Source organism: Nicotiana tomentosiformis, chromosome 1 (assembly GCF_000390325.3).
Source record: "Nicotiana tomentosiformis chromosome 1, ASM39032v3, whole genome shotgun sequence".
Lineage (NCBI taxonomy): Eukaryota > Viridiplantae > Streptophyta > Magnoliopsida > Solanales > Solanaceae > Nicotiana > Nicotiana tomentosiformis.
This window is the reverse complement of record NC_090812.1, coordinates 37,678,481-37,739,739: the sequence shown is the minus strand read 5'-3', so window position 1 is coordinate 37,739,739 and position 61,259 is coordinate 37,678,481. Positions and strand designations below refer to the sequence as shown.

Genomic DNA, 61,259 nt, shown 5'->3' with positions numbered 1-61,259 from the left:
AAAGCATAGGAAAGGAAGAGTCAACTCTTATGTTGCAAGGTTCCACCCCAACCAAGTAATAAGCACTAAACTGAACTCTATAAGGATAGACGGGGTGATTTCTCACTACAAAGAAAAAGGCTGAGGATTTGAAATAGATAGAAAGGAGTCCAATCTAAGCAAGCGTAGTGGAGGAAAAAAAAAATCCTAAAAGTAAGCAAGTAGTTGAATTAGTCCCTGCTAGTATTGGTTGGTGTTACTTTATCATACAAAGGATTGTGGCAAGCAACAGAAAGTCAAGTTAGTGTTATGGTGCAGCGGAAGGCCCCCTCGAATCTTCCTTGAGTTGACGTCACTGGGACATCTACCGCTTGGATCCTGCCTTGTTAGTCATCCGTAGAGCTAAAGGGAATTTTTTGAAGCCATTCCCATTCCCACACACCAATACCAACCAGGGTGGCTGTTCAGTAAGTCCTACCCCTAATAGAAAGGATAAATTGCTTGCGCGCTTCGTCAAGTAAGAGAGAGGATCTTAGGCCGAACAGATCACCGGCTCCGAAGGCCTGCAATCGTGATTGAAAGGAATGTGTCTAGCAACAATATAATATTAATTAATGAACAATAAAATGCATAGTTGTGCCACAGTAGGGATTGCACCTACACGACTTTAATTAATGATAGAGACAATAATTACAATATTAATCGGAACACAATTACGTGCTTAACAGTTAACAACACATTGAGTAAAATCCTTCTAGTTGACTTCATAGCATCATACACATTGAGTAAAATCCTTCTAGTTGACTTCATAGCATCATACACATTGGAAGAGCAAAACAAATCAAATAATAATATTTTTTAAGGACGGGGCAAGCAATCGAATTGATTACATGTCACTTCTACATATGATCGGACAAATAAATAATTAAATGCTGGGAAAGGCCAAATCAAGCTTAGCTGTATAGAATCGTGGAAATAGATACTGAACATTTTCGATTTGTTCCAGAAAGTCTCTTATAATTTAAATTACATAATTTCTAGACTTACTTTGGAAAAATCTTAGAAATTTTTAATGAATAAAAATCTATGAGTTCAAGAATTACATGAAGCTACTAGCAATCAGTAGCCGCATAGTTAAAATGTAACTTTGATTTATTATATACCTAAACTAAATAAGGGAAATTAGGTCAATTAAATGAGAATAACAAAAACTATGACAATAGTATAACATAATTTTGTTTTGTTTTTTTCAATCATGACCCAACTAAATTGATTTGCGTTACTTAGAATCCAAGAAAGAAAAAATGCTCCTACCAAAAAAATAATTCATTGTGAAACTCGAAACATCTGGTTAAGAATGGATGGATCTTATCTACCCAAAAGGAGATTCAAAATTTTAAATTTATGGATTTCTATACGATCTCAAATTAATATACTATAATAATCAGATCAATAAACTAGATTTCGAGCTAAATATTCTTATATATTTAATGAATTTTTTAGTATAAATACAGAATCTAGGTAAAAATTATTGGGTTCACGTGAATCCGTAACTTTTGTACTACATTATACCCACCACATACCTTGATTGTTTAAGACAATATAGTTTTTTTATAAATGAAAACAAACTAAGCTTAATTGTTGATGCACCTTTTTCTCACGGAATAGTTTAATTCATTATAGGAAACTTACTGGAATATTCAAAGAAGAAACATTAGGGGTATTGTACAAAGAAAACTGATAAACCGCATCAAATCAATAATTCGAGTTAAACCGGAAAAAAAAACCTCAATGTGGCTTGGTATTGGAAAATAAAACTCGATCATAATTGGTTTGGTTTGGTTTTAACTAAAAAAAGTCAAACCGAAACCAAACCAACCCGATAGTACATTAATATAATTTTTAAAAATATTTAATACATATAAATATTTATTGTAATGTAATTTATAAATATTTCTTAAACTTTTTCACAGTTTTATCTTTTAACGTATTATTTCAAGTTTAGACTTAACATTCTTGAATAGTAAATAAATTTTAAAGCTCATAAATGTAGTAACTCAAACAAAGTTCAAATCAATACTAATACTAACAAAAGAAATCCAATTCAATACTAGGAATGACGATAGTGTTGGATAATTATTTTAGTTTTACATTGGTTTATAATGAAAATGCATAACTTAGTTTATCTTTTTCTTTAGTGCTTAGTTATGTAACTAATATTAGTACTTATTAGCTATACTTATTTTAGCATGACCTATATAATATTTTTAGATTATGTTAATTTTCATTATAGCTTATTAATTAGCAATATTTGTTTTATGTAATTTTATTATTTTATCTTTGTTATTGAATATTTTAGTATAATGTTATGACTTATCTCATATTATTGTGTTAGTTTCTTGGAAAATATATTATATAGTTGTATTTTACTAGGGCTTAAGAAATATTTTGAGCACAAGTTACATATTTTATGCTATGAAGTCTTTACCGGAAAAACCCGACTTTGTTGGTTTGGTTTGATATAAATTTAAAAATCTGATACCATTGGTTTGGTTTGATAATTGAAAATCCGAACCAACCCGACCTATGTACACCCCTAGGAAACATAGGTCGCAAATAAAAATGGAAACCAACAATATTTGTTTCTTTTCTCTCTTTGCGTTAAAAAAAATTAGATACATACAAATGAAAACGTAGCTTAGCTGTTGGATATGTTATAAATATATTATATTATGGATGTTCATTTAGTACTCCGTTGTAAATAAGCTTCTTGAAGAAACTTATCTATATGAGATTCCGTCGTAAATATATTTATCTATTTAGTACTCTATTGGAAATAAGTCTCATGAAGAAGCTTATCCTTTCAGTACCCCGTTATAGATAAACATCATACCCAGTAGAAGATTATCTATATCTGGTAGAATGAGCTTATCCTTTCAGTACCCCGTTATGGATAAATATCACTCCCGGTAAGAAGATTATCTATATCTGGTACAATGAGCTTATCTTTTCGGTACCCCGCTATGGATAAATATTAACTCCGGTAGAAGATTATCTATATATGGTATAATGAGCTTATCCTTTCGGTACTCCGTTATGGATAAATATTACCCTAGTAGAAGATTATCTATATCTGGTATAGTGAACTTATCCTTTCGGTACTCCGTTATAGATAAACATTACCCCCGGTAGAATATTATCTATATCTGGTACAATAGCAGCTTACATAATAACTTGCAGAAGCAGCTTACACAACAACTTGCTTTCTTCTATCAATAGAGGAGATTTCAGTTCTTTATTTACATAAGTTTGAAGTTTAAATAATATATCAGTTTCTCTATATACTTGTCTTTACTTTACAGTCTTTATTTTATAACATGTTATCATCACGAGACTCTGCCATCTCAAGCAAATACTTTAAAAGTATCAGAGGTACGAACTTTCTTTTTCTAAATAATGTCAAATATTTTTAAACTTGAATTTATAGCCCTGGATATATCGGGCAAAAGTTACATGTCTTGGGTGCTTGATGCTGAAATTCATCTTGATGCGATGGGTCTGACATACACCATCAAGGACAAAAATCAAGCATCAAACCAAGACCGTGCCAAAACAATGATATTCCTACGCCATCACCTTGATGAAGGCTTGAAAATGGAATATCTCACTATTAAAGATCCAGTCATACTGTGGAATAATTTGAAAGATAGATATGGCCACCTGAAGATGGTCGTTCTTCCACAAGAACGTTATGATTAGACTCATCTAAGGCTACAAGATTTTAAATCTATCAGTGAGTATAATTCTGCTATGTTCAGAATTATTTCCCAATTGAAATTATGTGGTGATAATATTACTGATCATGGTATGTTGGAAAAAAACTTTCACCACTTTTCATGCCTCGAATATACTCATGCAGCAGCAATATCGAAAGATGCGATTCAAAAAGTATTCTGAACTTATCTCACATCTTCTTGTAGCCGAGCAAAATAATGGGCTACTAATAAAAAATCATGAAAGCCGACCTACTGGTTCTTGTCCATTCCCTGAATTGAATGGGACGAACTTTCACCAAGCTAAGTGTGGAAGAGGACGTGGCCCTAGTCGTGGTCATAGCCGTGGTCGGGGAAGAGACTATAATCATGGTAATAATAATGTACCAAAGAACCCTCCTCACCACCAACTGTGGAAACAGAAGGAATAAAAGCATGAAGTGGTGTAAGCAGCAAATGCAGAAAATACATGCTATAGATATGGAGGAAAAAGGCATTGGTCATGTATATGTCATACGCCAAAGCATTTGGTTGAGCTGTATCAAGCCTCTCTGAAGAAGACAGAGAAAAATGCTGAAGCAAATTTTATTTCTGAAGATAATTTAGACTTCATGCATTTGGATGTAGCTGATTACTTTGCACTCTCGGAAGGAGAAACAAGTCATGTGATCGGTGATGGATCTGTAGAGATGTAAATATTTTAATTTTTGTTGCTTGTAGTAGATAGTATGGTTATGTAATTATTGTATATAAATAAAAGTTATGCTTTGATAATGATGTTTACTATCATATTTATTTTGTTTATGTCATTTTAAAAAATATGGATAATCCTCAAATTATGTTTGGATGAAAGACCAATCATTAAGATATTTGTGTAATTGATAGTAGGACAACTCATGCCATATTCAAAAATCAGAAATACTTTTCTTATTTGTATAAGGAAAAAGCAAGTGTTTCAACAATTTCTGGTAATATAAGTTTGATTGAAGGCTCCGGAAGAGCCACTATATTTATGTCTAAGGGAACAAAACTTATAATAGACAATGCATTATTCTCCTCCAATTCCCGAAGAAACTTGTTGAGTTTTATAGATATCCGCTGAAATGGGTATCATGTTGAGACGATAGATGTAATGAATATGGAATATCTTTGTATTACAAAGAATGTTTCTGGCCAGAAGTGCATTGTAGAAAAGTTATCAACTTTATCTTCTGGCTTATACTATTCAAAGATTAGTACAATTGAAGCATACTCTATCGTAAACCAGAAGTTTACTGATTCAAATATTTTTGTGCTTTGGCATGGTCGTTTGGGCCATTTTGGATCAATAATGATGAGACGAATTACTAAAAATTCGAGTGTGCATCCATTAAAGAACCTGAAGATTCTTACAAATAATAAATTTTTTTGTGATGCTTGTTATCAAGTCAAAATGATCACTAGACCATTACCAATGAAGGTTGGCATTGAATCCCCTGCCTTTTTAGAACGTATACATGGGATATATGTGGACCTATTCACCCACCAAGTGGGCTGTTTAGAAATTTTATGGTCCTAATAGATGCATCTTCAAGATGGTCTCATGTGTGCCTACTATCATCTCGCAACTTGGCGTTTGCAAAGCTATTAGCCCAAATAATTCGATTAAGGGCACAATTCCCAGATTATCCCATAAAGGCTATTCGCCTTGATAATGCTGGAGAATTCTCATCTCAAGCTTTTGATGATTATTGTCTATCAGTTGGGATAAAAGTTGAACATCATGTAGCTTATGTTCATACTCAAAATGGCCTTGCAGAGTCATTTATTAAATGCCTACAATTGATAGCAAGACCACTACTACTGTTTGGGGCCATGCTATCTTGCATGTAACATCACTTATCCGTCTCAGACCGACACATTATAATAAATATTCTCCGTCACAATTAGTTTTTGGTCATGAACCAGATATTGCCCGTCTATGAATTTTTGGGTGTGCTGTATATGTGCCAGTAGCACCACCATAACTTAGTAAGATGGGCTCACAAAGAAGGTTAGGAATATATGTTGGGTTTGAATCATCCTCCATTATTCGCTATCTTGAACCATTGACGGGAGATTTATTTACTGCTTGATTTATAAATTGTCGATTTGATGAAACAAATTTCCCACAATTAGGGGGAAAGAAAAAGGAAATCAAAAGAGAAATTATGTGAAAAGTTTCATCATTATCCCATTTTGATCCACGTACCCATATATATAATCAGGAGGTCCAGAAGATCATCCATTTACAAAATATAGCAAATCAAATGTCAGACGCGTTTACTGATTTGAAAAGGATAACTAAATCACATATCCCTACAGAGAATGTGCCTATCCAAATTGATGTCCCAACAGGACCATCTACTAATATGAGAGCTAATGAACCTAAAGCACGCCTGAAGCATGATAGGCCTTTGGGTTCTAAGGATCGAAATCCTCGAAAAAGAAAATCAACAAATGATCAAAACGATACTATGAAGGGATCCCTTGAAGAGACCCAAGATCTGATTAGTTCTGAGATTTCTGAAGAAATCAATGAACCCGAGACTCAAGTGAGTGAGAAGATTTTAATAAGTTCTACTAGTGAAGAGATTAATTTAAATCGATCTGAAATAGTGGTGGATAATATTTTTGCATATAATGTTGCACTTAACATTATGCAAGATAGTGAGGATCTTGAACCTTGATTTGTCGAAGAATATCGACAAAGATCTGATTGGCCAAAATAGCAAGAGGTAATTCAATCGGAATTGAAGTCACTTACTAAAAGAGAGGTCTTTGGACCAGTAGTCCAAACACCTGATGGTATAAAATCAGTTGGTCATAAATAGATTTTTTGCGAAAATGGAATGATAAAATGAAATTGAAAGATACAAAGCTTGCCTTGTCGCACAAGGATTCTCACAACGACCTGGAGTCGATTTTGAAGAAACATATTCACCTGTTATGGATGCCATAACATTTCGATATCTTATCAGTTTAGCACTATATGAAAAGCTTGAAATACATCTAATAGATGTAGTCGGCTTATCTGTACGGTTCACTTAATAATGAAATTTATATGAAAATCCCCGAAGGACTTAAAATGGCTGAAGCAAATCCAAAATCTCGAAAAATGTACTCAATCAGATTACAAAGATCTTTGTACGGTTTCAAGCTATCTGGGTGCATGTAGTATAATCGCCTCAGTGAATATTTGCTGAAAGAGGGTTACATAAATGATGTTATTTGTCCATGTATTTTTATAAAGAAAATAGATTCAGAATTTGTTATACTTGCTGTTTATATTGATGACATAAATCTTGTTGGAACTCCAGAAGAGTTCCAAAAAGCAATTGAATATCTTAAGAAAGAATTTGAGATGAAAAATCTTGGAAAGACAAAACTTTGTATTGGTCTGCAAATTGAACATTTAGCAGACGGGATCTTTATCCATCAATTTGCCTATACAGAAAGGGTCTTAAAACGCTTTTACATGGACAAAGTGCACCCATTGAGTACACCAATGATTGTTCGATCACTTGAAGTGAATAAGGATTTGTTCTGACCTCCATGAGAGGATGAGGAACTCCTTGGTCCCGAAATACTATATCTTAGTGCAATTGGTGCACTTATGTATCTTGCTAATGCTACAAGGCCTGACATAGTATTTTCTGTTAATTTACTAGCAAGATATAGCTCTTCTCCTACACGGAGATATTGGAATGGGATTAAGCATATATTGCGATATTTAAAGGGAACACTTGATATGAGTTTATTTTATTCTAACAAAAGTAGTGCAGATCTTGTTGGTTATGCAGATGCAGGTTATTTATCTGATCCACATAAAGCTCGATCTCAAACCGGGTATATATTTATATGTGGAGGTACTGTCATATCATGGTGCTCCATAAAGCAATCTATTGTTTCTTCTTCAAATCATGCTGATATAATAGTTATTCATAAAGCAAGTAGGGAATGCGTGTGGTTGAGATCAATGATTCATTTTATTCAAGAAAAATGTGGTTTGGAATGTGATAAAAGATCCATAATTTTATACGAAGACAATGCTACATGCATAACCCATTTAAAGGGAGTATTTATAAAAGGAGATACAACGAAGCACATTTCACTAAAATTATTTTACACACATGATCTTTAGAAAAATGGTGACATAGATGTGCAACAAATCCGTTCAAGTGACAACATCCGGTAGATTTATTCACTAAATCTTTGCCAACTTTAACTTTTGAGAAGATGGTATACAAGATTGGAATGCGGAGACTCAAATATTTGAAAGAGGGTTTTTATCAGGGGGAGTAAAATACGCGCTATACTATTTTTCCCTTACTAAGATTTTTTTCACAGGGTTTTCCTTATAAGATTTTTAATGAGACAACTAGTTATGCGTATTACTAAATATGTGTACTCTTTTTTCTTCACTAGGATTTTTTCCACGGGGTTTTTCCTAGTAAGGTTTTAATGAGACACATTATCTTTTAATGAATATCCAAGGGGGAGTGTTATAAATATATTATATTATGGATGTTCATTTAGTACTCCGTTGTAAATAAGCTTCTTGAAGAAGCTTATCTATATGAGATTCAGCCGTAAATATGTTTATCTATTTAGTACTCTATTGGAAATAAGTCTCCTGAAGAAACTTATCCTTTCAGTACCCCGCTATAGATAAACATCACACCCGGTAGAAGATTCTCTATATCTAGTTCAATGAGCTTATTCTTTCAGTACCCCGTTATGGATAAACATCACACTCGGTAGAAGATTATCTATATCTGGTACAATAAGCTTATCCTTTCGGTATCCCGCTATGGATAAACATTACCCCTGGTAGAAGATTATCTATATCTGGTATAATGAGCTTATCCTTTCGGTACTCCATTATGGATAAGCATTACCCCCGGTAAACAATTATCTATATCTGGTATAATGAGCTTATCCTTTCGGTACTCCGTTATGGATAAACATTACTCTCGATAGAAGATTATCTATATCTGATACAGTAGCAGTTTACACAGCAGCTTGTAGAATCAGCTTATACAGCAACTTGCTTTCTTCTATAAATAGAGGAGATTTCAGTTCGTTATGTACATAAGTTTGAAACTTGAATAATATATCAGTTTTTTTTATATAATTGTCTTTACTTTACCGTCATTATTTTATAATATGATATATCTTTTCACATGGCATTGAGCACCACAAGATATGCTCAATCTGATTATTTCACACCTGTCTCATTTTATAATATTTCCTCTTTTATTTTTAATGTAAATTTTCTAAATTTAGTGATCCAAAGACTGGACGACTGGACGTACGTGTCGATTGCTTGTTGTTTTATTTGATGAAGTCTTGCTGTTCATATTTGTAACTGTAGTAAAAATAGCACGGGCTAGTTAGTTTTCGGATTGATAATTCAAAAATAGTTAGTATTTGTAAAATTATTGAAAAATAATCACTATTTTACTGCAACACGGACCGGTCCAGCATAATATAATAGAGATTGGAGCACTTGTGTATGAACTTCTAGCATATTATGCTGGACCGGTATATTATACTGGAACTCCAGTATATTATGCTGAAATATTTTCCGGATTTTGAACAATATTTTCGTTCAGATTTATCTTTACATGCAAAGTGACTAAATTTCGATTATTTTGAAACTGTAACTATTTTTCAATTACCATTAGAATTTTTCTTTCATCTTTAGTTTTACAAGAAGCTGTCTAGGGCATGGTTTAATTTCCATTTTTAAAACATGGCATAGGGAAAAGCAACCATATTAAATAAACGAAAAAGGCCAAAAATGCCCTTGAATTATTTAAAATAGCTCAAAAATATCCTTATTTATTTTTGATACCAAAAATATCTCTGCCATCTATATTTTGGACCACAAATGTCATTAAACAGTTAGTCTTGCCATTGAAGGTGACATGACAGTCCAACTGGGTTAGATTTGCTTACATGACCATCCATCTAAGCAATCCAGCATGGCAAAAAAAAATTCGGAAAAATTATTTTTCCGGATTTAAAAAAAAATACAAAATCAACACTTATTCCGAAAAAAATTAAAAAAATTCCGTAAAAATTATTTATTTCGAAATTTTTTATTAAAATACAAAATCAACACTTATTCCGAAAAAAGTAAAAAAATTTCGGAAAAATATTTTTTCCGAAATATTATTTTTTCGGAAAAATAATTTTTCCGGATTTTTAAAACTTTTTTCGGAATAAGTGTTGACTTTGTATTTTAAAAACATTTTTGGAAAAATAATTTTTCCGAAATATTTTTACTTTTTTCGGAATAAGTGTTGATTTTGTATTTTAATAAAAGTGTCTGAAATAAATAAGTTTTTCGATTTTTTTTTACTTTTTTCGGAATAAGTGTTGATTTTGTATTTTAAAAATAATTCCGAAAAAATAATTAGGTGGATGACCATGTAAGCAAATCTAACCCAGTTGGACTGTCATGTTACCTTCAATAGCAAGGCTAATGGTTTAAGGATATTTGTGGTCTAAAATATAGACGACAGAGATATTTTTGGTATCAAAAACAAATAGAGAATATTTTTAAGTTATTTCAAATAGTTGAAGGACATTTTTACCCTTTTCCGTTAAATAAATAGGTACATGATTTCGTAGAGCGGTAGAGGGATGGATATTTTGATAACGGTTGGCATAATGTGGATGTGAATAAATATGATATGAAATTTTCAAATTTAAAAAGTGGAAAGACTTTGTGTCAATTAAATATACATTGAGCTCAAACATACAAATTAAAAATCGTTGCCGTATTCTCATCTTTTTAGAGACATAAAGCGTGTGTGCATATGTAGATTTTAAGATAAAAATAATCTATTCTGAATTAATTGCTCTAAATTATAAATCCGTCTCGATTACTGTATGATTTACTTTCTGCTTATCACTATGCTTTTAGAAATATATCAAGTGTTTGTTGATGAATTCATTGAGATCACAAGATACATCGTAATGGAGAAAGAAATGAAACTGATAGAACTTGATCGAAAAATGCTATTTAATGGGGAAAAAACAAAAAAAGAAACGTTTCTTATTCTATCAAAATAAGTTATAACAGCTAAAGTAAGTTACAACCTAAATATGGCTTTGATTAGATATAAACCGCTGGAATTGGTAAGTAGATGCCTAATTCTCTGTTTTAAAAGGCGTTTTTGGGGCGAGCCCCGGGGCGAGGCGTATCAAAAACGCCCCGGGGTGATGGTGTGGGGGGAAAGTCTCAAGAGGCGTACACCCCGCAATTTGGGGCGTATGCCCGGGCGTTCGGGGCGCGTTTTTTTAGTAAGGAGTAAGCCCCAGAGACTTTTTCAAATTAAAACAAATTTTGTTGAATTAGTCCTTTGTATAATGTGAGCACATGATTTTTGCCCGACTAAAATACTCCTACAAAAAATTTACAAATAGAGTTTTTCTAAATTGTTTTAGGTTTTACAGAATTTGTAGGGATTTTCGGTTAATTGTTGTTTGCATTTATTTGCATATTTAACATTTTTAAATCATGAGAAAATACCAAAATGTCTAAAGTATTTCATGCATAACATTTTAGGTCTTAATTGCACTTAGGATTTAATTACATAAGTTAATTACATTATTAAACAGAAAATCACAAAATATGGGTCATTTTTGTATTTTTAGCTTTTAAATGCAAATTAAGTAATTCTTCCTTCATTAGTCTAAATTAATCAATCATGGTAAAATAGATAACTAGGTTTATTCCTATAAATTAGATTGATTTAGCACTTAATTTAGGTTTAGTTAATTAATTTTTATTAGGATTTAAGGAAAAAAGAAGAAAAAAAAGAAGAAAGAAAAATTGTTTGGGTTTTAAACTTGGGCCAAAACAATTTTGGCCCAAACGCTCACCTGAATTCCTCCAAGCCCAATCCCTCACCCGGTCCAGTCTTACAACTAAGTGCGAACGACGTCGTTTTGGACGGATCGATCTCGACCATTCAATCCATCTCCATCCAACGGACACAGTCCACTCTCACCCCCCATATAAAAGGCCTGTTATGCGTTTCCCCTCCCCCAGAACCCTAAACCTAATTCCTAACCAAGCGGCGCCCAACCTCTTTTCTCTCCCTCCGTCGACCGAACTCGTTTGAACTCAAGCGAGTTCACCCTCCCTCCAACTCACGCACGTGGTTCCTTCACCCTCCCTCCTCCACGTCACCCGTCCCGTAACGACCTCTGACAGAAAAGATTCTTCTCTCCCTTAGGCTTCACGCGCTTTTTGTATTGAGAACAATCTCGGATGAATGGTGGTCGTAGGATCTGAGAGATTCAAGATCCTAGACCTCCATTTGTCCGATTTGGTTCACAAGAAAGAGAATCGGATTCTCGCGGATTTTTCGGACGGAAAGAGGAATTTTAGGGCACAACTTGAAGAAAATAGGTATGAAAATTTCTGGTTTGGGTATATATAGGGAGGTTAAGGGATTTCTTAGGGGTCTTTTTTTTTTTTGGAAAACAAAAATTTCAGAGAGGAAAAATCGGAAAGAAAAGCTAGGGTTCTAAAAACGTTCTTTTTTTCTTCTCAGTGGTTGATCTTCTTTTTGATTTTCTGGTTTAGTTTCAGAACAAAAAATATATTAAAAAAAAAAGAAACATGTTCAGTGTTGGTCTGTTCCATTCTATTTTAATTACTGTCTAAAAATTTGGAAAAAATATATTCCGTCCCTTCTTTTCAATCTGGATTTTTGAGTTGAAGATTGGACTTCGATTGAGAAGTTGTTGAGTTCGCCGCTGCTCGAGAAGCTGCCTTTTGAAGTGCAGATTTCTCTTTGCTGCTGTTCTGCTGTCTAGAGGTGCGTTTAGCCACCTTGTTTAGCTTTAGCTAAATTATAAATGAAGCTGGATTTGTTTAGGTTAAACTCTTGCAATATTTCTTGCGATTTTCAGTTTGTTTGAATCTTAAATGAAAACATTAATTTGTTTATGTGCTGATTCTGTCCCGTTTCATAGATTCGTTATGTGTAATTATTGATTTGTTTCGATTTACTTTCTCTGTTAAGTTTTGAAGCTATTATGTTTTTGGTTGATTCTGATTCTACATTCAATATGTCTAAAGCCTAAATCTGTATTTGCTTGTATTTGCTACTAAATATGAAAAAATGTTAAATTCCTGGCAAGCTGTCGATTCACCATTCTGTTATGTTATTTTTGTTATTTTCTTTGTGAAATTGATTACTATATCTCGATGCTCTTCAGCATGTTACTTAGTTGGCTCTAAATATACCTCTGTTAGTATCAAGTTGGTAACCGATATTGATTTAAGTAGTATGTCTCTGATGATTCTGTGTTCTCTGCCATTTTAGTTAATTTTAGTAATCATATGAAATAGTTGAAGTTTATTTGTCCATGAATCCGTCCCACGCACAATCCATTCCTGATTTGGAAGAATTGAAGTGTTTTATCACTGTTAGAAAATGAAGGATTATCTATGTGACTGCTTTTACGATGTTAAAATTCCTTGTTTAGGCATGAATATTGTACTGATATACTCGGCCCAGTTTGATCGAGCTATAAGTTTACTGTCGCCTTAGTCACTGGTAATTCAATAGCAGATTTGTTGAAACGTTGATCTGTCATGGATAACTTTATGTCTGATTTTGAAAGACGGAACCTTTTGGGCAATGCTTTTTTCATGTTGGTTTCCTTTTGTTTGAGCAAACATGTAATGACAAAAACAAAGTTAAGTTGGAATAATCACAAACATTCCTGTAACACCTAATTAGTTATTAATGACCCCTACCCTTAGCTATTTCACATGGCTTCCATCAAGAACAATATAGTCAGCCACTAATCCGTGGAGTACAAGGTAGAGGATTGCATTTGATCACCCATTAAAGAACTGGACGATTAAAACCATTTGCTCAAACTCAAAATGTTTATACATAAGTCATGACCCATACATTTGAATCTCGAATTAGTTTAGAACAATAATCACCCATGAATATCGTAGCTTACTTTAGGCGCGATTAATAAATTATCGTGACTATGGGTACGGTTCCCGTGGCATAGTTATGATACGTAACCCCAATTCGAGTGTGCGTTTTACGTGACTCGGCCACAACTTCAAATAATAATAAAAATAAGCCTGTCGTAAATTGCGGGTGCATTTCATGTGGCGCGGTTTGCGACGTGTGCCAAAACGACAAGTGTACGACATCGTGACTTATTCCAGAAATAATTCCATAAATAATTAAAAGCGGTTAAAAAAGTAAAAATGCGCAATAGGCTTCAAACATGTAATAAATCAGATAATTAGGCCAATTAATAATAGTTGAGCGACCGTGCTAAAACTACGGAATTCGGGAGTGCCTCACACCTTCTCTCGGGTTAACAGAATTTCTTACTCGGTCTTCTGTGTTCGCAGACCATAAATAAGAGTTAATTTCCTCGATTTGGGATTTAGAATAAACCGGTGACTTGGGACACCATAAATTATTCCAAGTGGCGACTCTGAAATAAATAAATAATCCCATTTCGATTAATGTCACTTTAATTGAAAAAACTTCCCTTATCCTACCCGCCTTCGGGAAAAAGGAGGTGTGACAGCTCTGGCGACTCTGCTGGGGAATCGAACCCAGAATCTCTGGTTTCGCAGTTCAGAATTCGAGCTTAGATGACTGTTATACTTGGCTTTTACTTATTATCCTAATTTTTTTTTACGTGTTTGAGCCTAATGTGCTAAATGCCTATTTTTACTGCTTTGATATTGTTTGGACTGTATATAAACTGTCACGAAACCATTCTCCTCTCTGAGTCTTCTAAATCTTCTGGGAAGTGCACGCTGGCGTGACTTCTTTTCTGTTAGTGTCATATCCTAATTTAGAACGAGGATCAGATCAGTTACAAAGCCGGATGGCCTTTTGGTTACCGGTACGTTGCCCCCCTCGGCTCGAGTTGTCCGCTCGGGTAAGCTAGGTCTAGAAAAATACACCCAGGATTTAAACTTAGAATAACATAGCCTCATGCCGGATCCCTAGTAGGTACGTTTGCTTGCATCACGTGCATTTGACTTAGGGGACTCAACACAGGGGTTGGGTCTGTCTAGGATAGGTGTACTCAAAATTAAAGGACCATCCTGATGCATTCTTTACGTGCTACTTGTGCATTAATTTGCTTGGCTTGTATGTTGACCGGCTTCGTGACTAAGGAAAAAAAAATCCAAAAAAAAAAAGAAGAAGAGAAAAACCAAGAGTGAGGTAAGATAGAAAAACACCTGGTTTTGATAATTTCGGTATTCAAAAATCCCGTTACTCTGTCGAAATTTCAAAAACAAAGAGAGAATCATTCCAAAATAAATCATATTTTTCTGTGCATCAAAATGACCGAACTACGGGGTCTGATTCTTACCGGATGTGAGATACGTAGGCAAACCTCATCGGTTCTGGCCCCCAATTTTTAAAAATCTAAAATATTTTCCTTTATTTTCTTGTTTAGAAAGTCTTTCTTTGAGACCCCATTTTTTAAAAAAAATCCAAAAGTATTTCCTTTAATTCCTTCTTTTAGGAGTTTTGTTTTTTTTAGAAAATTCCAAATAAATAAAAGATTAAAAAAATAATTTTAAACCAAAACAAATATATATTTTATTTGTAGGAGTCTTTCATTAGAAAAAGAAAACAAATGAAATTAAAATCCAAAAATATTTTCATTCTTCTTTCGAAAATTGAAAAGAAAATTCAAGATTCTTTAGAAGTGTTTCTTTCATAAATTCAAAATAAAAGTCCATAAATCCAAAAATATTTCCCTTTTCCTTTTTTTTAGAAGTTTTTCTTTCGAAATTCCGGAAAAAAAATATAAAATCAAAATTCAAAAAAAAAATATTTTCTTTTTCTTTAGAAGTCTTGCTTTTTCAAAAATTAAAAAAAAAACAGAATAATCAAATTCCAAAAATATTTTCTTTCTTTTTACAAGTCTTTATTTTAAAAAAAAAATAAAATAAAAATTTGACCACTTCGCAAACACAGCCCTAAAATCTTCTCCTCCGAAGTGTTGAAAGGCCGTATTTGCAAAAGTGGCCGTGATTTGTTTTCGGTTATATTTTTCAAAAATTATAATGATAGTAATCTTTTCATGGTCAGTTTTGTACAAAATTTTAATCTAGTCACCCTAATTTAAAATGTGCAGAATGAGCACCGTTCAGAACTTACCTGTGAAGGTTATGGATCAGATTCCACTGGCACTCCACATGTGGTGGGAGGATTTGGGAAAACAAGGACGAGATATGGTCAACCAATACCTAGGGGCGCTCACTGGACTATTGAAAATTCAACCTAGAAGGGACCTGATAGAGGCATTAGTGGCATTCTGGGACTCCGCTCATAATATTTTACACTTCTCAGATTTTGAGCTTAAGCCCACTTTGGAAGAAATGGCGGGTTATACTGGGAGCACGGAAGGACTGAGACACAAGTACCTGGTATCTCCAAGGACTGTTACCCCCCACAAGTTTCTGGACTTACTAAAGATAAGCAGACAAATCAAGACGGGAAGTCTAGCATGGGGAGTTTCCACTTTTTATTTTCTATATCAGCGATACGGGCATCTAGGGGGATTCGAAGACCCTGAAAATGGACTATACAGTAAAGGAAACCGATCAAAATGGGAGACCCATAGATGTTTTGCCTTCATGGTGGCATTTTTAGGACTTTTGGTGTTTCCAAGGGAGGACGGGCACATTGATTTGCGGATAGCCGGGGTTGTCCACGTTCTGACTACTCAGGCCAAGAGTACTCTCGCACCCATGATCGTATCAGATATATTCCGAGCCCTCACGTTCTGTAAGGCCGGAGCCAGTTTTTTCGAGGGATGCAACCTGTTGTTGCAAATGTGGATGATCGAACACCTCTGTCATCGTCCTCGATACATGAACTATGGGTCTACGGAGAAAAACTGCATTGAAGAGTTTGGTACACGAGTAACAGGATTCGAAATGCCGAAAGGGGTCAAAGATTGGATTACCCGCCTTCGATCTACGACCGCAGATCAGATAGAGTGGACATTGGGTTGGCTTCCCGTTGATGAGATTGTTTATATGCCCGCCACTGGTCCCTACTTCTTGCTAATGGGTCTCAGAAGCATCCAATCCTATGCTCCGTACCGGGTTTTGAGACAGCTTGGAAGATGCCAGACAGTTCCTAGAGATGAAGATCTTAGCACTTATGTGGTCGAAATCCGCTCTGATGCCCAATTTCTCGAAGAAGCGGTTCCCCAAATTTGGAGCGAATGCCAGTATTTGGGGGCAAATACCCGAGTACGTGATTTGTCTAGGGGTGAAGTCTTACCTAGTTATGTTGCCTGGTATGGAAAGAGATTCGCGACGACTGGTGAATCTGAACGACCAACTAAAAGACCTCATATCCAAGAATTTGTTGACGCATCGCAGGAGCAGTGGGCTTGGTTAGCTAAAGAAAAGGAATACCGAACTACTATAAATAAGCTAGAAGGACAAATTGAAAAAATCAAATTTGATAGTAGTTTGCAGGCAGCTGAAGATGCAGGGGAAAAGAAGAGGTTGGCCAAGGAAAATGAAGCCCTTCGAGCCCAAATCTAGAGAATGAAAATAGCCGCCGAGACACCAGCAAGAAGTGAGAGGGATGAGAAAATTATAACCAATCTGAGGCGGAAAGTGCATGATTACGGTTTTGACTTAACAAAGGCCGAAAGGGACTTGTTCAATGCTCAAGTAAGGCTGGCCAAAGGTGCGGAAGAACACGCTAGATTAGCCCACCAGTTGAAGCAGAAATATGACAAAGAAGTAGCAATTTTACAGAAAAAGCTGGTTGCCCTGGAAAATGAAATGATCAAGCAAACAAAGGATTTCAAGATAGAAAGAGAGCATTGCTATGCACTGATTTACCAACTACAAGAAAGCCTGAAGCAGTTACAAGACCAAAGCAACACAGATACACAAGTGTTAGAGGCTCGGGCCCAGCAGATTGGACGTTTGCTTCAAGAAAAGGGTGTCATCAGAATGAGGATTAAAGATATAGCTGATTATGTTGTAATGAAATTCCATGAATGTGAAGACATGACCAAGTCTATGTTTTTTGCTTCTGTAATGACATTCGTCCGACAGGTGATGGTTGACCTAGACCGCCTTCAAGAAGATATTGCCCGCAGGCCCGTGCGGAGACCGACTGATGTCCCGCAAGCCTTCGGAGTACCAGTGGAGGCTCTTATGTATTTTTGATTTCCTTTAGTAGTCTGTATTTTACTTTCTCCGAGTCTTGTTCGTCTTTGTCAAGGTTGTCTATTACTTTATTTCGAGTCTGTAGATTTTCCTTTTGCAGTCATCGCCACTTTTAGTCCTTGTAATAGAAAATCCAAAAAGATGTCTTTTATTGATGAAATAAATTATTTTGTATCTATTTCTCTGAACTATGTAATGATCTGATTCATGCGGCGTCATGATACGTAGGCAATCCCCATAGGATTCGATCATATTCTTAAAAGAAGAGAGGGAAAAGAAGAGAGAGGAAGAAAGAAATGAGGGGCCAAACTAAAAAAAAAGGGAAAGAATAAGAATTAAAAGAGCGAAACACAACAGGAGGTGAGAGGGAAAAGTCAGGATTTGGAGAATTTGGAAAAGCCGGGATGAAACATACGAGCCGTCGCAAAGCATCTAGGAACGTTAACTGCTTAGGTGCATTGCATACCCAATGTGCGATTAACTATCTGTAAATTGCTTTTAAAACTGACCAAGTTTTTGTGCGCGCATAGACAGGTTTTGTTTTAGGTGGTTAGTTTGTTGGCATCCTGGCAAGTCACCCTTATAACACCAGATCAAAGTGCAAGGCAGTCATGACTAGCAAAGAATTGGACACGGGTGTTGTCGACCCGCCAAGGGAGATTGTAGAATCGGAGTCTGAATTGAAAGAGGAGGTCTACAGGTTGAAGCATCAAATGGCAGAAATGTATCAAGCCTGGGTCAGGGGGCATCCTCCACCTTCATTCCCCGCTAACTACCCAGAAAATCCCGCTTTCATCCTACCACTGTCACAAGCCCAAGATCCCATTACCATTGATCTTTCCCCTCAGCACGCACCAGGCTTTACCCCTTATCGCCACTACCCTGGCACCTCGTCCTAAACCTTTCATGCTCCACCAGCCAAAACAACTGCATATCCTGCTCCGACATCCGCTCCTGTTTTCGTAGCCCCTCCGCGAGCTACCCTTCACAGATTTTCTAGTGAACCCGCGTTCCAAGCTCCAGATACCCAATATTATGTTCCAGAACTAACTTTCAAAGTCGCGGATCCTTATTCCCATGCCCCTCGCTTTGAACCTCTTGTCGAAACTGAGAAACCATCCCGGAATGTGGAGCAGGACGAGATGTTCAGGAAAGTAAAGAGCCTAGAGCAATCTTTGAAGAACATGCAAGGGATAGGAAGCCAAGTAAGTGTGGCTTACAAGGATTTATGCTTATTTCCGGATGTTCAACTGCCCGCTGGGTTCAAGATGCCCAAGTTTGACCCGTACAATGGACATGGAGATCCCGTGGCCCATTTGAGAGGCTTCTGCAGCAATATGAGAGGCGTCGGTGGGAAAGATGAATTATTAATGGCATATTTCAATCAGAGTCTGAGTGGGGCAGCTTTAGAATGGTACACCCGCCAAGACACTAGCAGGTGGTACACATGGGATGACTTGGCTCAGGCCTTTGCTCGGCACTTTCAGTACAATATAGACATTGTCCCAGATCGCCTATCTTTGACCAAGGTAGAGAAGAGGCCCAATGAAAGCTTTAGGGAATATGGTTTCAGATGGAGAGAACAAGCTGCACGAGTCTACCCTCCAATGGAGGAAGATGAGATGGTCGAGTACTTTCTTCAAGCCCTAGAGCCCACTTACTTTGGCAATTTGATCTCAGCCATATGTAAGTCCTTCAACGATATGGTAAAGATGGGAGGAATGGTGGAAGAGGGACTCAAGTCAAGCAAGATCATGAGCTACTCTGCCATAAAAGTGACCACACAGGCAATTCAAAGTGGCACCGGAAGCCTGTTAGGCAAAAAGAAGAAAGAAGATGTCGCTATGTTTGTCTCTGGATCATGGCGTGGCCCAAGGGGTCCGCCTCACCAGTACACCCAAACTCGACCCCAACCTCAAGCCTACACCCAAGCTCCATATAATCCATCTCAGCACTATCTCCCGCCACAAGACCCTCGATATTCTGTCGAGCTACCCCAATACCATGTTCACCACGCACAGTCATATGCTCAACCCCCTCCTTACCCGCAATGGCGTGCTCCAACTCCATAAAATCTTTATACACCCCCACAACCATACCAAAACCCTACTGGTCCAAGTTTTTGACCGAAGCCAGATTACAGAAAAGAGAGGCAACAACGGAAAGAAACCTGCACCCCTCTTGGAGAGTCCTTTACCAGTTTGTTTCAGAGGTTGAGGCAGTTAGACGTTTTGAGGCCGATTGAGCCCAAGATACCAAATCCGCCTCCAAGGAACCTTGATTACTCCCTTAAATGTGCATATTGTTCTGATGCTCCGGGGCACGACATGGAGAAGTGCTGGCATTTGAAGAGGGCGATCCAAGAGCTTATTGATACAAATCAAATTGTGGTCCAGAGCCCGGAGGCGCCAAACATCAACCAAAATCCTTTGCCAACCCATGCAGAGACACATATGATCGAGATAGTTCATAAGGATGGGGAGCCCAAAAACTCTTCCAAGTCTGTCATGATGATCCGGGCTAGCGAAAGTAATCCAATCAAAGCTCTAGATTCTGCAAAAGCAATGTCCTTGGCAATTAAAGGGGTGTCGGAGAAGCCAAGCGCGCTCAATGTGAAGCCTTCTGTATTGGTTGTGAAAGGGCCTCTGGTTGATGTTGAAGCGAACCAGGAGAGGCAAAAGGTGGTCGTGCCAGGGGCCCCGGGCAAGCCTGTCATAATCGTGGAAGGGGCTCGTGTTACCCCCGTTATCATTAAGCCAGTAACCCAGTTACCGATGGTTGACACAAAGGCCGTCCCATGGAATTACAAACAGGTGGTAATAACATACAAAGGGAAAGAAGTAGAAGAAGAAATCAATGAAACCGGAGGACTAACTCGTTCTGGGAGATGTTTTTCCCCAGAAGAACTGAGGAAAACCAAGCCATCCAAGGACGGCCACATCCCAGTAAAAAAGCCGGTCACCGAAGAAAAGGCTGAGGAATTCCTGAAAAAGATGAAAATGCAAGACTATTCCATTGTAGAACAATTGAGGAAAACACCAGCTCAGATCTCTCTTCTGTCTTTGCTGATACATTCAGATGAACACCGCAAAGCCCTGATGAAGATTTTGAACGAGGCCCATGTTCCTGATAAGATCACGGTGAACCACTTGGAAAAGATTGCTAACAAGATTTTCGAAGCGAACAGGATCACTTTCTCAGATGATGAACTCCCTATAGAGGGTACAGAACACAATCGAGCTCTTTATCTCACAGTGAAGTGCGATGATTTTGCTGTCTCAAGGGTACTGGTGGATAACGGTTCTAGTGCGAATATTTGCCCTCTGTCCACTTTGCAAAAGTTGAAGATTGGCACCGAAAGGATCCACATTAATAATGTATGCGTTCGAGGCTTCGATGGAGGAGGGAAAGATTCTGTCGGTGATATAATGCTAAATTTGTCAATAGGGCCGGTTGAGTTCACTATGGAGTTCCAAGTGCTAGATGTGACTGCCTCTTATAACTTGTTGTTGGGCAGGCCCTGGATCCACGCTGCCAAGGCAATCCCGTCTTCTCTGCATCAAATGGTAAAGTTCGAATGGGACAGACAGAAAATAGTTGTGCACGGGGATGAGAACTTATCCGCTTACAATGACACAATCGTTCCATTTATTGAAGTTGAAGATGATAAAGGGCCTTGGGTTTACCAAATGTTCGAAACAGTGTCTGTCGAGAAAATTTTCGAAGGAGAATGCATCCTAGGTCCGAAGATACCATCCGCGTCTGTCATGGTAGCAAATGAAATGTTGAAAAATGGTTTTCTGCCAGGCAAAGGTCTGGGTTCATCTCTGCAGGGTATTGTGCATCCGGTGTGTCCACGTGAAAGTTTTGGTACATTTGGTTTGGGATTCACACTCACAGGGAAGGACGTGAAAAAGGCTAAAAGTTTGAAAGGAAAGGCATGGTCACTTCCTAAGCCTGTTCCACATATCTCCAAGTCTTTTGTCAAGCCAGGGGTCGCAAAACGCCCAATATCAGCGGTCCCAAAACCTGTGGTCGACTTTGATGAAGAGTTGATCAAGAGGTTCCAGAGTTTGTTTGATGAGGTTAATATGGTAGAAATCGGGGAAGGTTCCAGTAATGCCGATGTGCAGCTCGTTGGTCCAAATGTGAAGCTTAGAAATTGGAAAGCTACTCCTCTCCCTGCCCGAAAGGAGTTTTGGTAGTTTGCTTTATTTTTCTTTCTGCTATCTGGGTTATTCCAGGATTGTAATCCAGATTTTTTTTATTTTTTGCTTGTTTTGATGTACAAACCCTCCTATCCTTTTATTTTCAATGAAATGCAATTTCCCGTTTTCCATTAATCCTGATAGCGTTTCATTTTTGTTTTGCTTTTCTTTCTGTACAGTTCTTTTTGTGCTGGTTTCAATGACATGACATGCATGAGGAATTTTCAGCCAAATCTTAAAAACCAATCTAATTCTGAAATAACGATCCAAGAAGTAGAGGGTGATGATGAAATAGAATACGATGAAGAAGCGGCATTTGAGGAAGTCAGTAGAGAACTAAAACACTTCGAAGAAAAACCCAAGCCTAATTTGAATGAAACCGAAGCAATCAATTTAGGGGATCAAAATAATGTCAGAGAAACCAAGATAAGTGTGCATCTGGAACCGCAAATCAAGGAAGAAATAATCAAAATACTATTTGCATACAAAGATGTCTTTGCATGGTCGTATGACGACATGCCGTGTTTGAGTACTGATTTGGTAGCTCATAAATTGCCAACCGACCCTACATTCCCTCCTGTCAAGCAAAAGTTAAGAAAGTTCAAGACTAATATGAGTGTGAAGATTAAAGAAGAAATCACAAAGTAACTGGAGGCAAAGGTCATTCGGGTCACTCAGTATCCCACTTGGTTAGCTAATGTGGTACCAGTACCAAAGAAGGATGGTAAGACGAGGGTGTGTGTTGATTATCGTGATCTCAACAAGGCAAGTCCAAAGGATAACTTTCCATTACCGAACATCCACATTCTGATTGATAATTGTGCCAAACATGAGATCGGGTCTTTCGTGGATTGTTATGCGGGATATCATCAGATCCTGATGGACGAGGAAGACGCAGAAAAGACAACATTCATTACGCCTTGGGGGACGTATTGTTACCGGGTAATGCCATTCGGTTTAAAGAATGCTGGGGCAATGCTTGATCGAGCTATAAGTTTACTGTCGCCTTAGTCACTGGTAATTCAATAGCAGATTTGTTGAAACGTTGATCTGTCATGGATAACTTTATGTCTGATTTTGAAAGACGGAATCTTTTGGGCAATGCTTTTTTCATGTTGGTTTCCTTTTGTTTGAGCAAACATGTAATGACAAAAATAAAGTTAAGTTGGAATAATCACAAACATCCCTGTAACACCTAATTAGTTATTAATGACCCCTACCCTTAGCTATTTCACATGGCTTCCATCAAGAACAATATAGTCAGCCACTAATCCGTGGAGTACAAGGTAGAGGATTGCATTTGATCACCCATTAAAGAACTGGACGATTAAAACCATTTGCTCAAACTCAAAATGTTTATACATAAGTCATGACCCATACATTTGAATCTCGAATTAGTTTAGAACAATAATCACCCATGAATATCGTAGCTTACTTTAGGCGCGATTAATAAATTATCGTGACTATGGGTACGGTTCCCGTGGCATAGTTATGATACGTAACCCCAATTCGAGTGTGCGTTTTACGTGACTCGGCCACAACTTCAAATAATAATAAAAATAAGCCTGTCGTAAATTGCGGGTGCATTTCATGTGGCGCGGTTTGCGACGTGTGCCAAAACAACAAGTGTACGACATCGTGACTTGTTCCAGAAATAATTTCATAAATAATTAAAAGCGGTTAAAAAAGTAAAAATGCGCAATAGGCTTCAAACATGTAATAAATCAGATAATTAGGCCAATTAATAATAGTTGAGCGACCGTGCTAAAATCACGGAATCCGGGAATGTCTCACACCTTCTCTCGGGTTAACAGAATTCCTTACTCGGTCTTCTGTGTTCGCAGACCATAAATAAGAGTCAATTTCCTCGATTTGGGATTTAGAATAAACCGGTGACTTGGGACACCATAAATTATTCCAAGTGGCGACTCTGAAATAAATAAATAATCCCATTTCGATTAATGTCACTTTAATTGGAAAAACTCCCCTTATCCTACCCGCCTTCGGAAAAAAGGAGGTGTGATATATAATACCCAAATTCTCAAAAGTTAATTTGGTAATTACTCAAAAGGTTTAAAAAGAACTCAAAAGTATTAAATTTAAAAGTAAAGACCATTTTTTTATTGATTTAAGTCCTAATTCATGGGTTTCCCAATTTTTTATCTTGTCCGCTAGTCTGCTAATATTTTTCAAAAGCAACGAATATTTAATTTTTTTACAAATATAAAGAGAACTACATTCTTCTTCATAGTAACAAATTCAAAGTTCAAATTCCAGGTTAATCATCATTTTTGTTCCTCTATATAAAAAACTTTATTCTTTGACTCAAATTACTTGTGCTTGTAAGTAACGTATAATAGATTGTTTTGATTAGTTTTTTGTGGGGATGGAGCACACATATATATAGTTTTCTTCAATATTTATGCAATTTTACTTGTTTATAAATATTTACTGTCATTATATTATTTTATAAAATATTAAAAACTAAATACCTATGGGCTTACGCCTCACGCCTCGGGGCTTACGCCCCGCTGAGATATATGTAAAATGCATCTCCTTACGCCCACGCCTTTTAAAACACTTGCCTAAACTACACAAATTATGTTAGACATTTTATTAATTACTAGGAAAAATAAATTAGGACGTGCAAAGCTCATGGTACATAAAGAATTAAAAGCAGATCGTCGAGCATTTATTAAACATTAAATTAAGAAGATATCATAAAGATTTAATTTAATTAAACAAGTACTTAAAGACTTTGGACTTTTATTTGTTTAATTAATAACACGAGGCGTTACAAGCTGTAGTAGTTTGATGAACAGAGGAAGGTGCAAGAATTGAATGGCCACGACTTTATAATTTTATATTCATTACTTCATTAATTATTGTACCGAGGGCTACTTTCGTCTTTTTAAATTTGGTCAAACTTGTATAACCGGCTGCGATAGCTGAAATGACAAAAGTACCCGTAATAACCCGTATAAATATAGTTCAAATTGAATCACAAGTCCCACCTCTCAACTCTCTCTTCTCTCTCTCTCTCTCACACACACACACAAACTCAAAACACAAAGATAAATTACACAAGAAAATGTCAGAGGCTAATGCATATGCAGCTCTCACCAAAGCTTTCTCAGGTCCTTTTTCATTTCAATGGATCCTCACTTTTCTTATATATTTCCCCTTTAGCAAAGTTACGTTGTTTTAATTACACATTAAAATTTTAATTTTCTAAAATCTGATTTTCGTACTTTTAATCTATAGAATTTGGGAACTCCGTATGGTGTGTAGTGCCTGAAAATGTAATTTCAATGATTTTCGTTACTGAATGTATAAGGATGTAGCAATTGATAGGAGATACAATGAGGAGTGGGTCAGTTTTCGGAAAAGATATTTATTTATGCTAGGTATAATTTGCAGCAAAGCAATGAACGCGTAACATGCATCACCTAATTGTTGTTAATATTTATATATTCGTGCAATTAAAATTGGAAAATAATATTTCTATTTTACTTTCCTTCATTTTTCTTAAACAAATTAAAATTTGTAGGACTTGGTGTGGATGAGAATTTATTCATCTCAACACTGGGAAAATGGAATCGGCATCAGAGGGAAATCTATAGGGTAAGCACTCCAGGATTCTTCAAAGAAGATGAACGTCAATTCCAGAGATGGGATGATCACCATATCCTTCAGCTCCGCCAAGAATTTTTGCGTCTTAAGGTACATTTATATTTTTATTTTAATTATTCCTAAGAGCTTGTGAAATCCTATGTAAAAATATAATAACATTAAGGAACCTATATGTTTTTTAAGTTATGGAATTTTGATAGTGAAATATTTTGTTTGCAATTTTGTAGGATGCAGTGGTAATATATACAATGCACCCATGGGAAAGAGATGGTCGTTTGTTTAAGGAGGCATTGTTATTGAAAGTACCTCAACTTAATGTTTTAATTGAGACTGCTTGTACTAGATCTTCTGAAGAGCTTTTGGGAGCAAGAAGAGCCTATCATTCCCTTTTTGACCACTCAATCGAGGAAGACATTGCTCACCGTCTCCAAAATCCTGAAAGAAAGGTCTTTTAATTTTTTATTAAATTTAACTTTTTATACGCTGACAATGTATAGAAAGAATTTGTGTTCATGAACGTCTGTGTCTATTTTTAAATTCAGATAATGAGTGCTTGTCAATAATATTGTTAATTGGGCTTGAGATGTGGATCCTTAGGCTACATTAAATCTAAGATTTCATATTGTCCATAAAAAGAGTAAAGTAGTGTAATACTCATATTGTCAAGAAAGTGACGGACGAATAAAATTTTAGTTATAGTAGATCCAGATCCATTTATTTTTTGGCCTAAAGTTTCTATTTTTCACATTCTCATTATTCTTATAGTCTGTTTGGCCAAGTTTCTTTTGGGCCAAAAGTGCTTTTTTGGCAAAAAATTGAGGTGTTTGGCCGAGCTTTTGGAAGTAAAAAAGGTACTTTTGAGGAGAAGCAGAAACAGTTTTTGAGAAGCAGAAAAAAATAGCTTATCTCCAAAAGCACTTTTCTGAGAAATACTTTTGAGAAAAATACACTTAGAAGCAGTTTTCAAAAACTTGGCCAAACACTAATTACTGTTCAAAAGTATTTTTCAAATTAATTAGCCAAACACAAACTGCTTCTCACCAAAAGCACTTTTTTAAAAAGTACTTTTGAGAAAAACACTTCTCAAAATAAGCTGATTTTAGAAGCTTGGCCAAATGGGCTATTACATGTCTTTAAATAATTATCATTGTCAATATTATTATTGTCAAACGTATGTTTGGTTAATATAATGTACCTTTTTTTTTTTTTTTATGACAAACAGCTTCTAGTAGCTCTAGTAACTTCTCACCGTTATGAAGGACCAAGAGTAAACGATGATCTTGCAAAAGCTGAGGCTAAGGTATTTGTGAATGCTCTAAAAGATGCTAAGAAAAATCTCATTGAGGATGAAGAGATTGTGAGGATCCTTTCACACAGAAGCAAGCTCCATCTTAAGGCCCTCTATAGCCACTACAAGGAAATGACTGGCAACTACCTGGACGAGGTAACAAAACAAAATAAAAGAAATTTAACATTTATGCCTTGACAATGTATAGTGTATACTATTTCTATACCCACATATTCAGTGGCGAAGCCAGGAAATTCAATAAGGGTGTTCAAATCTTGAACACCCTTTGCTAGTGGGCTATGCAAGGGTGTTCAAAGTCTATTTTTAATCAATAACAAGTAAGTAATATTTTACCTTATACGAAGTATAATTTTTCGGCGAAGGGTGGTCAACCAACATATAAGTAGGTAGATATTGTAGTATCTTGCTACAATCGGTTAAAATACACTGATAATCCCCTACGCGAAGAAAAAGGAAAAAGAATCCTCTAACCCCACCCCTCCACCCCCGCAATAACACAAGAAAGGAAAAAAGAAATAATCCAAATTTATATACTTAATCCCACAAAACTTATAGATATAATGTATTGACCTATGACATGGATGTAGGTGTTAAAAGGATTTAATATCTAATACGTAAATCATTAGGAGAAGAATTAATTTGTGATTTTTCCATCAATGTTAAGATTAAGTGTATGACTAGTCTCAATTTTTTTCTTCAGGATCTTGATGGTGAATTGACCTTGAAACAAGTTGTTCAATGCCTTTGTTCACCTCAAGCCTACTTCAGCAACGTACGTAGCAATGACAAAACTAATCTTGTATTTCGCTCCTTTTTGCTTGAACTATTTTGGCATTCTATTCGATTTTTTTATCCTCATTTTCATACTTCTTATTTCCATAGATATTGATCGCGTCCTTAAGATTGGATGTGGATGAATCTGCTAAAGACTCAGCCACTCGAGTCATAGTTACAAGAGCAGACGTTGATATGAAGCAAATCAAAGAAGAATTCCACAGCAAATATGGAACCACCTTACCTGCAAAGATTGAAGAAGTTGCTAATGGAAGCTACAAGGATTTCTTGCTTACTATAATTTCAAAATCTGACTAATTAATTTTGGCCAGATTTTGGCATATCCAAATTTTCCATCAATTGTTCCATGTTCTCAAATGCTTGTTTCCCCTTTGCTTTAATTTGTTTTGAAGTTTTTTTGCTCAATTTATGTACGATTTCAATGTTTCCATTTCCAATAAACAATTACCAATTACAGTGTCATATCTTTCAGCTTCCTGATTCAACTTATCTTTGTAGTTTATTTTTCAATGTTGCATTAATTTGTAAAATAATGAATTGCGTCGTAGAAACACTACTAAAGTTGAGATTGAAGTCAGGTATATATATACTTAGCAAATTATGGACGATGACTAATTTCAGAACTTAAACTAGTAGTAGTAGTGATCACGCCCAACTATACCTTATAAAAAGGACTTAGCGGTCGTTGCAAATATATTCCGACTAATAAGTCCGAAGTCGAATCCCACAGGGAATTAACCTATCATATACAGCTACTAGACTCGCACAAATTCATGCAATCAATCTTCAGAAATATTTAAATAACAATTTGAGTTTTTATTAACTAAATATTACGTAATGAAAATGCAATAATTAGTAACTAACTACGAACGGGTTGTAACAAGAATTGGAATGATCTAAGGTTGTGATTTTCCCTATTGTCGGAATCTTTTCCGCTACGTTTTCTACAAATTTGCCTAAGTCTTCTCTATCGACCATGAGCACTCTAACTGTCGGAACTCTCTCCCGAGTAATTACCACAATTTACTAGACATATTCTCCCGAATTACGCTAGCTGGCATTAAGTACAGCTCACTCAGATTGCACCAAGGTTTCGTTATCCCTAATCCCACCTTTAAACCTCCGTATTGATCTCTCATATACGTTTAGAAGTGATGTTGTTCAACAACTACCTAAATATTCACTCTCTCCCGAGTAATACATACTAAATAGGCACAACTAATTGAGGGTCCTTCAATCAACCACAAGAATAATATAATTGAGCAAATAGAGAAAATACTACGACAAATTTATTAACGTAACAAGAAAATCATCCTTCAATAGGTTCCATCAAAACCTTAGACTATGAATTTAGCTACTCATGATCAAAGTAACAATATCCAAAGTATGTTGCATAATTAAAGTACAAGATAAAGATAAAGTGATGTAGAAATTGTTGACTCTAACTCCCGATAGTTGTTCAATGAGCTATCATTGCCTCTGGTTGCAAAAGTCCACCCAAATGGTATTTTTAGGTCTATTTATATGTGTAGGAAAATGCCACAACGTGTAGGCCAAGTCCTAGTCAAACTCGGAAATGAATTAAATCTTCAAAACTAGGATTGGACCTGGCCCAAGACCTGGCGTCGCCAGCCTAACGCTTGATGAACCTGGCTCCAGGCCTGGCTAACGCCTGGTTCTGCTTGGCCTTTGCCTTGCGTCGCCAGCCTAATGCCAGCTTCAAGCCTGACATCGCCAGGTTCTCTCATTCACTGCACCCGCACACGCTTTCGACTTGTAGGTCTCCTTTTTCTTCTACTTTCATCTCCAATTCACCTACACATAAAATGGACCCTATTACACGCAAATAAGGTATATTTTATCATTAAAGCATATAAAAATGCAAGGCGAATAATGTGCTAAACCATGAATTATAGCCACACATCAATACCCCACACTTAAACATTGCTCGTCCTCGAGCAATCAAACTACACTCATAGACACAACCTATTAAGCAATTCCCTTAACTCATTATACCAAGAATCTTTAAAAATAGTTTAAGCACAAAGGTGTGACATCCTCGTCTCAAGATTCGACTCACAAATACCATGCCTTATTCACAATTCACTTACTTACTCTACATGGAAGTCAACAACATTACCTTTCCTTTATGAATCATGTGCCCTCACCCAATCAAAGAGCTTAGTTCCACACACAATAAATTTTAAGAACATAGGAACTCCAGATAGACAAAATTCACTCGCTCTCATAAATAATATTCATATGCCACAAATGATGCACCATAGGCTTGACCGTAGTGTAATATTCTACTAATCGAGTCCATTCAATCTAAGATCAAGTAGGACTTTCATTGGTTGTAATGTAGGCTGCGAGTCGGGTAGGATACATATGGATATGAGTGACTACACCTCCCTTAAGCACTTTGATACATATACTTTCATACACAGCCCATACTTATGTCAAACGAAAACTCCACTTTCACATGTATATTACCCCATACTTCTTTAAGCACAATTACATTAAGAGTCGCCACTTATCAAAGAATATTTTTTTTCACAACAATACAACTATTTTTTCTTTCTTTCTTTCTTTTTTAATTCAAGCGGCTCTTACTTTTTCAAAACAGTGCACCTTTCTCCTTATTTCATTAGTTCCACTCAAAAACCAAACCAACCACCCAACACTTTAACTTTTACAAAGTTCATAACAATTCAAGTGCTCATTAGAGGTGAAAAGGTACAAATATATGGTTAATTCAAACAATTAGGTAAGGCTTGTAGTATGATTGCCAAAGAAACATGATTACATGCTCAAAGGGGTTAACTACGTTACATAACTTTTAGGTGGGTAAACTATATATATCTGGCTTAACAAAGAAATGCCTATATCACTTCTCAGACTGAACAAGACTATTATTTCGCTTTGCACACACACAGGGCAAGTTCTAAACATCAAATGCAATGCACAGAATACATACAAAACTCACACACACATGGCACATAACTCACTCAGGATTGGTTTTATCGCGACACTCCAGTCAAAGCAGTTAAGCAAAATTAGGAATCTACGATTTAAAGTATTTATGCTAGAGTTAAAAACCGAGCCTAGGCGTCACGACTATAGTACTAACTATTCTCAAGGCATAACAAAGCTAAGAGATATTGCTACAATTAAATGCATAGATTCGTGGTTCCTACTCCTAAAAATTAAAACTAACTACACCCGATTCAACTAAAAACCCTTGAAAAAGAACCGCGGCCCAAAGAAAAACCAAGGAGGAATTACTACATTACCTACAAAAAAAAAATCTTTTTGGTATTTTCTTTAGACTTACTTCCCTCAAGAAAACTGTCTAAGAGATCCATCGTCGGGAAGAGTCCAATTTTTCTATTTTTCTAACTAACACTAAATATCTAAAACACATAGCCAAATCAATTACTAAACTAATACTAAAACACATACTAAAAAAAAGCAAACGAATACTAAATAACTAAAATTAACATGTACAAGTCCTCACCCCACACTTAGATCATGCATTGTCCTCAGTGCATGCACAAAATGACAAAACACAAAAAATGAGTAGGGTGTAAAGAAACTCCCTGATCAAGCAACGTCTTCATCCTCTGACGCTCTCCACTCGTCATCATATTCGTCCTCCTCCTCCTCCTCATCTCCCTCACCATCTGATTGCTCTGGCTCAACCTCAGACTGCTCCGGTGTGTTGATATCCTTATCATCGGAGAGTATGTATCCCCTGGGCATGAGCATTGGGCGGGTACCGGTGCTCCAATTCAGTCCTCTCCTCAGATGTGGCCGGGCAACCTCCTATCCTTAGCTGCAAATCCATCATCCCATAGAGATGGGCCATACAACTATCATCCCGAGCATTGCGCTCGGTACTTGTCAAAGATGTCATGGCAGTCCCTTATTTCAGCCGGAGACTAGTGATGTCCGTTTGTCGTAGGGGCTGATCGATGGTGTGGTCAAACTCTGGCTCCTCCTCAACCTCCTCGTGTCTTAAGTACTGAGTTAGAAAATTGGCAAATGGAATTCGATCGACCTTTTTAGTCGTTCTGACTACAGACATCTGGTAGTAGATCAGATGACCCATATTTACCCTTTGACCCATCATGAGGAAGTTGAGCGTACATGTCCTCTCACGGCTAGTGAGCGTGTCATGATTGCATGGTAGGAGCCGTGCATTTATCACTTTAAGCCACACTTGAGCCTCCGCCCTCATCTTCTTCTTGGGGAACCTCTTGTGCCGATTAGTTTTCTTATCCCGGACCCATGCTACCGTAGAGTCGGCACCACAAAGCATGTGTCTCAACTCTCTATATGTAGGCCGGTGAATGAAGTGGTCCAATGGCTCCACAAGAATATCCGGAGCACCTAAAAAGTTACATATGGCCGTAGCTGAAAAATCTATCAATCGCCCACGAATCGGCACCAACTGTTCAGTACTCTGCGGATCAAACCCTGCATAGAATTCTCGGACTAAGTTGAGATTAATGTCCCATGTGTTCTTGAATACATAGCTCAACCCCATATCTTGAATGCCCCTCCAAATGGCCTGATACTTTGCTTTTAAGTTGTGTTCATGGATAACTGCTTCCGGGTGTACATGTTTAGGCCTACAACGCCTGTACCAATCCTTAGTATGCGGTGGTATGCTGTTGATGCCAATTTCTCATTGGCCTTGTGGTTGTTGACGCATGGCTGCTATAGCTGCCACAGCTTGTACTCCACTTAGATTGGAGGTAGTTTCTCCCCCTTTTCTCTTCTTTGGGGGAGGTGCGGAGGTCGCCTTTGCTTTAGCCGGCGCAGTGAAAGTAGCCTTTCCTTTGCTTGTATCTTTTCTGAGAGGCATCTTCGTTCCTACACAAATAAGCAGTAGTCAGATAAAACTACATTACACACTACATACATAATCTTGCCCAACTTTCTGAGGTTACTCAGACTTCACCTCGTATTTTCTTAATATTAGAATCAAAGAACAACACAAGGGCTACCCGTGAGCCACCCCATACTTAAGATTTTAACGTGGTGCACGACTTCATAACACTAGTCTATTAATCTGGGAGACTCGGGCTCCAATGGGGACAAGGAATGCCATTGAGGCATTATATCAAACACTTAACATGCATTAGTGCCATGGGAGTTCTTATGGAACTTAGGGATTGCCTCATCCTCACAAATCGACTTGGGGGTTCCGTACTACCACATATTTTCACAATCGCAACACCATTCCTACGGGGTTTATGGGGGTTGGGGCACACAAACTTAATACTACAATGAAGAACAACCACCAATTTTTTGTGTGAAATTGTATACCTGTACCCAACTCGAAATTACAAAGGAAAGAGATTAAATCATACCTTTGAAGCTTTTGAGAGGAGGGAGCTGCCTGAGAATTTCTGATGAATATGAAAGAATAGCAAGACTAAGCATGACTTCAATGGTGATAGGAGAGACAACTATAGCAATGTGTTGTTGAGTGTGTGTGGGTGAGCCAATTTGTGCAGTTAGTTTGGTTAAGAGCCAAGCTAATGAGCAGATGTGTGTGCTTGTGAATTTTTCTTTTAGAGCTTGATGTGTGTTTGGTTTAAGTGAGGTTAGGGTTTTGTATTGTGTTCAGTGTTTAGGGCATGTAATGTGAGGAGGTTCGACTAAAATAAAATTCAACTGGGCCGAAATAACTTACCTGGCATCGCCTGGCCAAGTACCTGGCATTACCCAGGTGTCGACGGCCTAAGGCCTGGTGTACCTAGCGTTAGCCAGGCGTCACCATCCCCAACTCCAGCTTTTCCTGGATTTATCCTGGCGTTGCCTGCCCCAGCACCTAGTGTACGTCAGGTGATGCTGAAACCCTGCTTGACTTGCACAAACTCACCTGCAAACTTGTTAGTACCTAAAAACAAAAAAGAAAAATTCTAACTACACTAAAATTCTACTACGAATTGGGTTGCCTCCCAACGAGCGCCTTAGTTAGCATCATGGCACGACAAATACAACAGTCTAATGGGTTGCCTCCCATGAAGCGCCTGATTTAACGTCGCGGCACGACGCAGATAATTGCACTTAAGGCTCGCTTAGCTTGGTGGTTCGAGCAAATGAGTCACCAACACTACTTTCGCATCTTCCATGCCCAAATAATGTTTTAACCTGTGCCCATTGACTCTAAACGTGCGAGAGTCATTTGATTCAGTAATATCTATGGCTCCGGTTGGGTGAATATCTACCATACTAAATGGTCCCGACCATCGTGACTTTAACTTACCCGAAAATAACCTCAACCTTGAGTTGTATAGCAATACCTTATCTCCGGGTTTAAAACTCCGTTTAAGAATATTTTTATCGTGCATTATTTTCATTCTCTTCTTCTATAATCTGTGCTCTAAAAAGTGTGGTAACGAAATTCATCAAGCTCGTACAGCTCTGTGACTCTACTTGTGCTCGCAGCTTCTATATCGAAATTCAACTGCCGCAATGCCCATAAAGCTCTATGCTCCAACTCTACTGGTAGGTGACATGCCTTCCCAAATACCAATTTATACGTCGACATATCAATCAGAGTTTTGAAAGCGGTACGATAGGCCCAGAGTGCATCATCTAACTTTATTGCCCAATTTGTTCTTGTAGTATTCACAGTCTTTGTCAAAACACTCTTTATCTCTCTGTTCGACACTTCTACTTGCCCACTCGTTTGTGGATGATATGGGGTGGCAACTTTGTGACGTACACCATACTTTTCTAACAACTTTGTGAAGGCTCGATTACAGAAGTGAGTTCCTCTGTCACTGATTATCGCCCTTGGAGTGCCAAATCGGGTGAATATGTTCTTTCTCAAAAAGCCAATTACCCCCTTAGCATCATTTGTCGAAAGCGTTGTGGCCTCCACCCATTTCGACACGTAGTCCACATCTACGAGTATGTATTTGTTGCCATATGAGCTGACGAAGGGTCCCATGAAATTGATTCCCCATACGTCAAACACTTCTACCTATTGAATTGGGTTCATATGCATCTCATGTCGACGGTAAATATTCCCAGCTCGTTGGCATTCGTCACAACCTTTCACCCATAAGTGTGCATCTTTAAACACTATCGGCCAGTAGAAGTCCGATTCCAGCACTTTAGCAGTGGTCCTTACTCCCCCGAAGTGGCCACCATATGGTGATGCATGATAAGCCTGCAAAACAGAAGAGTGGTCTATCTCAGGGATACATCTTCGGATCATGTTATCAACACAAATCCTGAACAGGTAAGGCTCATCATAATAATACATGTGACAATACCGCTTGCCAAGTAGTTTGCAATGTCTACATACCATGGCGATTCCTCCAATGTCACAGCTAGCAATTGTTCATCTGGGAATGTCTCAATTATGTCTTCTACCTCGACTTTCTTTTCAGCTCCCTCCAACCTTGAAAGGTGATCTGCCACTTGGTTCTCTACCCCTTTTCTATCGCGGATCTCCAAATCAAATTCTTGTAGCAAAGAACCCAACGGATCAAGCGTGGCTTTGACTCCTTCTTTGCTATCAGGTACTTAAGTGTTGGATGGTCAGTATAAACAATCACTTTTGAACCAATCAAATAAGACCTGAATTTGTCGAATGAAAACACCACAGCCAACATCTCTTTCTCAGTCACGGTATAATTGAGTTGTGCACTACTTAACGCTCTACTTGCATAGTAAATTAGGTGCACCAGTTTGTCCTTCCGCTACCCCAGGACTGCTCCTATAGCATAGTCACTCGCATCACACATGAGCTCAAACAGTTTCTCCCAGTTGGGTGCAATGATGATTGGTGCAGTCACCAATCTCCTTTTCTACTCCTCAAATGCTAACCTGCAGTCATCAGAAAATGCAAAAGAATGATCCTTTTCAAGGAGTTTACATAAGGGGTTAGCAATTTTAGAGAAATCCAAACTTCTTACTTCCTTGACTGAAGTGGGCGGTGGCAACTTCTCAATCACGTCAACCTTAGCATGGTCAACCTCAATACCCTTACTGGACACTCGATGCCCCAACACTATACCTTCTTGTACCATAAAATGGCACTTCTCCCAGTTCAACACTAAATTTGTCTCCACACACCTTTTCAACACTCTTCTTAAATTGTGAAAACAGTCTTCGAACGAATCCCCCACCACAGAGAAATCATCCATAAAGACTTCCATAATATCTTCAACCATATCAGTGAAAATGGCTAACATATACCTCTAAAAGGTGGTCGGTGCATTGCATAGGCCAAACGGTATTCTCCGAAAGGCAAAGATACCATACAGACAAGTGAATGATGTCTTCTCTCTATCCTCAGGGGCTATGGAAATCTGATTGTACCTCGAATACCCATCCAAAAAGTAGAAGTGAGACCTCCCTGCCAATCTATCCAACATTTGGTCAATGAATGGTAAAGGAAAATGGTCTTTCCGGGTGGCTGTGTTCAGTTTTCTATAATCCATACAAATTCGCCAACCCGTAACTGTACGAGTCGAGATCAACTCATTATTCTCATTGGGCACTACAGTCATTCCACCCTTCTTTGGCACACACTGAACTGGGCTGACCTAGTTACTGTCAGAGATTGGGAAGATGATTCCCGCATCTAACCACTTGATCACTTCTTTCTTCACCACTTCTTTCATGTTAGGATTCAACCTTCTTTGATGTTTTCTGGAAGGTTTGTGCCCATCTTCCAGTCGAATCTTATGCATACAAAATGTCGGGCTAATCCTCTTAATATCTACAATGGTCCAGCCAGTTGCAGTCTTACATTCCATTAACACCTGCAAAAGTTGTTCTGCCTGCACATCTAACAAACTGGATGAGATAATAACATGTAAAGTGGATTTAGGTCCCAAGAAAGCATACCTGAGGTGAGACGGTAACGGTTTTAGCTCCAACTGTGGTGGCTCTTCAATTGATGGCTTAGCCGGAGGTGTTTTTCTTTCTTCCAAGTGTAGGGGGTCGAATTTGAGCTCTCTTTTCCAGTACCCTCGCCCTTTAAGGGCCAAAACCCACTCTGCCAAGTTTTCACCATCCATTTCTTCTAAGTTCATGAAGCATGCTGCTAGAGGGTCTTTTGCGTTCAGAGTCTCATCTTCCTCCTCCAAGATCACATCCACAGCTTCTATCAGAGAGCAATTAGCAAACTCACTGGGTCACCGCATAGATTTTTGCACATTAAATGTTATCTCTTCATCGTTTAGTCTCATCTTTAGCTCCCCAGTTTCACAATCAATTAGGGCTCTCCTAGTGGCCAAGAATGACCTTCCTAAAATTATGGGAATCTCCTCGTCAACCCGGCAGTCTAGAATGACAAAATCTGTTGGGAAAACAAACTTCCCCACCTGTACTAATACATTATCAAGGATACTAGAGGGCCTCTTCACTGTCCGATCGGCTAGCTGTAATAACATAGACGTGGGTCTAGCTCTTCCAATGCCTAACCTTTTGTAGATAGCCAAGGGCATCAAGTTTATTCTTGCCCCCAAATTACAAAGTGCCTTAGCAAACGCATAGTTGCCTATTGTGCATGGGATTGTGAAACTCCCTGAATCAGATAACTTCTCAGCTATGGGTCTTGTCGCAACAGCACTACATGTCTGAGTCAGTGTAACCATGGCCAAGTCTTAAAAGTCGAACTTACGAGACATCAAGTCCTTCATCATTTTTGCATAACCAGGAATTTCCTTTAAGGCGTCAATCGATGGAATGTTCACTTGAATTTGCTTCAACATCTCCAAGAATTTCTTATATTGCTCATCTTTTTTATATTTGGCCAATCTCTGGGGGAAGCGTACTAAAGGCCGCTTCTTTCCTGTGATTTGATTTTGAACCTGCTCTGGCACTGTTTCTACTGCCTTCTCTTGCTCTGACTCAGTTTCCTTCGTGACTTCTTTTTCTTTGCTTGTTTCAGCTGGCGCATGTTGTACTGTCACCTCTGTTAAACCTGTTGAGTCATCTATCTCGATGGGTACTGGCACAAGTGTTTCAGTAGGCCAGCTTTCGCGAGCCATCTCTTGCTCCAGATCTAGATCTCTACCATTTCATAGACTCACTGCCATAAGTTGTTTTGGGCCCTGTTCTTTTGGATTGACCTATGTATTTGCAGGTAATATCCCTTGGGGACGATTGTTTAGGGCCATAGAAATCTGTCCTAATTGAATCTCAATACCCTTTATCGCTGATTCATGTGAGTCTACTCTCTGTTGCATTTTTTTCGTGGATCCAATCAATTGTTGCAGCATTCTGTTGTTGATGTCCAACATTCCCTCAAGTTTAGTAAACCCATCATTTGGTGTCATAATCTGTTGTTGTTGAGGTGGTTGATAAGTCAGCTGCTGATTTTGCTGGATGTATCCATGTTGCCTTTGGTGAGGCGCAACTTAACCTAGTGGTTGCATAGCTCCAGGATTGTTGTTGTTATTGTACTGTTGCTGCGCAGGTCTATATTATTAATTATGTTGACCCCAATTCTGACCACCTTGCCTCTGTCCCCCATAATTGGCTACATAATTCATATCTTCCTGATATTGCTGGTTGTCACCTTCCGCACTCCACGAGCAAACATATGGTTGGTTGATGCATAGTGTACATAAACCCCCATTAGTTATATCAACTATGTGAACCTACTGCTTCTGGCCTGATTCATCAATCTTTTTGGTGAGGATACTCATTTGCGTCATTAGAGTGGCCACATTCTCAGTTATGGAGTTGTTTGGGTCCAAAGTCACTGAGTGGAACTACCAGAGTGATCGTAGAGGCTCTTGTCATCCATCCTGAGTTTTGGGCCATCTTATCAAGTAGGATCTTGCATTCTGCGAACGTTTTACTCAGAAATGCTCCACCTGCTGAAGCATCAATATTGGCCTTTAAGCTGTCAGCCAGTCCCATGTAGAATCTCTGCCCCAACATCTGATCTGGAATACCATGATGTGGACACTTAACCAGCATGCCCTTGAACCTCTCTCACGTTTCTTATAGTGATTCTGTTGGTCTCTGCCTGTAGCTCAATATATCATCAATCTATTGGGCAGTTTTATTTGGTGGGTAGAATTTGTTCAAAAATTACTTAACTAATTCCTCCCAAGTAGTGATGGAATTTATGGAGAGTGAATTAAGCCAAGTCTGAGCTTCTCCTATCACCGAGAATGGGAACAACAAAAGCTTTATTGCGTCCGGTGTCACGTTAGGTTGCCTTTGCATTAAACATATTGATAGGAAATTCTTCAGGTGCTGTTGAGGATCTTCAATGTGTGACCTTGAGAACAGTCCCTTGTTCTGCAACAAATGTAGCATGTTGTTTGTGATTTGGAATGATTCTGCTTGTATCTGAGGGACTGCAATTATGGTTGCCAGATTGTCGGTTGTGGGTTGTGCCCAATCATATAATGTTGTTTCCGGTACAAGAGGCACCACACCCCAATTGTTTGGTTCATTCTCATTGTTTCTGTCGTTGATTGGATTTTCTATTCCGCCAGCCATGTCTGGTTCGATTTAATCTGTCGAGTTTCGTTGCTATTTGCTTTTCTTGTTTGCACGATTTAGTACCTTGAAAACTTTCTCAGGATCTGATAATACTTCGAGCAATTCACCAGTTCTTGAGGAGTTCCTAGGCATGCACCTGTAACACCCAAGGCTACAAACATTAAAATTTTAATGTATTTGGTTTAGAATGGAGAAAATTGACTACACTAAGAATTCTAGCATTTATTTTAGCTGCAATTAATAACACTGTTAATTCCCCGGCAACGACACCAAAATTTGATCACGCCCAACTATGCCTTATAAAAAGGACTTAGCGGTCGTTGCAAATATATTCTGGCTAATAAGTCCGGAGTCGAATCCCACAAGGAATTAACCTATCAAACACAGCTACTAGACTCACACAAATTCACGCAATCAATCTTCAGAAATATTTAAGTAATAATTTGGATTTTTATTAACTAAATATTTCGTAATAAAAATGCAATAATTAATAACTAACTACAAACGGGTTGTAATAAAAATTGGAATGATCTAAGATTGTGATTTCCCCTATTGTCGGAATTCGCTATATTTTTTATAAATTTGCCTAAGTCTTCTCTATCGACCATGAGCACTCTAACTGTCGTAACTCTCTCCCGAGTAATTATCACAATTTACTAGACATATTCTCCCGAATTACGCTAGCTGGCATTAAGTACAGCTCACTCAGATTGCACCAAGGTTTCGTTATCCCTAATCCCACCTTTAAACCTCCGTATTGATCTCTCATATACGTTTAGGAGTGATGTTGTTCAACAACTACCTAAATATTCACTCTCTCCCGAGTAATACATACTAAATAGGCACAGCTAATTGAGGGCCTTTCAATCAACCACAAGAATAATATAGTTGAACAAATAGAGAAAATACTACGGCAAATTTACATTAACGTTACTCATGATCAAAGTAACAATATCCAAAGTATGTTGCATAATTAAAGTACAAGATAAAGATAAAGTGATGTAGAAATTGTTAACTCTAACTCCCGGTGGTTGTTCTATGAGCTATCCTTGCCTCCGGTTGCAAAAGTCCACCCAAATGGTATTTTTAAGTCTATTTATATGTGTAGGAAAAGACCTAAACGTGTAGGACAAGTCCTAGTCAAACCCGTAAACGAATTAAGTCTTCAAAACTCGGATTGGACCTGGCCCCAGGCCTGGCGTCGCCAGCCTAATGCTTGATGAACCTGGCTCCAGACCTGGCGTCGCCTGGCTAACGCCTGGTTCTGCTTGGCCTTTGCCTTGCGTCGCCAACCTAACGCCAGCTTCAAGCCTGGCGTCGCCAGGTTCTCTCATTCAGTGCTCCCATGCACGCTTTCGACTTGTAGGTCTCCTTTCTCTTCTACTTTTTTCTCCAATTCACCTACACATAAAATGGACCCTATTACACGCAAATAAGATATATTTTATCATTAAAGCGTATAAAAATACAAGGCGAATAATGTGCTAAACCATGAATTATAGCCACACATAAAGTAGTTTCAGTAAACAATTTCATGCATCTGCTAAGTACTAAGCATGGAATTACGCAAAGAGAAAAATTCAAAGAAACTGCCACATTTCTTCTCTTCCACTCAACTACAATATCGATCACAATTGTGATGACTTAAATAAATTCTTGGTCTGTGCAATAAAATAGCTTATCCCTCATTTTATATTTATACTGCAATAAGAAAATATAAATTTAATCTTTAAAAAAATTTAAGGTTGGCAAAAGTCTACCGTAGAGAATTTCCTTCTGGTTAACGTACGAACTCATATCCGGCACAATCTTATAAAAATATGTATAGAAAATTCAGTACCTTGGTTGCACATGATGTTGAGACGATAAAGATTAAAAATAGTTAAAATTGTCTTCTTTGTCTGTTTTCTAGTGTGGCTACTTTTAATGTATAATGAAGATGTGTTGTAAATAATTCTATGTATCATGAGATTGGAAAATAATGAATTTAAGTTAGCATATACAATGACAGCGAGAATTTTCTTTGCACTATTAGTTTTATTATAAATGTTATTTACAATTTCATGAGTGCATGGAGTTAAAACTCAAAAAACAAAATACTACATAGAGCAAATTCAAAAATGTATAGACATTGCATTTTTACTTGAGTTAGAGATTTAGAGTATGCCACATTTATGAGGATTTATTCTCTCATTCACTCTCCCCTCTCAGACCCCTCATCTTTTATACCACAAATATTTCTATAAACAACCTTGATTTCTATAAATGTCTGCATTTATCTACGTCCTATGAAACATGTATGTAAGATCGTGGCAATGGTGATCACTACAAAATGAAAACAATATCACCATAACCGGGAAAAAAAAAAGACCGAGTAATTGGTAGTAGTATTATATGTCCGTGCCATTGAGCAATAGTCAAATTATTTCTGTGTGATCTATAGGTTACGGGTTCGAGCAGTGGAAGCAACCACAAATGTTTGTATTAGGGTAGGCTATCAACATCACACTCCTAGGAGTACAGTCCATCCCCAAGCCCTGCGTGAATACGGGATGCTTTTATGCACCGAGCTGCTCGGACATCTAATAAAAAGATAACATTGGTACTATTACATCGGCATTTTGGGAACAAAAATGGCATATCATCATCTCAATTGTCCCGTACTTTGAAGTCAATTTTAACGATGGGAACATAAAGTTGAGAAATTGTGTTGTGCACTTAATTGTACTAATAAAGTAAAATAAATCCAATAATAAGATGAAATATTCGATGGCACCATAACATAGAAACAACCACACAGTAATTGCATTTTGTTCAGATAAATAAGTACTTAGCAACTTACCAGCAAAGATTGAAGAAGTTGATAATGGAAGCTACAAGGATTTCTTGCTTACTATAGTTGCAAAATCTGACTAATTAATTTTGGCCAGATTTTGGCATATCCAAAATTTTCATCAGTTTTTCCATGTTTCCAAATGCTTTTTTCCCCTTTGCTTTTCTTTTAATGTCCTTTGTTCAATTTATGTATGATTTAAATATTTCCATTTCAAATGAAAAATTCCAACGTCATGGTTGTTAGCTTCCTGATTCAACTATCTTTTAGTATACTTTTTAATTAATGTTGCATTAATGGAGCACTGCGAACGCTGTAGTTAACGTATTGGGTCGCAGAAACAGTAGTAAAGTTGAGATTAAAGCAAGGTATACTTGGTAAATTATGATGACTCTCCTAATTTCAGAACTCTAACAAGTAGTTTATAATAATAAAAAATTTCATGCATCTTGTCACGACCCATGTCTCCCTCCGTAAGTTGTCGTGACGGTATCTAGTCTCTACGATTAGGTAAGCCTAACAATTGCGGAATTATTGAAATAAAAGCAGAATCAACCACTAAACTTCAACAGATAACTATATAACTGAAAAATGTCGCTCGGCATGTACAAGTAAACCAACACTCGAGTATAAACAATTCCCAAAGACCCGATAGTCACAAGTCACAAGCTTCTAAGAGAAAGCTAGGTGTCTTTATACATCAGAGTCTAACGAAAATACAGAAAAGAAAACAACATAGGAGGGAATAGAGGGAGACTCCGAGGTCTGCGGATACTGGTAGATATACCTTGAAGTCTTCGTAGCAGCAACAAGTACACTCAGCTAATAGCGGGGCTGGTAGGAGGTACCTGGGTCTGCACATAAAATATGTGCAGAAGAGTAGCATGAGTACACCACAACGGTACCCAGTAAGTGTCAAGCCTAACCTCGGTAGAGTAGTGACGAGGTCAGGTCAAGGCCCTATTGGTATATAATAATTTAAGGCAGAAGATATAGCAATGTAATAAGAGACTAAAAATTTAACGAGGAGAAACTACAGAAAGATAACAGCACAGCACAGCACATAGGGATAAACAACAGGGGAACTCCCGAGATACCGTCTCGTAATCCCAAAAGTAAATGCTCAACTGGGGATCTCCCGAGGTACCGCCTCGTAGTCCCAAAAGTAAATATGCAGGGGGATCTCCCGAGATACCGCCTCATAGTTCCAAAAGTAAATATACGACAGGGGATCTCCCGAGGTACCGCCTCGTTGTCCCAAAAGTAAACACATAGCTCGAAATCGATGGACAACAACAATTACAGCAAGAAATCCTACAGTTTAAGACTAAATACAAGTCAAGAAAAAGTAGGAAATCAACTAAACATGCTGAACAAGTTTCAAATAAGTAATCAAGACACGTAGACATGTAATATTAGGCTAAACAAGATAACTACACATGCTGGTATAACTCAATTAAGATGTAACAGGTTACTGCTCAGTAAAAATCGGGTTTATAACAATTAGACTGTGTTCTCACTCGTCACCTCGCGTACACGACACTCACATATCACAGAAGTATCACAACAGTACCAAATTCGAAGGGGATTCCCCCACACAAGGTTAGCCAAGTTACTTACCTCGAACCAAGCTCAATCAATCAGTAAAAATGCCTTTTATATGACTTTCCGACTCCGAATGGCCCAAATCTAGCCAAAAGCAATTATAGACCGTAAATATAACTATAAGAAACTAGTCCAATTAATGAAATCAAAACTTTAACAAGTAATTAGAAAATCGCCCCAAAAAGTCGACTCGGGACCACTTCTCGGAATCAGGTAAAAGTCACAAAATACGAACACGCATTTGATCACGAGTTCACTCGTACCAAAATTACTCAAATCCGATACCAAAATCTCAATCAAAACCCAAAAATTCGGTTGAAGAATTTTTTAAATTTTTTCCCAATTTTCTCAACCCAAATCCTTAATTAAATGATAAAACTAACGATAGATTAGTGGAATATAACCGAAAACGAGTTAAGGATCATTACCCAATATTTTCCTCTAAAATTCCTCAAATTATCGCCTCAATGCGAGCTCTCAAAGTCGCAAAGTGAAAATGAGATCAAACCCTCGTAATTTCCCCTTTTCTACCCAACGATTTCGCTTCTGCGAGGGAATCACCGCATCTGCGGTTCTGCACCTGCAGAAAAACCATCGCAGGTGCGGACTTCACTTAAGTCCTCAATTCCGCTTTTGCGACCAAATGGGTTGCACCTGCGCGCCCGCTTCTGCGCATACCTCTGCTTCTACGATCAACGGCCTTCCTGGCCTTCCGCTTCTGCGTTACATCTTACGCAGAAGCGACTCCGCTTCTGCGGTCCTAACATCGCACCTACGCCCACAGGCCAAGCTTCTCCAAACCGCACTTGCGTTCCTCTGCTCGCACGTGCGAGTCCGCACCTGCGGTCAACCCCACCGCATGTGCGATGACACCAGAAGCTGTAATGCTTCAGTAATTCTTCCAACTCCTAATTCGATCTGATAACCATCTGAAATCAACCCGAGGCCCCTGGGACCTCAACCAAAGATACAAACAAGTCCTAAAACATCATACAAACATATTCGAGCCCTCAAATCATATCAAACAACAACAAAAACACGAATCACACTCCAATTCAAATTTAATGAACCTGAAACTTCACACTTCTACAACCGATGCCGAAACCTATCAATTCACGTCCGATTGACCACAAATTTTGCACACAGGTCATATTCGACATTATGGACCTACTCCAACTTCCAGAATCGGAATCCAACCCCGATATCAAAAAGTCCCCTCCCAGTTAAACTTCCCAAAAATTCAACTAGCCTAATTCAGTTACGAACCTCCAAATCACAATCCGGGCGCGCTCCTAAGTCCAAAATCACCCAACGGAGCTAACAGAACCGACGAAACTCCATTTCGGAGTTGTCTTCACACAGTTCCAACTACGGTCAAATTCCTAGAACTTAAGCTTCCCTCTTAGGGACTAAGTGTCCCAATTCACTCTGAAACCAAAAACAACCAAAACCTCCCGGCAAGTCACATAAGCATAAAATGATACGGGGAAAGCAGTGATTAGGGGAATAGGGCTATTACTCTCAAAATGACCGGTGGGGACGTTACCTCCTCCCCCTCTTAAAACAATCGTTCATCCTCGAACGAGCATAGAGACATACCTGAAGTTGTGAAAAGATGAGGATAAAGGCTGCGCATATCATGCTCGGTCTCCCAAGTCGCCTCCTCGACCGGCTGACCCCTCCACTGAACCTTCACTGAAGCAATGTTCTTTGACCTCAACTTTCAAACATGCCTATCCAAAATAGCCACTGGCTCCTCAACATAAGATAGATCCTTGTCCAACTAGACCGAGCTGAAATCTAGCACGTGAGACGGATCACCGTGATACTTCTAGAGCATAGAAACATGGAATACAGGATGAACTCCTGCTAGACTGGGAGGCAAGGAAAGCTCATAAGTAACCTCCCCAACTCGCTGCAACACCTCGAACGGGCCAATAAACCTTAGGATCAGCTTACCCTTCTTCCCGAACCTCATGATACCCTTCATGGGCGAAACCTAGAGCAAGAACCGCTCTCCAACCATGAATGCAACATCGTGAACCTTCCGATCCGTATAACTCTTCTATCTAGACTGGGCTGTGCGAAGTCGATCCTGAATCACCTTAACCTTCTCCAAAGCATCCAGAACCAAGTCTGTACCCAATAGCCTAGCCTCGCCCGGCTCAAACCAACCCACTGGAGACCGACATCGCCTACCATACAGAGCCTCATATGGTGCCATCTGAATGCTCGACTGATAAATGTGGTTGTAGGCAAACTTCGCAAGTGGCAAGAACTGATCCCAAGAACCACCAAACTCCATCACACATGCCCAGAGCATATCCTCTAGTATCTGAATAGTGCGCTCGGACTGCCTGTCTGTCTGAGGGTGAAATGTTGTGCTCAACTCAACCTGAGTACCCAACTCATGTTGCACGGCTCTCCAGAACCGCGATGTAAACTGCATACCTCGGTCAGAGATGATAGATACCGACACACCATAAAGCCTGACAATCTCGCAGATATAAACTTGAGCCAGCTACTCAGAAGAATAAATAGCCATCACACGTATGAAATGAGCTGACTTGGTCAGCCTATCCACAATCACCCAAATTGCATCGAACTTCCTCTGAATCTGTGGAAGCCCAACAACGAAATCCATAGTGATCCGCTCCCATTTCTACTCCGGAATCTCTAGCTTCTGAAGCAAACCACCTGGTCGTTGATGCTCATACTTCACCAGCTGGCAATTTAGACACCGAGCTACATACTCTACTATGTCCTTCTTCATTCTCCTCCACCAATAATGTTGCCTCACGTCCTGATACATCTTCGCGGCACCCGGATGAATGGAGTACCGCGAACTGTGAGCCTCATGGAGAATCAACTCAGGCAAACCATCTACATTGGGCACACATAGCCTTCTTTGCATCTTTAATGCACTATTATCTCCAATAGTGAATTACTTAGCATCACTGTGTTGAACCGTGTCCTTATGGACAAGCAGATTGGGGTCATCATACTGACGCTCCCTGATACGATCGTAAAGAGAATACTGAGAAACCACACAAGCCAAAACTCGACTCGGCTCAGAAATATCCAATCTAGCAAACTGGTTGGCCAAGGCCTGAACATCCAATGTCAATGGCCTCTCTGCTGCTGGTAGATATACTAGGCTCCCCAAACTCTCCGCCCTGCGACTCAAGGCATCTACCACCACATTGGCCTTCACGGGATGGTATACAATAGTGATATCATAATTCTTAAACAGCTCTAACCACCTCCGCTGACACAAGTTAAGATCCTTCTGTTTGAACAGATGCTACAGACTCCGGTGATTGGTGTATATCTCACAAGGAACACCGTACAAATAGTGCCGCCAAATCTTCAAGGCGTAATTAATAGCTGCTAACTCAAGGTCGTGGACAAGATAGTTTTTTTCATGCACCTTCAATTGTCTAGACGCGTAGGCAATCACCCTACCGTCCTGTATCAACACCGCATCGATAACAATCTGCGACGCATCATAATTTATAGTATAAGACCCCAAACCTGTAGGCAATACCAATATTGGGGCTGTAGTCAAAGCTGTCTTGAGCTTTTGAAAGCTCTTCTCACACTCCTATGTCCACCTGAATGGACCACCCTTCTGGGTCAGCCTGGTCATAGGTGCTGCAATAGATGAGAAACCCTCTACAAATCGACGGTAGTACCCCGCCAAACCAAGAAAACTCCGGATCTCTGTAGCTGAGGACGGTCTAGGCCAACTCTGCACTGCTTCAACCTTCTTCGGATCCACCTTGATCCCTTCACTCGACACTACGTGACCCAAAAATACCACTGAATCTAGCCAGAACTCACACTTTGAGAATTTTGCATATAACTTCTTTTCCCTCAAGGTCTGAAGCACAGTCCTCAGGTGTTGCCCATGATCCTCCCATCTCCGAGAGTACACCAGAATGTCATCAATAAACACAATGACGAATGAGTCAAGGTAGGGCCAGAATACACTGTGCATCAAATGCATGAATGCTGATGGGGCGTTGGTCAGCCCAAATGACATCACAAGGAACTCGTAGTGACCATACCGAGTTCTGAAATCGGTCTTCGAGATATCTGGCTCCCGAATCTTCAACTGATGATAGCCTGAACGCAAGTCAATCTTGGAAAATACTCTGGCACCTTGTAACTAATCAAATAGGTCATCAATATGAGGCAATGGATACCTGTTCTTCACTGTAACTTTGTTCAACTGGCGATAATCAATGCACATACGCATAGAACCATCCTTCATCTTCACAAACAAGACCGGAGCACCCCCAAGGTGACCCACTGGGCCGAATGAAGGCCTTATCAAGAAACTCCTGTAACTGCTCATTCAACTCCTTCAACTCAGGAGGAGCCATACGATATGGAGGAATATAGATGGGCTGAGTGCCTGGCAACAAATCAATACCAAAGTCGATATCCCTATCGGGCGTCATGCCAGGAAGATCAGCTGGAAATACATCGGGATAATCCCTCACTATTGGAACGGACTCAACCGTAGGGGTATCAATACTGACATCTCTCACATAAGCAAGATATGCGTCACACCCCCTTCTCAACCATTCATTGAGCTTTAAGAAATGAAATAACTCTGTTGGGTGTATAATCTAAGGTACCTCTCCACTCTAACCGTGGTAATCCTGGAATAGCCAGCGTCACGGTCTTGGCGTGACAATCAAGAATAGCATAATAGGGCGACAACCAGTCCATGCCCAAAATAATATCAAAGTCTACCATAATGAGCAATAACAAATCGGCTCTGGTCTCAAAACCACTAAGAACAATCAAACACGACTGATACACACGGTTAACAGTAATGGAATCACCCACAGGTGTAGATACATAAACAGGAGAACTCAAAGAATTACGGGATATGCCCAAATATGGAGCAAAATAAGATGACACATAGGAATAAGTGAAGCCTGGATCAAATAAGACTGACCCATCTCTATGACAAACCGAAACAATAACTGTAATGACAGAGTCGGATGAAACTGCCTCTGTGCGAGCAGGAAGGGCATAGTATCTGGCATGGCCTCCCCCTCTAGGGTAGCCTCTACCTGCCCGACCTCCACCTTGAGCTGGCTGAGCAGGTGGAGTGGTAGTTGGTGCTGTAATCATAGCCTTGGGACCCGGTGGAGCATGCGGTGCCTGAGTAATCTGTGAAGGTGCACCCCTCCTAAGTCTGGGGTAATCCCTCACCATATGGCGAGTGTCGCCATACTCAAAACAAGCTCTCGGAGGGCGTTGCTGCTGCGACTGGCTCGAGCCAGGTCGGTTGGACTGACCGCTGAAAGCACCCTGTGCAGGAGGTGCACTAGTCACTGGCGGTGCATAATAAGGCTCATGGGGCCTAGGAGTGGCCGGAATACCACCGGCGGATGGAAGTGCTGAATGAACAGGGCAACTCACATAGCCCCTACCATGACGAGCTACCGCTGGGGTACGAGTACCACTATAAGTGCCAGACTCTCGAGACCTCTTGGCCTCTTTCTCCTCTCTCCCCCGAGTCAGCATGCCCTCCAATCTCCTAGCAATACCCACAACCTACTGGTAAGCAATATCCATCTCCAACTCTCGAGCCATGCTAAGTCTGATACTGGGGTTGAGCCCCTAGATAAATCGATGGACCCTCTCTCGAACTGTAGCAACCAATGCTGGTGCATGTCTAGCCAAATCGCTGAAGTCACCCGCATACTCTGACACAGTCATGGAACCCTCGCACAACTGCTCAAACTCTGCACGCCATGCATCTCTGATATTTTAGGGAACATACTCCCTCAAGAACATATCCGAGAATTGAGTCCATGTGAGTGAAGCTACCTCAGCCGGACTACCCAACTCATAAGCACACCACCACTAATAGGCCGCTCCTTTAAGCTGGAACGTAGTGAAAGAAACCCCACTCGACTCCGCTACACCTATGGTATGGAGGATACGGTGACACTCCTCAAGAAAACCCCAGGCATCCTCTGACGCCAAGCCACTGAAAGTAGGAGGGTGGTACTTCTTGTACCTCTCAAGCCTGAGCTGCTCCGCCTCAGAAACTGCTGCCCTAACCTCGGGATGAACTGGAGCTACTGGTTGCATCGATATGATCTCTGGAACCTGCTCGATCTGAACCTGCTGCTCTGGGGTACGAGAGGCGAGACTCTGTGCTCCTTCCCCGGCCTGGGATGTGGCAGGAGCAGGTGGAATCAACCCTGCCTGAGCTAGTGTACCAAACATGCTCAGAAACTATGCCAGGGTCTCCTGAAGAGCCGGTGCAGTAACAGGCGTCTCAGGTGCCTGCGCTCCAACTGGGGCTGTTGGTGGTTCCTCCGTAGAAGCTCGTACGGGTACTTTGGCTGCACCATGTGGACGTCATCGTCCTCTACCCCAGCCCCGCCCTCTCGGGGCTCTATGTAACACTCCGAAAAATTTCTAAGTGTTTTAAGACCATTAAGAAGATTGGCGGGTGCTACTTATATCAATTCGGGTATGAACAACACTGATAATTTGAATGATATCAATTTATCATGATAATATATGTATGAGGTGCATTAAGAATGGTTTATGGTCTAAGAAGAGCCCTAAGGCTAAGTCAAGTTGAAAATTATATGATGAGATAAAGTTTCAAGTGAGTTTGCACAAGATCTAACTTCAAACAAGCATAACTCTCAATATATGAAGAGTTATATGGTGTATAAACTATCAAATTAAATCCCTTTGAATGTAGTTTCCAACGCATCAAACTGTTTGTCATTTTGATATGTATATAGAAAGTTATGTCCATTTTACTGTACCTGTGTCATCTGCTAGGCCAGATGCGCGGCCGCATATATTTGAGACTTTCTACCTCAGGTGCGCGGCCACTTGCCCAAGTGCGTGGCTGCACATGTAGGAGCTGATTTAATACCCCCAAGGCCGGGTAGGGAGAGGGATTAAGTCATTTTTTAGCTAAAACCTGATATTTTAGAGAGATATAAGAGCATTTTAGAGAGAGAAAGAGTAAACCTAACATTCCAATCTTGCACCAATCTCCAAGAATCAAGGAAGCTAATTACAAGATCTTTATCAAAGAGGTAAGGTTCCATACCCTAGTTTTCAATTTCGGAATTTGGATTAAAAGTAGGTCATAAGAAGTATGATTCTTGGGTGTGAGAGTATTATGTATACATGTACTATTTATTATGGAAATATAAGTATGAATCAAGTATTAGAACTCATGGTATAGTGATTGGAAGATATAAATTCTCAATTTAAATGAATATTCGTTGTAAAAATTAAAAGGTGATTATTTGATGGAATTTTGTTGGTTGGGTGAGAATGGTTGGTCACACATGTGATGTTAGGATTATAAGTTGTTAAAAAATGATGGTGGGATGAATTGTTGGTAAATGATGATAGTTGGAAGAACTAATTCTATGGTTGAGAAATGTATAAATGTATGCCTACTAGGTGTTTGATAAAATACCTAAATGACCAAATCTAGAAATTTGTTTACTAATATTGGTCCAATTGAATTATGTTGATGTAGATTGAAGTTGTAAGAGTAATGGGAGTTTTTAATATCACTAAAGAGTTGAATTAAGAAAGCTTGATTTGTGGCGATCTTATTATCGATGGATTTTCAAGAAAATCATCGGGATTTGAGTCGTTCGGAGGTTGATACGCGCAGAATGGAATTTCCGGAGTATTGTACAGCTTGCTCGGTATTGGATTTGGCTTGTTCGAGGTAAGTAACTCTTCTAATCTTGGAGCTGAGGGTATGAACCCTGAATTATATGTGTTATGTGTTTGGTGTTGAGGTGACGCACATGCTAGGTGACGGGCGTGTGGGCGTGCACCGTGTGAACTGTGACTCCGTTGTTCCTGTGGTACTGTGTAGTTACCTGAACTTATCTGAAATTATGAAAATATCTACGTACTAGAGCTATTGAGCTGAGAATCATATTAAAAATCATGTTGAGGCTATGTGCCAGTATTATTGGGACCCACAAAGGTCATATTGCTGTGAATTATTTATTTTAAATTAAAAATTCATACTCAGTCATATTTTTTTCATTACATATCATATCTCAATCTCTGTTGTTATTTATTGATACATCATTTTCGGGCTATTTTCATGACTCTGTGAGCCCATTAAGGAGGGACTAGAGAGATTGATGACTGAGTGAGGCCGAGGGCCTGATTGTGAGGATAATTATGGGATCGAGCTACACGCCGCAGGAGGCCATATTGGCTTTATATACTTTATTATTATGGGATCAGGCTGCACGCCGCAGCATGCCAGATTGGCTTATTATAGCACGTGAGTTGTTCGTGCGGATACAGATATTGATACTATAACACGTGAGTTGATCGTGCAAATTATAGCGCTTGGGCTGAAGGAGCCCCTCCGGATTCTGTACACACCCCCAGTGCGAGTGTCGAGCGATTGAGGATTGAGTGACAGTGAGGATTGAGTGACTGTGAGGACTGAGTGATGGGGAGGATTGAGTGAATTGATACTCTGAAAGTATGCATATGAGTTCATCTCTGAGATACATTGTATTGACATGCACACATGACATACAGGCATAGAGATGTATTTTTTCTCATGTTGTACGATATTACATCATTCATGATTTCTCACACATGTCGGCAGATGGGCATAGTGATGCATTTGTTTTACACTGGTTATCTGGAAAGAAAAATGAAACAACTTATTATTATTTAAAGGATTTTGGGAAAATTATTGTTTTCAAACTTATTCATATTTTTGGCAACTCCGGTAAACGATTTAGGTTTTCATTGATGTACTTGAAAGGCATGACTATTTTCAGAAATCATGTTTTTGCTGAGCATTTGATTATTGAGTTACTTCTGGTATTACTTGTTTAAGTTGTTATGAACTATTGTTCGTTATTGAAGTTGGGACCCGACCTTGGTACAAGCTCGTCACTACTTTCAACCTAAGGTTAGGTTTGTTACTTATTGAGTACATGGGGTCGTACTCATACTACACTTCTGCACCTTGCGTGCTGATGTTGGCTGCTGATGTTGTTGCGTTCGTTGGGAGCTGGATCTGAAGATGTACCTGCGTTCCGGTTGTAGCTGCCTCTTGTTCATGGTAGCCTTATATTAATGAAACTCTGTTTATGTACTTTTCAAACAGATGATGTATTATTTCATACCAGCTTTATAAACTCTATTCTTAGAAGCTCATGATTTGTACTACCAGTTCTTGAGAAAAAGTATTGGTTTTAGATATTTTCTTTTAATTAATTGCCTTATTAATTTCATTGGAATTAGATAGTTGGTAATTGGCTTACCTAGTGGGTTGGGTTAGGTGCCCTCACGACTAGTTGGATTTTGGGTCGTGACACTCTAGCAGGGGGCACGGATGTCTGGTCGTCTGATCCGGTTGTACGCGTCCTCACCATCTTTGAGAGAATAGAAGATAGAAGTTTAGAATTCCAAAGTCAACAATTTTGCACGACAAGGAATAAAAGAAGTGAAATTTTTCCTAACAATTCCAAAGCCTCCCGAATATAAGTACAGACATCTCTGTACCGATCCGCGAGACTCTACTAAACCTGCTTGTTACTCAAAACACCTATGAACCTAGAGCTTTGATACCAACTTATCACGACCCAAATATCAGTCCATAAGTTGTCGTGACGGCATCTAGTTTCTACGACTAGGTAAGCCTAACAATTGCGGAATTATTGAAATAAAAGCAGAATCAACCACTAAACTTCAACAGATAACTATATAACTGAAAAATGCCGCTCGACATGTACAAGTAAACCAACACTCGAGTATAAACAATTCCCAAAGACCCGGTAGTCACAAGTCACAAGCTTCTAAGAGAAAGCTAGGTGTCTCTATTCATCAAAGTCTAAGGAAAATACAGAAAAGAAAACAACATAGGAGGGAATAGAGGGGGACTCCGGGGTCTGCAGACGCTGGCAGATATACCTTGAAGTCTCTATAGCAGCAACAAGTACACTCAGCTAATAGCGGGGCTGGTAGGAGGTACTTGGGTCTGCACACAAAACATGTGCAGAAGAGTAGCATGAGTACACCACAACGGCACCCAATAAGTGCCAAGCCTAACCTCGGTAGAGTAGTGACGAGGTCAGGTCAGAGCCCTACTGGTATATAATAATTAAAGGCAGAAGATATAGCAATGTAATAAGAGACTGAAAATTTAACGAGGAGAAACTACAAAAAGATAACAGCACAGCACATAAGGATAAACAACAGGGGCACTCCCGAGATACCGTCTCGTAATCCCAAAAGTAAATTCTCAACAGGGGATCTCCCGAGGTACCGTCTCGTAATCCCAAAAGTAAATGCTCAACCGGGGATCTCCCGAGGTGCCGCCTCGTAGTCCCAAAAGTAAATATGCAGGGGGTCTCCTGAGGTACCACCTCGTAATCCCAAAAGTAAATATGCAGGGGGATCTCCTGAGTTACCACCTCGTAGTCCCAAAAGTAAATATGCGATGGGGAATCTCCCGAGGTACCGCCTCGTAGTCCCAAAAGTAAACACACAGCTCGAAATCGATGGACAACAACAATTACAGCAAGAAATCCTACAGTTTAAGACTAAATACAAGTCAAGGAAAAGCAGAAAATCAACTAAACATATTGAACAAGTTTCAAATAAGCAATTAAGACACGTAGACATGCGATATTAGGCTAAACAGGATAACTACACATGCTGGTATAACTCAATTAAGATGTAACAGGTTACTGCTCAGTAAAAATCGGGTTTTATAAAAATTAGATCGTGTACGCACTCGTCACCTCGCGTACACGTCACTCACATATCACAGAAGTATCACAACAGTATCAAATCCGAAGGGGATTTCCCCCACACAAGGTTAGGCAAGCCACTTACCTCGAACCAAGCTCAATCAAGCAATTACATACTGTAAATATAACTATAAGAAACTAGTCCAATTAATGAAATAAAAAATATAACAAGAAATTAGAAAATCGCCCTCAAAAGTCGATTCGATCCCACGTCTCGAAATCAGGTAAAAATTATAAAATACGAACACTCATTCGACCACGAGTTCACTCGTACCAAAATTACTCAAATCCGATACCAAAATCTCAACCAAAACTCAAAAATTCGGTTGAAGAACTTTCCAACTTTTCCCCCAATTTTCTCAACCCAAATCCTTAATTAAATGATGAAATTAACGATAGATTAGTGGAATATAACCGAAAACGAGTTAAGGATCATTACCCAATAGTTTTCTCTGAAAATTTCTCAAATTATCGCCTCAATCCGAGCTCTCAAAGTCACAAAGTGAAAATGAGATCAAACCCTCGTAATTTTCCCTTTTCTGCTCAGCAATTTCGCTTCTGCGAGAGAATCACCGCACCTCAGGCAAAACCATCGCAGGTGCGGACTTCACTTAAGTCCTCAATTCCGCTTCTACGAGCAAATGGGCCGCACTTGCGTGCCCGCTTCTGCGATCAACGGCCTTCCTGGCCTTCCGTTTCTGCATTCCATCTTCCACAGAAACGACTCCCTTCTGCGGTCCTAACATCGCACCTGCGCCCACAGGCCAAGCTTCTCCAAACCGCACATGCATTTCTCCGCTCGCACGTGCGAGTCCGCACCTGCGGTCAACCTCACCACAAGTGCGATGACACCCAGAAGCTGTAATGCTTCAGCAATTCTTCCAACTCCCAATTCGATATGATAACCATCCGAAATCACCCCGAGGCCCTCGGTACCTCAACCAAAGATACTAACAAGTCCTAAAACATCATACGAATTTAGTCGAACCCTCAAATCACATCAAACTACAACAAAAATACGAATCGCACTCCAATTCAAACTTAATGAACTTGAAACTTCACACTTCTACAACCGATGTCGAAACCTATCAATTCACGTCCGATTGACCTCAAATTTTGCACACAAGTCATATTCGACATTACGGACCTACTCCAACTTTCGGAATCGGAATCCGACCCCGATATCAAAAAGTCCCCTCCCAGTCAAACTTCCCAAAAATTCAACTTTCGTCATTTCAAGCCTAATTCAGTTACGGACCTCCAAATCACAATCCGATCGCGCTCCTAAGTCCAAAATCACCCAACGAAGCTAACGGAACCGACGAAACTTCATTCCGGAGCCGTCTTCACACAGTTCCAACTACGGTCAAATTCCTAAAACTTAAGCTTCCCTCTTAGGGACTAAGTGTCCCAATTCACTCCGAAACCAAGGACAAAACCCCCCCGGCAAGTCACATAAGCATAAAATGATACAGGGAAAGCAGTGATTAGGGGATTGGGGCTATTACTCTCAAAACGACCGGCCGGATCGTTACACATCTACTGAGTACGAACCATATACGGCAATTAAGCAAGAGAGAGATTCAAAGAAACTGCTCAGATTTCTTCTCTTCCAGTACTCAACTACAATAACGTCACAATTGTGACTATAGACTTAAATAAACTCTTATCTGCGCAATAAAATAGTTTATCCCTCTTTTTATATTTCTGCTGCAATAAAAAAAATATAAATATATACTTTATAAATTTTAAGGTTGGCAAAAGTTTATTGTAAGGAATTTGCATATAGTTTCCAAACTCATAGCTGGTACAATCTTATAAAGACTTGTTCAAGGAACTTGAATAGAAAATTGAAGTTGCACTGCGTTGTTTACGCAATCTGATGCTATAAAAGGATGATAAAGAGTTCTTAGCAGAGTACCAATATTAAGAAGTTATAATTACAAGATGGAAGGATATGTTATTGCACTCATAGCATGTGGCTGTGTAGCAGCTGTAGTTTTGGTTTTGTATTGCGGTGGCCGAAAGAAAAAGAGCTACCCTGTGACTGGTGGTGCTCCTCCTCCTCCTCCCTTACAAGAGAAACGTGATGTTGAGAAGGGTGAAATTATTACACCCAAGAAAAACACGGCTGCTTTTGCCAGTAGTGCTTTATATCCTTACACTGGTGCCCCGGTAGATGCGAGCATTCGTTGTGGCTGTGGTGGATGGGGGATGTTTGGAGGTGGAGGGAACAGCAGCAGTTGGGGTGGCGGTAGCGGTGGTGGATGTGGCGGTGGCGGTGGTGGTGGATGTTAAGACTATAGAGATTAAAAATAGTTACTTCTTTGTCTGTCTTCTGCTGTGGCTACTTTTAGTGTATCATGAGAAATTGGAAAAATGAATTTGTGTTATATGCCAGTGAATTTCTTTTGTAACATCAGTGTTGTATATATTTTTTATAATTTCAGTGCATGCCCTCGGGCATTCGTTGTCTTGGTGGAGGGCCGGGGATGTTTTGGGCTGCCGGCGCAGGTGCCAATGGATTTTGAGGCGGTGGAGATAATTAAAACGAGTTAAAATTGACTTGTGTCTACTGTGGCTACGTACGTTTAATCTATAACAGGGATATGCCGTAATGAATTTGTGTTATATACATTAATTGTGTGTCAATATTTTGTACCACTAGCTTTAGTGGAGCGTCAAATATGTTAGTTAATATAGTATTATAAATATAAATATTTTATTAAATAAGATACAAGTATATCACGTTGTATCTCACCTAGCACTTTTTATAAATAATAAAAATATATTGGTGTATATCTCCTTCTATCGCTTTGACCGCTTGTCATGATTAAATATTTTATTGTTGATATTAATATTCTGCTTAAAAGTGTAATATATATTTATTCATGTGAAAAATCATATTGCATAAATATTGTTCAACTTTGAAATTGAAAACTGTGATTACATCATTGCAAATCACAAACATATTCGAAATTATTTTTGAAGAAATTAATATTTTTTTAATGAAATAAGAGTCTTATTTGTTTCTTTATAGTTAGGAATAGTAGTGACAAATTCAATCAGATTTCGATATATAGCGTTGTTAACAAATTTCAAGAGATAATTCTATGTTGGTTAAAATTGTTAACACTTAGACTTTTAACAACTGAAATACATAATATTTATTCAGACATTTAACATTTAGTGAGAATAAAATAATTAACTGGAGTATTTATATAGGCCATATTAGGTACTCATACCTCTAGCTGCTATTGTGAAGGTTCCTTTTCCGAGCAGGGTTGAACACTAGAATAGTGAATTCCCAACTAACACAAAACATCATTTTATAGCTAAGAGGAAGATAACTACTAATCTCTTCACTCATAAAATCCCAATTGTATTAGGGAATCTATGTCTCAATTCTTTGTACTCAAAGTGATAACTTCTTCCAAGCTTAACAATAGAAACACTCTTGAATAATATTAAAATTTTAATTTACAAAGACTACTTTTCTAATTTCAGTTAGACGAATCTACTAATTTCGTACATGTCACATTAAATTTCACAAAGATACAATCCATTCCGAATAAATATATCAAATAACTGAATCTCAATTATAGAAATAAATCAGGTGAATTGAATAACAAATGGCACTAAAAAACACACGCTACAAACTCTAAACACATCGTCAAACTAAACAAAACTCTTTTATTTTCATAATATGCAAGATATATAGAAAATAAAAGAATTAATTTTGAAATAGAAATAGTTGGACGTAACTTAAAATCTTTATAAGGACTTCAATTTAAAATCAATACTATTATCAGTCTTAGAATATGCTTTGCATAAGCAAATTTAAGGCTTTAGCAATCTCGCAATAACATTATTTTCCTAACTTATCAACACCTATTTTGCTTCCTTTGGAGATGTTCTTGATCAAGAATCCGTCAAAAAGTATAAATTGGCTTAGGACTTTCGTGGGGGAAACCCTAGGGGAAAAGACAAAAATAACAAACCTAGTTTAAATAAGGAATTGTTTATAAGAGTTAAATTTTAATTTGATTTTAGAATCTTAAATGTTAGAATATTTTACATATTTCAAATAAAGAATGACTTAATAACCATAATTGTAGTTTATTTCTAAGTCCTAAATATTAGTAAAATTATTAAATTAAAATTCACTGCAAGAAAATACTTATTTTGTGGGGGTTATTTTGACAATTTGTGACGGTTTTCAACCTCCACAAAATTTACTGCAGCGATTTTAAAAAATTCCACAGTTATGAGTGCCACGAGCAATATTGAGACGGTTTTTTAAAACCCCCACGACGACCCCCACTAATTGAAATTTTAATTTGTGGAGGTTTTCAAAGACAATTAATGGCGATTTATAACCTCCAAAAAATAATAACAATGTTTTAAAAAATATTACTTGTGGGGGTTTATAACCCCCCTTAATATGATCTCGCTGTTTTAAAAAAATAATGAAATGTGCAATTAAATAAATAATTTTATTGAAAAACTTATAACATAAATCAAACTCCATTACAAATAACCATAATAACAATTAACAAACATCAGATGCTCAAATCCTTATAAAACTAAACTAATATTAACTCGTGCAAGGTAACTCAAAATATTAATCATTCGGAATGGAAACTTATAGTACTATGTATTTGCTTGATGATTTGTATTGCTATCACCCGATAATCCTCTTGATGTCAACCGATGATCCTCTTACTCCACAATTAAAGTAGACTCACCGTCAAGATGAAATAATAAAATAAAAATATTTGATGAGAAACTTGAAGGCCCTACTATTTCTCTGATGATGTCAATCAAAGTAGGCAAACATATCCAAAATGTTCAAATTTAGTTACAGAGAAAGGGAAAGTACTGGTTACATAAAAAAGAAACAAAATAGAAATTTTCTTGCAGATAAATCTGCCACTTGATTTAAAAAGGGCATTATGCTGAAGTTGTTAGAAAGTCACATGGCAAGAGCTTAATTACATATTTATTTCCTCGTGTATCATCACAAAACTCAGTTGCACAAATACCACTGTCTTTCTAGCTTTAAAAAAATATTACTGCCAAAATATAGTTAAACTCAATTGGCTAACATTAGAACTAAATTAAAGTATTATAAGTTGGTAATCCAACACAATGACTAACAAAGTAAAACTTGCATTAAAATCAAAGCTAACAGCATCTCGAAAATTAAAGTAGAAGAAAATAATATACTAACAAAATAGGATTGGTAAACTAATAATTAGTTAAACAAAATCAAACCAATGCCAAAACCATTTAAAGTTAACATCAAACAAAGTGAAGTCAATTTTAACAATGGGACTTTGACAACAAAATATGGTTAAACTAATTATGTAATTTGTACCTGTCCATCAATTAATATGTTGGAAATGAAGATAAATAAATGTGGCGTTTTTCAACCTCATAAGTCTACCCATTCAGAGCACTTTGTGCCAGAATAATTATGCACTCTGAATGGAGCTCAGCAGAGGACTAAATATTCAAACATGTAGATGTCAATGATTCAACATCAATCCTACAAAACCATTACACGTTAAAGAATCAAAGTGGTGAACTTCTTCAATGTCAAAATCAAATTGACGATTAGAAATTCCTTAAGAAGCTACAATTACATAATACATGTAAGAGACAAACTACTGATCAAAAACCTTAAGCAGTCCTTTTAACTTACATGTTGGAGCACAGTTTCTTCCTACCTTACTCTGAAATTTATGAAAATCTTTAGAAAAGGGTAAAAGCATAAAGTGACAGAATGTTACGTCCTAGTAAATAGAATTAGATGACACTTTATATAATCTTAAATTAATCGGCAAGATGCATCAACACATTTCAAAGTCAAATTTATAACATACGATAAAAGATACCTTTTACCAGTTCTCCATAAAATAACTCCAAAATATGATCCAGTCTTGCTTGATGTCTCACGAGGAAAGGCGCAGATGGTTTGTGTACAATTTTTTAGCAGCCTGTGTAACACCAAAGAAGTACATCACTTTCCAAAAATTCATTCTTAGTGAAATGGTAAGTATAAACTTCAAGCTAAAACAAAATCATTAACTCTAATTAAGTAGTTCAGCAGAATTCACCTCAAAAGCAGCTGCATATTTTAACTTTAAATGAGTGTCAGCCATTAGCTTTTACCCATACTCACATACCTTAGAATCATGAGCTCATTTTGTCTCTCTATACCTCATTTTATTAGGACATAGAGCTCTCTAGTTAGACTTATATGCCTTATAGAGCTTATAGATCTATCAATAATCAAGAATAAATTGAATAGCACCAATATCACCCCCAAGAAGTAAACCTATACTAGTTACCTGAAATATGATATAAGTGATAGTTGAATACAAAATTTATGTCGTATTATCTCAAACAAGACTTCCTTAAACCAACAAAAATGCACCTAATCTGCCGCTGCTTCGTTTTTCCCTAATCATGCTCCAAAATAAACTAATGTAGAAAAAAATGAGACAAACATCAAACTACAAAAGTAAATCATTCGAATAGCAAAAAAA

The 61,259-nt window shown here is 38.4% G+C and overlaps 4 protein-coding genes and 1 long non-coding RNA gene across 6 annotated transcripts in view; 3 read left to right on the top strand and 2 right to left on the bottom strand.

The window, feature by feature from the left end:
• The first annotated feature begins 15,933 nt into the window (after positions 1 to 15,933).
• LOC138905834 (uncharacterized) lies at positions 15,934 to 17,367 on the top strand. Its single transcript, XM_070194352.1, has one exon. It carries the CDS (start codon positions 15,934 to 15,936, stop codon positions 17,365 to 17,367), a length of 1,434 nt encoding a protein of 477 aa, XP_070050453.1.
• A 3-nt stretch (positions 17,368 to 17,370) lies between these two features.
• LOC138905831 (uncharacterized) lies at positions 17,371 to 22,862 on the top strand. The gene is made up of 6 exons (XM_070194348.1): positions 17,371 to 17,595; positions 19,143 to 19,444; positions 19,580 to 19,852; positions 20,531 to 21,007; positions 21,194 to 21,982; positions 22,394 to 22,862. The coding sequence occupies exons 1-6, from the start codon at positions 17,371 to 17,373 to the stop codon at positions 22,860 to 22,862; spliced, it is 2,535 nt and encodes an 844-aa protein (XP_070050449.1).
• Positions 22,863 to 25,205: 2,343 nt separating this feature from the next.
• On the top strand, positions 25,206 to 28,436 carry LOC104109597 (annexin D4-like). The gene is made up of 6 exons (XM_009618938.4): positions 25,206 to 25,351; positions 25,765 to 25,937; positions 26,075 to 26,293; positions 27,070 to 27,291; positions 27,857 to 27,928; positions 28,039 to 28,436. The coding sequence occupies exons 1-6, from the start codon at positions 25,306 to 25,308 to the stop codon at positions 28,246 to 28,248; spliced, it is 942 nt and encodes a 313-aa protein (XP_009617233.1). The 5' UTR covers positions 25,206 to 25,305; the 3' UTR covers positions 28,249 to 28,436.
• Positions 28,437 to 39,030: 10,594 nt separating this feature from the next.
• On the bottom strand, positions 39,031 to 39,447 carry LOC138905824 (uncharacterized). The gene has a single exon (XM_070194341.1). It carries the CDS (start codon positions 39,445 to 39,447, stop codon positions 39,031 to 39,033), a length of 417 nt encoding a protein of 138 aa, XP_070050442.1.
• Positions 39,448 to 59,182: 19,735 nt separating this feature from the next.
• LOC104088779 (uncharacterized) overlaps positions 59,183 to 61,259 on the bottom strand; it is a 6,896-nt gene continuing 4,819 nt past the window's right edge. Inside the window, exons 2-3 of one of the 2 annotated variants that reach the window (XR_011409604.1) lie at positions 59,983 to 60,707; positions 59,183 to 59,892 (exon numbers count right to left, since the gene is read on the bottom strand). This is a non-coding gene — a long non-coding RNA (uncharacterized lncRNA). Of the gene's footprint in view, positions 60,708 to 61,259 lie in introns of both variants that reach the window. The other variant, XR_011409602.1, reaches the window with a different exon arrangement.

What these genes read in the sequence shown, in the direction of transcription:
- LOC104109597 (XM_009618938.4), top strand. Translation starts at nt 25,306, where the DNA reads ATGTCAGAGGCTAATGCATATGCAGCTCTCACCAAAGCTTTCTCAG. An exon ending in TCTCACCAAAGCTTTCTCAG is followed by an intron (nt 25,352 to 25,764) that starts GTCCTTTTTCAT and finishes TAAAATTTGTAG; the next exon opens with GACTTGGTGTGGATGAGAAT. An exon ending in AAGAATTTTTGCGTCTTAAG is followed by an intron (nt 25,938 to 26,074) that starts GTACATTTATAT and finishes GCAATTTTGTAG; the next exon opens with GATGCAGTGGTAATATATAC.
- LOC138905824 (XM_070194341.1), bottom strand. Translation starts at nt 39,447, where the DNA reads ATGGCTGGCGGAATAGAAAATCCAATCAACGACAGAAACAATGAGAAT.
- LOC138905831 (XM_070194348.1), top strand. Translation starts at nt 17,371, where the DNA reads ATGAAAATAGCCGCCGAGACACCAGCAAGAAGTGAGAGGGATGAGAAA. An exon ending in AAGAAAGAAGATGTCGCTAT is followed by an intron (nt 19,853 to 20,530) that starts GTTTGTCTCTGG and finishes GATCCGGGCTAG; the next exon opens with CGAAAGTAATCCAATCAAAG. An exon ending in CCTGTTCCACATATCTCCAA is followed by an intron (nt 21,983 to 22,393) that starts GTCTTTTGTCAA and finishes CTTTCTGTACAG; the next exon opens with TTCTTTTTGTGCTGGTTTCA.
- LOC138905834 (XM_070194352.1), top strand. Translation starts at nt 15,934, where the DNA reads ATGTGCAGAATGAGCACCGTTCAGAACTTACCTGTGAAGGTTATGGAT.